The sequence below is a fragment of the Calonectris borealis genome, chromosome 1 (assembly GCF_964195595.1).
Source record: "Calonectris borealis chromosome 1, bCalBor7.hap1.2, whole genome shotgun sequence".
NCBI lineage: Eukaryota > Metazoa > Chordata > Aves > Procellariiformes > Procellariidae > Calonectris > Calonectris borealis.
The window spans coordinates 28,569,218-28,641,306 of record NC_134312.1 but is presented as its reverse complement, the minus strand read 5'-3'; the positions used below and the strand labels follow the sequence as shown (position 1 = coordinate 28,641,306).

The window sequence follows — 72,089 nt, the reverse complement described above, 5'->3', positions numbered from 1 at the left end:
AATGTTTCTGAAATGTGCTCTACTGAGCCATTTCAAGTCAGAGAAAGTACAGCATTAAGGTTGAAGTGAAAGTGAAAGTGAAATTTTTTTAAGTGAAAAATTGTTCCCTGCAATTCAACTTTTTGCAACCCAATCTGCCTCATTTTCTTTCAGTTTTGCAGAAAAGCCCAACAATATCACTGAGCTGTTTCTGAGTAAATCTGAATGAGAACTTTTCAAGGAAAGTAGCCTAGCAGAAAATGCTGACTCGCTAAAGAATCATTTTTTGTAGACATGAAAACAATATTTACATTCAGTAAGTTCCCAATTTCAACTTCCATGGAATTTCTGGGCAGAGCAAAAGTGTGAATTGCAATTCCGGAGAAGCAGTTCTGCCCTCCTTTCTGGCTTTCTTGTATCCCAGGTGAGAGACACAACCAAGAAGCTCTTAGATAACACTGAGTTGGTCTATTTTTCAGAATCTGTTTCAGTTTGCATAAACAAATGAGAAAACTTATTGAAGCAGGATTTCTTTCCTTTCCTTAGGTGATTGCACTAACTAGAGGCATATTTACTATTCTGGAACCTCTTTCTCCAAGAAATTTGTAAAGTTTCTGGTTTATTTTAAGACAACACAAGACCTTTTAAGGTCAGAAACTCCTGTATAACAGAAAAACCTTTGCCCCATTCAGATCCATGCTTCCTCATAGCTGTCCCAAACAATAACATGTTTTGGGGTTTTTTCTTACAGAAATACAAGAATTCAAATTCTGCTTGTAGTTGATCTTTCTTCCCTTGAACTTAAGAAGTCCACAATTTTAAGTCTGAGCTTGTCTGACTTACGATTTCATCTGGACCAATTATTTATATGTTAAAAGGTATAGAAAACCATTTTTATTTCATACAAGTATTTGCTTTTAAGATGAAAAAAAATTTACACAGTCTTGATCCCTGGCCAGAAGAAGGGCATTCCCCAGGTATGGCACTCCAGAGTACATGGCAAGACCAGTATATCTTCAGTAGCTATAGAAGGAAACTCCTTCAGCCATCTACCAATGTAAAGCAGTATAGCATGTAGAGAGTTAAATGTCTGTCATCCAGACTGTTAATAGGGTTTTTAAAGTAGTAATTTAAGATCTTAAAAGAATTTCCACAAAACAATTAATAAACATCATAATAGCAAAAAATATACATAAGCTACTATTAATAAAATATAAAAATGGGTATTTGGGATGGGGTGTTAATATCTACTGAGAAGATTGACCTTTAAAGCACCAAATAAGGCAGTTAAATAAGGCAAAAATATGGCAGGGTTTTTTTATTAAAATGTAATTAAAAATTAAAAATAAAAATATAGACTAGGGACAGGCTGGGCTCTCACAAGATCATCTATACATTAAGGAAAAGAATTTTAAGAACTATTCATAATAGTGTTGCATTACTCTTAGGAGAAAAATACTTCACAAGCCCACAAGATGGCAGCAAACCCCTTTTTAGTTGAGAGCGGTAGCTTTCTGTCCTCTGTTTTGCACAAAGTTGATGTTTTTGATATGCTTCAACACCGCCCCCCTCCCATCGTCCAATTAACACAAAAGAAAATTAGTACACTGGTAGCATATGTATTCCTCTAATTTAAAAAGTATCATTTCTCACCAGGAACATCAGATGCTTTCATAAAGTAAAACCAAATATCATTTAGATCCTCCCACAACGAAAGGACAGAACGTGCCCCACTGTGAACTGACTGGTAACTTCTTTTCATGACAAATCAGCTGACCTCAGTGCTCTGGCTATTGAAAGAGCATAACTAACAACGAGGCTTATGCAACGGTTCACTGGGATAAAATCCCCTTCTCTAAGTTTTCATGTTACTGAGCCCCGTGCCATTTTAATGCTCAGAAAGCATATATGTGCAAGCATGGAAAATATGTTGCTTTTCACAGTCATGTTTACAGCTAAGAAATCTCTCCATCTGTGCACTAGAGAGGTTCACTGTCAGAAATGAGCTGTATTGTATATGAAATATTCTTATTGCTTCTACAACTCTACGGCTGCAACATAGTATCTGTGGTGCTGCAAGAGTCTCATCTACAAGCCCTGTCCTGTTTTTCAAATCTGCTTGAGGCTGGAAACAAGTTACCATATGTTTCGATTTCCCCAGATACATTTAATCATTTTGCACTGAAAATGTGTCCAGGCAGAGTGAGCGGTACTGTACATCTGTCAAGGACTGCAAGGCACGGAGTTATGGCTAGACTCCTGACCATGCAGAAGTCCCGGATGAGGATACTCTGCATACGCATTCCTAACCTCGGTACTTCTGCAACACATTTGATGTACTGAATCTATATTGCACAAATAGCCCCACAATTTCATCATACTTTCTGATTCTGTACACATGCTAGCCTATAGCACCCACTATACATAGGCCACACTAACACACACACAAAAAATCGCAGTTAAGTGTACATAGCAGCCATTTTAATTTTGGTCATAATATACACAAGCCTAACCACATTACTGGAGTCTATATTTAACAGTGAGAGTTTGTTTCTTCAGTTTGCAAATAAAGATGATTTTTTTGCCTGCTACCCTGGCAATCTCAGGCTGGAGTTTTGCAAATCAATCTATGTTAAAAGCTGTTCAGCTTGTAAAATGTAGCAAGAATGAAGACTTGCATTTCTGAGTTGTCAGAGCCTTCCTTGGCTTCATCATCAAACTAATGAATGAGCAACTTGTGGAGATCCATAACAGTAAGACACAGCATCCTGTGGAACTAGACCTGCACTAGATCACATTGCCTCATAGTCTGCAGGATTTACAGCTACAACTTCAACAACTGTCACCTTTTCCTTGCCTGTGAAGGAGCGAGGACAATTGAATTTGCCATTTCCTGACTTTCTCACAGGTGTTTCCTATTCCTAGGCCTCTCCTAACTTAGTTCTTGTACCGTTCAGTAGGCACTGTTTTCCCTGTTTCTGCTTCCATAAACAATCACGAACATTGCATTTTGTCAGCTGAGACAAAAGAGGTCAGTGCGCACTGTGCTGGTATAGTGCTGAGCCAGTGTCAGGATATGCCTCTGACCTTCAAAAATTACATCCTTTTTTATCTGCGTTTCATGCATTACTGTGAGCCATCTGTTTCTATGCTTTCCTAATTCCATAAGATCATATATTACTTTGTCATAATTAATGCACCAATATTAATGACTACACATTACTTTAAATCAAAAGAAGAAAAAAGAAAAAGAATGAAACAAGTCCCATATGCTCATTAAATTAATATGATATCAGCTGTGAGCTAAACTTGTCAGAAAATTCAGCTGGTTTAGTCAAGGTTTATCAACGGAGCTTTTACATGGAAGAAGTATGACCTTTAGTTAGCACTGTATTTTCTTTTTTGGACTTTATTCAAAAGCTAAACTAACTTTGGCTCTTGGAGCAAAGCAAAATAAATAACAAAATGTCTTCTTTATGTAACAAAGGCTAATTCTTTGGGCGGCTGGAAGACGTTCCTGCTTTAACACATACATATTTCGGGAATGGTTTAATGAAACCATAAAAAATACAGTGGTCTAATTCTGAAATGTTTTATATATTGAATATACAAATATTTATACATGGAATAAAATGGCATGGGAAAGACATCTTCATTCAGCACTTTTACTTAAAGATATATGAATCAATGACAGGAATAAATTCTCTGATGTCATACAGCTATTCGATTCCTTCAGAGCTAGAAACAGCTCTTAGGATTGCCATCTTGGGCAATGGAAAACATGAGCCATTCATACTGCTATTTCTTATATCAGTGCTTCCCTCATACCTCTCGCTTTTCTCCATGTGAGCTGTAACAATCTCAGGTTTATTTACATAAATAAATATGTAAAATTGAGCATTTTAAGCAAGACACATCTTGGAGTTTTTATTTGTATGTAATTTCAACTGAAATGGTTGGTATGTTTTTAGAATAGAGAACAGCACTGCCAGAACTGGATTTCTTGCCACTGTAAGAAGTTAACAGCCTCACCCTTTCATTCTGTTTTGCTTTCTGAGATGCCTGCTGAGTTGTGCCAATTAAATTGTTTTCAGAGCCACATAATAAAATTGGCTGCTGTGATCCACTCACACCAATGTGGGCACAGAAACATGCACATGGGCACAGTTAAGAAGGAAGGGGACTGCTTTGGGGGAGTCAGTGGTGATTTAGATGTATCTCAAACTACAACCTGAGGATGCTGTTTTGACAGCTTCGGCCTATCTAAGTCAAAGGTTTCACAGTTCCTCCTGGTCACTTGTTTCCTCCCATCCCTTGATGCCAACACTGGCAGAGTGAACCAGTTCAAACAGGTAAACTGGCAGAATAAGACCCTTGTCTAGGTTTCCTGCTGGCTTAGAAAGGTGAGAAAGTTCACTGCAGGATCAGAGCAGCAGAAGAGAGGTGGTAAAACCCTGAAACTAGGAGCCAGAAGGTGTTGGGCAGCCTCCTGCCAACACCAAGTTTGACCAGCTCAAGCTAATTTCTAAAGGGAAGTGCAAAGGGGCAACGTTTCACTGGAAACAAGTCTGTGGCTTTCAAAAGGAAGAAGGCGGCTGGGGGTGAGGGAAACCATAAGTTGTTACCTTACAAGACTGAGACTGGGAAGCTCTGAAGACCAACAATTAATTGTAAATTACTAACTGATGCCTATGATATTATTTGTTTGGTTTTCTGCTTCACATAAAAGTAATTAAATCTTAATTTTACTCCATTACTTCGTAAAAGTCAAATGCAACTTCAATCCCTTAGTATTATAAAAGGGCAAAAGACAGTAGTATTGCCATCATTAACTGAGTCAAGCATTGATTAAAATTTGGCTGGCGGAAGGGGTTAAGCAGGATGACTGGAGGAAGAAGAGGCAAAGAAACCAAAGTCATCCGTGTAAGATGAAACCTGCTGGCTAAGCTACTTTGCATTATGCCCACAGCTAGATAAATCAAAATACTACTGACTCAGCAGCCAGATTATCTTTGGGTCCTATGAGTAATTTGGTTGAACTATTTGGTTGGGTTTCTACAACCCAAAGGAGCTTTCAAGGTTACTTTCTTCTGAGTTTCTACAAATAGTCTTGCTTTTGATGAAAAAGTCTAAGGGAAAGTTGTATGCCTAATAATATCTGAGATAGCCAAACTAAGCAACATTTCTTGGAACCTTGTTTAATGGTTACTCCCAGTTAAGATGTTAATTCATACAGTCCTCCTGCCACCTTTGCTTGGCTCTAATGGATGTCCAGAGGCCCTTCCAAGCTCAGCTGTTCTGTGATTCTGTGGTTCTGTGAAAATGAGTTAAACTACTCTGGCCTCAAGGCTGCAAATACTCACCACAGCTAGGGGTGATCTGACAAGAAAGAGTGTCATTAACTAATCAAAGATAAAAAGAAACTGCTGTTTCTAAAGGATGAATCACATCACCCTAAGACTGGTGCCTAAGTAAGCCAGATGAATCACCCACTAGTAGTGCTTTCTTCTTTCCATAGACTATAAAGGGAGCTCGGAGTGACTAGCTGTGACTCATACACTTAACTCTTACACATCTAAAACTGAATGATGAAAAGCTCTTGCTTAGTAATGAGAGACAACTGTATTTGTCTTCAGAGGGAATACAAGAAGTTGTAGGCTACCCTACGATCTGCGTTTATACCTGAGCAATAATGACAATCAGACAGATTTCTACTGAGCAATGATCTGTGGTAAAAGTAGCTGCTGTTATCAGCAGCACTGCTGTTACACCACATACGCCTCCCGTTGGTAGCTGTTTTCTCCCCAGTAGCTGGGGTTTGTTCTTTTATTTACTTATTCAGTTTTGAGGTTTGTTCTGTTTATTATTTTTCTTCAGCTTGCTGCTACTTGTAGCTTCTAGGAACATCCACAGATAACAGTGTCTGGGTGACTGAGGATTTTTTAGGCTGGTTCATGATTAAAAATCACCTGCCTCTTTAGTCATTAGCTTCCTACCGATTAGGGAGCGATCTGCTGTTCATCCACGGTGGGGATACCTATTTAGCTGCTAAACAGGAATGCAGCAAACAGAGTTTTGTAGTTAGTATGGCAGCTTGTTTAGGGAAGGCTTTAAAAAAACCTGCTCCAGGTGATGTGGGACTGTGCAGCAATGGTGGTGATGTGCCGTGTGGCGTAGTCTCTGTCACCAGCTGGAGAAAGCACCCTGGCACATAAGAGACCTCGACCCTGATGGCAGCCTGGAGGGGATATGTTGGGGCCAGGTGACAGGCTGCAGGGTGTCTCTGGGCTGGGGTTAACGGTGGCCTCATCTGTGGGAGGTGTGCTCTGTTGAGGCTGCCAGGTAACGGGGTTGTGGGATGAGTTGACTCACTGCACACCATCACAGAGAAGGAAGAGGAAACCGCAAGGTCTTCCCAGACACCTTACAGAGGCAAGAGCCTGAACAACACAATGAAGTGAGTAAACATGGCATGAGACTATGCTTGAAGCCATGGTGGATGGAGAGTCCCACAGTGGGGGAATCTGGAAGCTTATGACTTCTGGCACAGAAGTTCTGAACAGAACGGGTTCTCCTCTGCCTTCGGATGTGAGCTTACAGTGCCCTAAGAGCCAACGAAGGGACACAAGCTCCACTGGGGAGACTCTGGAGCCCAAAATGTGCATTAGCACCAAGACAACGTGGTGGCTGATGATGGTTGGAGATCCCCTTATGTAGGGGATGAAGCTGCTGTCAGGGGAGGTTTGCTGTTTGCTGTGGACCTGATCCAGGACATTGTGGAGAAACTGCTGGAGATCATGATGCCCTCAGACTATTATTTCTCATTGTTCATCCACACAGACACCAAGGCAGACCTGCAGCAAATCTAGGGGGTCTACAGAGCCCAAGAGGCAAAGGTGAAGGACATGGGAATCTGAGAGGAATTTTCCTCAATCCTACAGGTGAATGGGAAGGGCCTGCTAGGATTGAACATCCTCTGAGTTACCAGCTGGCTGCGTGGCTGGTGTCACAAGCAGTGCTTTGGCTATAAATTCCTTTTTCCCTGATAGGGGATCAAGTCAGAGGGAGATGCAGGTCAGCAAATATTTATTAGAGCACCTTTTATTAATTCAGCTGTTGTTATTAATAGCACATAACTATTCACACAGTACGTTTCCCTCACACAGTTCACTTAAACACACATAAATGGTTACCAGTTGGAGCAACAGTTAAAAGGCCAACCCCAGCTGCTTACTCAGAGGCAGAGGGTCATATTGATGCATCAGTGGCTTGTACGTAGGTGTTGAGAATAGTCCCTCCAACGATCCTTTGTTTCACCAGCTGTGTAAGCAATCCCGTATACAGCAATCCTGTATACAATCATCTGTATACAGCAGCCACCACTGCTTCTTGATGTGGTCTGAGCTACACAACCATTGTTGATGGTAGTGTAAGCTAGTGGCCAAGTACAGATTCAGCAAAATCTTCATGTCCTGAGTTTATCAGTTCTTGTGGATTCAAAAGGACCACTAGCCTGTGGAGATCTCAGAAGACCTTCTTCATGTGCTACTTCTCAGCATGTACTTTTCCTCTCTTCAGATTGCTATTTTCTAGTTATTTCTCCATCCACACCCACAGATATCTATAGAGCCCATCCATACAAATTCACACAGAAAGGACTCTTATGACGCCCATGGGTCCCTGTTTCAGGAATGAGGACTGCTGGCAAAAGATGGGATCCATTTGGAAAAGGTGGCCATTTTGGCAATGCACCTCAGTAAAGTCGTGTAAGAGTTTGCAGTTAAGTGAGTGAACAGAGGTTAACAATTTTTAGCACAAGAGGCAAGGTGGTGGGAACAAGAGAGCCCTCAGGAAGGATTAAAGAGGTCAAAAGTTCCTACCTGTATGCAGTTGCACACAGCTTGGGAGGCATAAGAGCTCTGCATGCAGATGCAGAACTATGACATCACTGGAACAGTTGCTAAGTGGTGGGACAACTCGAATGACAGGGTGTCACTGATGGATGGACACAAGCTCTGCAAAAAAGACAGGCAGAGGAGAACAGGAGAGGGCATCGCCTTTTATGTGAAGGAGCAGTTTGAGTGTGTGGAGCTCTTCTCTGGAACAGGCAACAGACTGGGTGAGGACTTGTGAGTCAGGGTCAGAGGAGAGACCACTAAGGGTGGCACTGTAGTGGTAGTTTGTTACAGACCACCCGATCAGGGTCAGGAAACGGATAAACCTTTTTTTAAGCAACTCGAAGATCACAGGCCCTGGATCTTATGGGAGGTTTTATATTCCTTGATATCCACTGAAGGGGCAACACAGCAGGATGACAATCTAGGAGGTATCTGGAGGGTGTCAAGGACAACTTCTTACCACAGATGTTAGGTGGGCCAACCATAATCTTGAACAAGAAAAACTGGCTGGCAATGTGATAATCAATCGCAGCCTTGGCTGTAGTGACCAGGAAACAGTGGAGTTCAAGATCTCGAGGGGAAGGAGAAAGGCAAATATACAGACCCCATCTTCAGGAGAGCAAGCTTTGCTTTCTTGAAGGAACTGGTAGAAAGGATCCTGTGGGAGGCATCTCTGAAAGCAAAAAGGAGTTCAAGAGAGCTGGCAGGTAAACTTAAGGATACTCAGGAAATGATACTGATACTCAGGAAAATGAGCAGATGTTTCAGGAGACCAGTTTGCCTAAAAAAGGAACACGACTAAGCTCCAGCGTAAAAAAGCAGTATATAGGAGGAAGAAGCAAGGGCAGGCTACCAAGAAGAATACAGAAACATTGCCTGGACGTGAAGGGATGGTGAGATACTCAATACTGCCTTTGCCTCACTTTTCACCTCTAGGTCTCCCTGGCCTTTGTGCTTAGGGAAAGGATTCAAGAAGAGAACTACCATCAGTGGAAGGGAATAGAGTCAAGTATGTTTAAGAAATATTGAACCATACAAATCCATGGGATCAGATGGTATGCGTCTGATTTCTTGCCAGCATCACTGTGAGGCTGCTTTGCACTGTATCTGAAAAACTGTAGAAATCAGGAGAGGTCCTGATGACTGGAGAAAGGCTAATGTTGCATTCACCATAAGACCTTGTTGATCTGAGGAACAGCAATCTCTTCAGCCATAATTTAGTCCCTGGGAAAATCACAGAACATGTCCTTTTGGAAGCTATTTACAGGCACAAGAAGGCAAAGAAGGTGACTGGGAATAGCCAGCATGGATATACCAAGCGTATACTATCATTAACAAATCTAGTGCCAAATGCCTTCTATGATGAAATGACTACATCTGTGGATGTGGGGAGGACAGTGAATGTCATCTACCTTGACTGTGGCAAGGCCTTGAGAAGATCTCCCACAGCGTTTTTGTATCTATGTTGGGATGTTACAGTCTAGGTAGATGAACTACTAGATGGGTATACTTGTTTTGGCTGGGATAGAGTTAAATTTCTTCATAGTAGCTTGTAGGGGGCTGTGTTTTGGATTGTGCTGAAAATAATATTGATAACACACTGATGTTTTAGTTACTGCTGAGCAGTGCTTACACAGCTTCAAGGCCTTTTCTGCTTCTCACCCCACCCCACCAGCGAGTAGGCTGGGGGTCACAAGAAGTTGAGAGGGGACACAGCTGGGACAGCTGACCCAACTGACCAAAGGGATATCCCATATGAAATGACATCATGCTCAACAATATAAAAGCTGGGGACTGGAGGTTGGTGGGGGCTGCCATTGCTTGGGGTCTGGCTGGGCATCGGTTGGTTGGTGTGAGCAATTGTTTTCTTTTGCATTGTTTGTTTTTCCTGGGTTTTGTTTTCTTTTCTCTCTGTTGTTTTTTTTTCTTCTTACATTTTTTTTAAAACTTCTTTTTAATTATTAAACTGTCTTTATCTCAACCTATGAGTTTTTCTCACTTCTACCCTTTCAATTTTCCCCTCCATCCCACCGGGAGGAGTGAGTGAGTGGCTGTGTCGTGCTTAGCTGCTGCCCAGGGTTCAGCCATGACAACGGGTAAAAAAATGTCTGGTTCTTCAGGCTAACTGTGTACTCAACAGCAAAAAAAAAAAGGATCGCAGACACTAAGTCAGGAGAAATTATTAATACCCTCAACTTGGCACTCATTAAACCACTTCCAGTGGGGTCCCCTGCTGTGTGGAGTCCCACATTCAGTTTGGGGCCCCTCAGTACTTTAAAGACATTGATCATCTGGAGAGTTCAGCAAAGAGCCACCAAGATAGTCAGTGGCTGGTGCATTTGCCTTGTGAGGAGAGGCTGAGGGAGCCGAGCCTGTTCAGTTTGTTCAGCAAAGGCAGCTTCAGGAGACTTTAGGGACCACCAAGAGGACAGAGTCAGGCTCTTTACTAAGGTGCAGTGGGAAAATGAGAGACAGTGCTCATAAATTGACCTGACCTCATACAAGGAAAACAATTTTCACTATGAGTATAATTAAGCCCTAGAGCAGATTGACCAGAGAGGTTGCATAGACTGTCCTTGGAGGTTTTCAAGACCCAAGAGGACAAAGCTCTGAGCAATATAGTCTGAGTGTTGACCCTGCTCTGATCAGGAGGTTGGAGTAGATAAGCACCCTTCCAATCTGAATGATTTTGTGAAATATTCTTTTTCCCCTCCATCATTTTTATGCAGTGACAAATCATGGGTAACTCTGTGAATGAGAGTGGACATAACTGAGAATGGCGAGGCTCCCACTCACATCCATGCAGCAGCTACTCTAGAAATCCCGTCTGGCTTTCCAAATTCAATTCTTACTTTTCTTTATAGGTGGGAACCTTAAAAATACTTACAAAAAATAATATTTTGAGAAAAGTATCACCTTGTCTTCACTGACCCCTGAAGTATGCCAAGATTACAATCTGTGGTATTCTAAGATCTCACTATAGTTTGATGATCTGCTTCTCACCAGATTCACCTTTCCTTCAAAAGAGAAAAGAAAATAATGAAATATTTTTCCCACAAAAAAAATTGATACCAAAATTGTGATGGCAGCCATGGTAGAATTTCATCCTTAGTTACATTAGAATTTCAAAGTAGATGGAATACTTGCGCTATACTATACTAAAATGGTTTTATAGTTTAAATCATAATTATCTCTGAAAGCTAATTCAAAATCACTGGCATTTTATAATGATCATCCAAAGATGTGAAAGTCTGTAAAGCAACTAGAGCATTCTCAGACTTCACAACAAGACTACTTTTAATGTAATTATAGTAATTAAGAGCCTTCTATTAATTAATTCTTTTCAGATTAACAAGCCACTTATGTAGTACAATATAAAGAGGCTTCTAATTACAGTGACAACATTGTGATTTTTGAAAACTGTTTAATAATGCGTGATAAGTGACTGCCAACTTGCATTAAGATGTTTTAGGAATCCTGCATAGACCTGATGTTTGATAATCCTGTTTCGAAGATATAATTTGAATTGCAAATTGAATTCAAAGGAAAATGCAGTATTCTTCTGCCAGAAAGAGTAGAATCTTTATTTGCAGTGCTGAGCAGACCTTTAAAAGCGCAGCAGCACTTGATAAAACAAGTCTGTAATTTGTTGTTATTTGATGTAGCTGGTCATCTGATGCAAAGCACACCAATGACAGAAAAACTTCTCTTAATAATCTACATGGATCAAAATCTTAAGTGAATTATCATGTTATATGTCATATGGGTTTAAGGAAGAGTTATTATTCATATTTTATACATGAATACTGAGATACATAAACATCAGTTTTTTAAAAAGAGAAACCAGTAAGATTTAAAGAATGTTAGCTGAGATTTTTCTGAAATTTTTATCTCCAGTACATTGTTTGGAGTTATGTAACCGTTTAATTTACTGAGCCTAGGGTGAATGATTGCTCAGCTACATGGTATTGACAGGTTTCAAACTGAGCTACCAAATTGTGACAAGTTTTTGTGAACACAATTTTTCAGAATTGTATAATATGGCAAAGTTAGAATCAAATTCACCTATTCTTTACAAAACATGAAAAGAGAAAACCCAGACTTATTTTCTGCAAAAATTCAAGTATTCATTGCACAGATTAGAAATATTAGACTTACAGTTGGATGCACTTTTGGAGGGAATAATTGACTTAACAAAAAGGCAGTTTTACTTCATCTTGATGGCATTTTTGAAGCTGGGCTGAACTTGACAAATAGTTTTTATTGAAAAAAAGACAGGGGATATTTATAGAGGACATTTACAAAACCAGGAAAGAAGGGTATATTTTCTTCCCAAACCTTATCTTCTAGTGCATAATAAAGTTGCCAGGGATTATAGAAATTGCCCAGTTCATATATTACAAGCATGACTACACTCGCAACCAGCCCGCATTAAATGGAATGGATAATTATCCAAAAGCAGGGGTTGCTCCTTCACAGCAGGGATTCTGCACAAAAAGGGATATATCCAAAAAAGAACGTTTCTTGTCAAAGCTGTTCTGCTTAGTACAAAATATTTTAAGTACGTACTTGGTGAGACAGAATGTTTCCTTACCTTATAGGTTACAGAATTTGTGTGGGAGATTCAGTATAAAAAGACAAAGTATTAGACGAGGATCTCCCATACTTCTACAGTTGAAGGCCCTAAGCACAAGACTATGCAAGAGATCAGTACATCCACTTAGCTTGTTTGCTGAATGTAGCCATTACAAATGTCTATTCAAAATGCCTCAAAAATGAGCCTCTAGCTGTCAGTAAAATTTCCGGTGAAAAAGGCACAGGAACTTTTAGCTCTGACAAAAGAAGGCAAAATATTCTCCACAATTCATGTTCTAGGAAACACCTTAATTATCTGGCATTAACAATAAAACAACTTCTTTCTCTCCTCTGCTGTTCCACCTCCACAAGCAAATAAAACAAAAAAGAAACAACAACAAACAAATTTTAAAAAAAGAAATATGCTGGGTAGGATGTGAGGCAGGGAAGCTTTAATCTAAAATGGTTGATGTTTGACAAAGTTATAACAAACTGAAAATAGACCCTGTACCAGGAAGTGTTGGATAGCCTTGGCTATCTGTACTATATTTTGTCATTCATGGAAAAATGAGCAAAGAAAGAAATGAAAGAAAAAAGCATTGAGATGCAGACATGTACATGGGCACACTGACTGCTGACTTTCTTTTCTTGTGTACCTTTTTGTATATGTTCCCTTAGAAACAGATAAATACAAGATGTTATCAAGCTATATTAAAATACTTTTTTTTGAGAAAGGAAGGCAAAACATGGATGAGAAAAGTAAACTAAGACTTCAGTCACTCCGTATAAGGGAGTGGGAAGAAGATGGAAACCAAATAACAGAGTAGCAAAGGGTAAGCGAATGCATACATAGAAAAAAACAAGGAAAATATATTAAAAGCTCTAATCTGATGAACCATATTGTTCATACTGTTTCTTTTTATAAATGTCTTGTGAATCCTTTAGTCTTTACCAATAAAGGAGTACAGCTGACGCATATATAAAACAGCTGTCAGAAATTCTGCTGTAATTTTTCATGCCTAATACATACAGAGAAAAGAAAAAATACACCATATGGGCAATGAAGAAGTGAAAACACAAAATGAGATATAATTTCAACAGCTTCTGTTTTCTTCAGCATTCATGCATCATATTCTATCCAACAGTTTTGAGACAGCAATACACTCCTTGTTCATTAGAACTAGATGCTTGACCAGGGAATGATATGTTTTTCAGTCCTTAGCTTATATACTGTCATTACTTTACTACTGCCCATTAAACAAGCCAGAGTCTAGACTGTACAGTACTAGTACTGTACTTCAAGGCGTGCAAACATACTGATAATCTTTGGGATTCACTGATTTGTTTCTTGCTCTGTGGTATGTACAACAGCCAGTTTCCTGGTGGTACAGTATAGAAGACATGAATTATAGAGTGTCTCCTGAACAACCAGCCACCCATGCTTGCCTCTGCCTGTCCCATCTTCAAGGCCCAATCCCTAATGCCCTCTGGACATCATTTTGTAGCAAAGCTGTCTCACGGCTGTATCTAACAGTCCTACCACCTCTGCCTCTCCAATGACTTCTCCCTTTATATGGTCCCTCATTGTGGAGTTCCATGAGAACTTCACTGCTCCCAGCTACACCATCCTGCCCCTCTCCTTCTGCCCTCTGTGGTGTTTGATTTCCTCCACAACAAGTTCAGCTCACTAAGCTGGTGGGAAACTAATTAATCAAAAGATGAGTACATTTATTCTGGTCTACTGAGTTGAACTGGCTACTCAGGGAATCAGAGAAGCACCAGAGGTGGCACAAGGAAGGTCACGAGACAGCGCAGAGGGCAGCAGGGAGGGAAGGAGGAAGAAACAGAACTGCTGCATTAGTCAGAAATGCCTGCTAGATCTGATCAGTTCTCTTCTCTAATTGCTCCTCAGCTACATAGGTACCTTTACTGAATTATTTTTTTAAGCACGTGAAAATCTTTTTATTTCGCCCCAAAACACACTTGTTACTGGTATGCAAGCCAATAAACCATTTGAAGTCACTGGCACTACACGGCTGTGTAAAGCTAAACACATAGGAAAACCACTTGTAGGGCAAGGCCTAACAAAGACCAAATGCAGTACGTGTATGTAAGCATCAAACTGTGGTTGAACTCATGCCTTTATAGGCTCTTTGTCACAGGAAAAGAAGTCAAGTTTCCTGAAAGCTTCTGAAAATTGTTTTGCATTTGCTGAAAATGCAGTTTGCTCTGATTCTCGATCTGTTCTTGAGACAATGTCACTTTTTTCGTAGCGAATACCACTCCTGCAGATCAGTCCTCTTGAGCCATGCTTTTCACCTGTTTCAGAGCTAGAAAATCTCCACACCAAAGGCCTTCAAGTCAAACATCAGAATACAATGGTCAAAGTGAATTGCATGTGACAGACTCCACAGCTGCCACAGATATAAATGACAGCTTTTCAATTTAAATGAAGGCACAAATGTAGGGAAATGCTCTCCATGGATGACTTATGAATGTCAACTAGCATTTCCATCTCCTGGATCAGGGCCTAAACTTGTATTTAGAGGCAGCAAGTGCTAGACTCATAGCAAAGTCTTACTATTATATGACACCACTTAAGTCTGAAGAAGGATTAGAGTGCAGTAGAAAATCTTCCAGGACTGAAAAAAAGAGAAGTAGCAACCCCAAGTAGGGAGATTACTTACTGTAGTTTAGATAACTGTCCTAATTTTAATTTTTCTTACTGTACACCACACATAACACCAGAAACTATAAATGATTCCCACTGAGTCTAGTCCCTTGACAAGCAGTAAATTACTGGGTAAAATCTCAAATGGGTACCTTTTGGTTGGGCTAAGAGTGCGTTTGGTCGGTGACAGAAAAAGTAAGAGCGTCTGATCTATCGAAGTGGCAGCTGGGAGATGTATGACCCTAATGACAGCCTCAATCCTTGAGAGAAAAATTTCTGCTTGCAGAGCCAAGCCAGAAGATTTTTCAATGGCTATAAAAGGAGCCTGGTATGCAGGAAAGATGATGATCAGTGCCTGTTTCCTAAGACTTAACAGGCTTGCTTTTCTCAGATGTGGGTGGCAGGTATCGTAAGAGTCTGTAATTATGAACAGACACATAAAGAATTCAATTACCTATTAATGTTCCTTGGCATTTGTAGTCATAAAAGCATGATCTCATATACTGTAACTACTTTTTTTCAATAGTGTTAGACATCATCTCTGCAAGTCTAGGCTGAAGTTATTAAATATACATTTTAGCAAAAGATTTGCTGTTTCTATCCAGCTGGTACTTATGTTATCCCTTTTTAGACATTATATACAATCTTTATGTAAATTATTACTAATGGAAAATCTGAGAACTGCAGAACATTTGCTGGAGCTCTCTTGCATGGGAAAGAAGCCAAACAAGTGCTCATAACATTGTATTGTTAGCAGAGCTGTATAGGAAATTATTTCCCATCCCATAGCTTTCTGAGAGATCAAAAATCGTCTTTCATTGCATTGGAATGAAACCAAGGATGTTCAAAGTGAGAAACCTGACAGAAACACCCTTTGCCCTTTACTGAACTAACTACCCCTATAGTGAAAGCACTCACCATGGTCACATTTTTCTAGTCTGAGCCAGGCAGAGCAGGATCAGATATTGGTCTTCTGTAACTCTGTAACATAATCCTAGGTGAGATTGAAATCTTTTTCCTGTGTTCTCTCACTGTGATCAGAAATTCCACTTCTAGTGTTTGAATTCCTGCAAAAAATTTTGATTTCAAAGAACTGGCCTGTTCTCATGATAAAATAAAAACAGTTTGGCATAAAATTTCCAAATAATTCTAATTTCATTGAGAGACCTCTGAAATAATTTTTAACAGCAGAAAAGAGTTAAACTCATTGACTTAGATAAAGTCAATGCAGCTAATAAATAAACATCAAATTTTTTGGATCTCCCTTCAGATGGAAAATACAAGTGTCTAGATAGTTGTTCCAAATCGAAGTAAAATATTAGAATCCAGCAGAAATTAAAATAAGGAAAAACTGCCACAACAGAATTCCTAAAAAAAAAAAAAAAATCATATTTGCCTTTTGCTATTTTTTCACATCTTTAGGTGAGATAGCACCTCTCAGTACTGTCAAAAATGAAATCACAGAATCACAGAATGGTTGAGGTTGGTGGGGACTTCTGGAGGTCATCTGGTCCAACCCCCCTACTCAAGCAGGCCCACCTACAGCACATTGCACAGGACCATGTCCAGATGGCTTTTGAGTATCTCCAAGGAGGGAGACTCCCTCCTGGACAACTTCTGCCAATGCTCAGTCACCCTCACAGTAAAAAACTCTTTCCTGACGTTCAGACAGAGCCTCCTATGTTTCAGTTTTGCCCATTGCCTCTGGTCCTGTCACTGGGCACCACCGAAAAGAGCCTGGCTGCGACCTCTTTGCGCTCTCCCTTCAGATACTTACAAATATGGATGATATCCCCCCTGAGCCTTCTCCAGGCTAAACAGTCCCTGAGCTCTCTCAGCCTTTCCTCTTATAAAAGATGTTCCAGTTCCTTAATCATACATGCTGGCCTTCACTGGATTCTCTCCAGTATACCTGTGTCTCTCTTGTAGCAGGGCGCCCAGAACTGGGCACAACACTCCAGGTATGGCCTTACCAGTGCTGAGTAGAAGGGAAGGATGACCTCCCTTGACCTGCTGGCAACACTCCTCCTAATGCAGCTCAGGATACCATCCGCCTTTTTTGCTGCAAGGGCACATTGCTGGCTCCTGGTCAACTTGGTGTCCGCTAAGACCCCCAGGTCCTTTTCTGCAAAATTGTTTTCTAGCTGGTCAGCACCCGATATGCACTGGTGCATAGGGTTGTTTCTCCCCAGGTGCAGAACTTTGCAATTCCCCTTGTTGAACTTCATGTTCTTGTCAGCCCATTTCTCCAGCCTGTTAAGATCCCTCCAGATGGCAGCATGACCCTCTAGTGTATCAGTCACACCCACCAGTCTTGTGTCATCAGCAAGCTTTCTGTGGATACACTCCACCCCATCATCTATAAAGATGCTGCTCTCATCTACCAAGGCAGTCATCTCATCGTAAAAGGATATCACAGTGGTCAAGCATGACTTCCCCTTGGTCAATCCATGCTGACTATCTTTTTGTCCTTTATGTGCCTGGAAATGGTTTCCAGGATTAGCTGCTCCATCACCTTCACAGGGATCAAGGTGAGGCTGACTGGCCTGTAGTTCCCTCAGTCCTCCTCCTTGTTTTTTCTGAAGGTAGGACTGACATTTGCTTTCCTCCAATGCACTTCTCCCAGTCATCATGATCGATCAAAAATTATCAATTGGCCTCACAATGGCATCATCCAGCTTCCTTAGAAGTCATGGGTACCTCCCATCAGGGCCCATAGACTTAGTATGTCCAGTTTGCTTGTCCATGCCCTGACCTGATCCTCTTCCACCAAAGGTACATCTTCCTTGCTCCAGTCTTTCCCCACTGGTCTCTGGGATTTCTGAAGGCCAGTCTTATTAGTAAAGACTGAGATGAAGATGGTTTTCAGTACCTCAGCCTTTTGCATGTCCTGTGTCACGAGGGTCCCTGGCCCACTCAGCAGTAGGCCCACATTTCCCCTAGTCTTCCTTTTGCTACTTGTGTACTTAAGAACCCCTTCTTGTTGCTTTTGACATCACTTGTCAGGTTCAACTCCAGGTGGGCTTTGGCTTTCATAAACATGTCTTTGCATGCTCGGAAAGTGCCTCCATATTCCTCCCAGGTTACCTGACCCTGCTTCCACCTTCTATACACACCCTTTTTATGTTTGAGTTTTGCCAGGAGCTCCTTGTTCATCCATGAATTAAATGTTTATGGAAACTTACTATACAATAAGCTTCTATCTGGCTTTACTTAGTATTTTTCTGATACCATATTTATAATTTTTTATAATATAATTTATGATATATTTTGAGTAACTGTTGGGGTTTTTTTTGTCTAAGTAAATTTACCTCAATTAGAGATTTAATAATGCAGGAACCTTCTTCAGGTTGGCATGTTTGTAACTACTGATTTTGTGACTAGGACTAAAAAGCAGAGATGAATTAAAGAATTAGCTCCATTCTCCACTACATAATTCCTGAATTATATCCAGTAAAGGACTTAAAAGCCTAAAAGTTACACACTGTAATGCTTGGTTTCTATGCAAGGGCACTTAATGCACATAGAGTTCATGGAGCAGTTCCGTAATCCAGAACAGACTCTAAGCCATGAAGCACACTGAGCAAGAAAGGAACCACAGTCAGCAAGCAGCTGCCTCCTAACTTATCTGAATCACCCATACTTGATAGAAACTTCTCTGCCTGTTGGGAAACAGACCCTCCTCCTATCCCAATTCTTTCAAAGAACAAAGCACAGCTCATTCTTTCCTTTTAGAGGAGGTTTCTCTTTTATTGTTTGCTCCCCTCCCCTTCTCTTTCTGCCTCTAATACTGTCCACAAGGTGGAAGATACAGGTTCAAGTTCCTCTTCTGATTGAAGGAAGCTTTGGTTTTCCCAGCAAGTGCCATATTCATGAAGCTACAGCATATTTTTCCACCATTTTGCTTTGCCACTGTTTCAAGAACTGAAGACTCACAGGGACAGAAAGGGAGAACAAGAAAGAGCATGACTATAGCCTGTGTTAGGGGTTCTTTGGAAAACATGTCCTCCTCACTTGTAAAACCGTAGGTTTACCCAGTATCTGGTTAATGTAGATCTTGGGACTGCACACCCACTAACTTAGACATACTACTCTCTCACTATTTCAATAGACTACTTCCTCTTTTCTGTACAGTGGCACTACTTCAAAGGCATAGTTAAAACATCTCGTTTAACTATGTAGCCACAGTCTGGTAGCTAGGCCACAGTCCTAACAGATGGAAGCTTAGGAAAGCTTACAACTTCATATTCCAACTTGGGGGCAAGTTCACTATCTACTAGGGCATTATAGAAAAAGTGGGGCAGAGCCCCTTCTCAGTATATTCTTTTAAAAAAGCAATAGCCATTACTGAATTTTGTGAGGATCTTAAATCTGTCTCTATTTCATGCATGGTCTGAAACTTCCTAACACATTAAGCCTCCCTGAAGAGTTAAATACAATGAAGTTTAGTCTCTAGATCTTGAATGGACCAAGCATGAGACAAGTATCAAATCATTTTATCAATACTAACATTCAGACAATCTCAAATTTAAGTAAGCAAAAAGTAAAACAACTAACGTACAATGGAGAACTAAGTATATGCTTAGCTGGGAAGCAGATAATCAGTAATGCAATAAGATTTGCAACTTTTGATTTAGGCACCCAAGTTCCCTTCTGTGTTTTTTTTTTTATTGGACCTACACCAAGACATTCCATGTAACATTCCCTTGTTTTATTCAAATGGATACAAAAAGGCAAATGTTATACCTTTCTCAAACTGAAATGCTTTTTGAAAACTAAACTAGTCTATTAAGCCACTTTGAGGAAAGACAGACTCCTATATTTATATTACACTTGAGATTATACTTACAAAAAAAAAAATCTTAAAAGCACACAGTGTCATTACTGGTAACATATGAAGCACTGAGTAAACAGTGCAACTAGAAGAATTCAGCTGGAAACTAGTCTGAAGTATTTGGTTCAAAGTTTAAACAAAAGCACTGTTTATTAAATAACAGCTTTACTAGAAACAAATTTTCAGCATTGCTAAGTCATTATGATACTATCCTTTCTCTCATTTGAGGATGGACTTATAAATCATCTATATAATCTACACATCTAATGTTTGGAGATATATTGTTACTCCAAATGCATTCATCATTATGGTATCTGAGCACAAAGAGAATTGTAAAGCCAGAAAGACAATCTGACAGATTGTCCACTCTCCATTGTCTATGTTCCCAGAAGTGTGTATGGTAGAAGTATTAGCTTTTTCCCATCTTTTGCCTATTGTCTCCATGAAGGGAAAGTTAATGCTGGAATGCACCTTGCTCTTTCTTCAAAAATAGTAATATTTAAAACAGGCATTTGGTATTTCCTAGACAAGAAAGAGAAAGCCCAGCTCTGTGCCCCGGCACATTTCAATGCTGTGTGCCTGCAACTTCAGAATCCTTAAGGGGAAGAGCTATACAGGATCACATTCACAGCATAGGAAGTTATTTCTGCCAGACTAATTAAAGCCATAGAAAACACAGAAAAGAGTTAGAATCTTAAAATGCATTCTTTATTGATACAGGTCTCAGAGGAAGTGTGTTCCAACAGCAATCTGCTGGTTTGCAAAACAGAAGTCTTATATTACTGTCTGCATTTTCCATTACATATATGAATTTGTAGGCTTCATATACAAATTCGTAGGTACGAAGGCTGTTAAAGTTTACTGTATTTCGGTACTAAATTACACAATTTGTGCAAAAGATGCACAAATCACAACCAGAGCACTTCCAACTCAAGAGGTTCAAGAAAAATATAAGCAAATGAAATTATTATTAACCCAGCAGCATCATAGCTTAGTAGGGGAAAAAAAAGGAAGAAAAATGTCATGATCAAAACTATGATTACGCTATTATTCTCAGGGAGATAAGAATAAGCAAAATACACTTAAGTCATACAAGATTTTGTTTTACTTTTTTTAGCTTCCTAAAATGAATATATGCTTCTACATCCATTCCCATATGAAAAGTATATAATCAGGACTATGATACTTTCATTTTTCTGCTTGGCACAGTCAAAGGTACCTAGCAAGTCTTTGTAACTGCTGGCATTTTTCACTATTACATTATATCACTCAACGATGCATTCACTGAACATGAAAAATCTCCTGCTTAGTCCTTTGATCTTAGTCTGAGGAAGTTATGAGCATGGATGGTATTCAAATTATATTGGTCCCAGGCATACCAACATTTCAGGCCCTCTAACTTCCCCTTGTCTTTCACCCCCAAAACCAGCAGGAAGGAATCACTAAACCAAACAAAACAGAACGAGAAAAAGAAATGAAAAACAGAATTTCAAAACCAACCAAACAAAATTCATGCAACAGCCGTTATTTTCACCTCTCTTCGGAACAGACATACACTGAGCACAGCAGCCTTACCTGATGGTCTACGTTCTCTCATTTTTTCTAATGTTACAGCTTGAGACCATCCTCAGTTTTGTATTGAACTTCTTGGTCAAGGTCTGCTGCATAGATTCATCGGTAGGAGCAGCTGGCCCATGCCATACACCATGATGCCTGCTCTAGCAGAAAAGTCAAACAGAATTTTGCTTTACCTGTTAACAGACAACAAACAGACCTAGTCTCATTTTTGCTTTGATGCAAACATCTCTCAACAAGTGATGGCAGACAAAAAAATTAAACACTGAAAGAGAAGTACATTCGGCCTCTGGGGAAGAAACAAAATGACCTAAGACTTACTTGAGAAAATTTGGTCTGTGTGGAGAGAAAAGATTAGATCCTGCAGATGAATCTACCAAATTATTCACCACCACTGCCTAGGGTAGCTATAGAGCTGAATGAATGTTACTTTTTCCAAAGATCAAAAGAAATACAAAAGAAGAAAGTATTTATGGAAGTATTCAATCTTGCAAATGCTTAATTATTCTGTCATTTGATATTACATATACATTATATATAAAATATATTTTATATTATCAGTGACATCCCAGGACTGATCATGTGCACGAGTTTGAAGTCTGGGAACAAAGTCTAAACTTTTTTCACAATATTCATCCAGTGCCAACAGGAGAAAAAAGTTTTGTTCGGTTCAATGAACAGACAAAAATCACTGTGAAACTTGGGGTAACGCATGATGAGACGAGGTTCTAGAGTGTCAAAACCTCTTGAGTGGATTCAGGCGGAAGCAAATCCACCTGAGCAAAACTAGTAATTTCCTCCCGATGTAGTGGGGGTAGGAGGGAGGAGAATTAGGCCACAGACCTTGCATCGAAAAGCAGGTCTCCACAACCTCGGGGGGCTGGGCAGGGCAGAAGGCCAGCAGCGGGGTCCTGCCCCCGCCCCGTGTCTGCCTGGGCCACCGCAAAGCCCGACACCGCCCGCAGAGCAGCCCCTCTCCCCACCACCCCCTTTGCAAACGGGCACAACCGACGCTCCTCCGCTGCCCCGGCGAGAGCCCAGCCCCAGGGGGTGGCATTTTCCCTGTTTGTCCACAGAGGTGCCCGGCCCCTCCCCAGCACGGCCCCCGGGCCAGGCAGCCCCCCGGGCCGCCAGCAGGACGGGGACGGTTGGGACCGGGCCCTCGCGGGCACGGCGCTGTCTGGGAGCCGCCGAGGGATCAGTCTCGGCACGGCACGGGCTCGCCCGCTCGCGCCTCCCGCTCCTGCTCGTGTCAACGGATCGCTGCAGTCCCAGATTTTATTTTTCCTTCCTCTTTCGGGAGGCACCGCGTTTCCAGGCGTCTGTACGCGAAGGTAAACCGCCGCGCCAGCAAATGCCTTCCCCGTGGCCGTATCGCCCGGCCGGCGATGACTCAGAGGCCCTGCCCGCAGGCAGGACCCCGCCCGGCCCGGCCCGGCCCGGCCCGGCTCCTCCGCCGCCGCACCGGGACGGGCAGGGCAGACGGGAGCGGGCAGGGCGGTGCGGCGGCGGCAGGTGATTGGCTGGCGGGCCGGCGGGCGGCCGGGCGCGGATTGGCTGCCGCCCTGCCTTTGTTCGGCTGCAGCCACTGCCGCAGGGCAGCGGAAGTTTGAGCGCGGCGGCGGGCGCGAGGGGCGGCGGTCGCCACCTCGCCTCCGCGCACCGCAGCCCGGCGTCGCCGGCCAGGAGCCGCCTGGCGCACCGCCTCACGCCCCGCTCCGGGGCGCGGCCCAGCCCGGCGGCAGCATGGACCTGGAGAGTAAAGTAAAGAAGGTAAGGTGGGGGCTGCCCGCCGCGTTACCTGCCCCGCCGGCCGGCGTCCCCCCTCCCCTGGACTCCGCTGGAGTCGCCCCCCGAGCGCTGGGGTGGGCCGCGGAGGGGTGCGGCCCCCCCCCCCCCGGCGCCCTGCTTCTCCCGCTCGGGCTCCGTCGGCCCCTCTCAAGGGATGGGGGGGGGAAGGTGAGAGGCAGGAGAGCTGCCCGCGGAATGACCTCCCGCCGCCTCGCCCTCGGGGGGACAAAACGCTTCTCCTCTGCTCCCGCCGCCAGGTGAGACGCTGCGGCTTGTTCCCCAGGTAGCCAAGTGGGTACCCCGGTCCCACGTGCAAGCGTTGCTGTCTTTTAGGTAAAAACCTGTGTCCCCCAAAAAAGATGTGATCTAATAGTTGTGCTCAGGTATGTCCTCTGTGTATGTAGGTACGTGCGAAACTTAAATTACATGCGACCAGAATGCTGTTCACAGATGTGCTGAAGGTTAATTTGTGACCTTTGATGTGACTAGCCCATTACAAATGTGTTGTCAGCGTTTGTATGGATTACTCTCCTGAGACAGAAACTTAGGGTTCTTTTTTTTTTTTTAAAGGCATATTGACTAGTTAGTTTGGAGTCAAACTGGCAAGCAGTGAAGGATAAGTAACAGAAAGTGATAAGTAATCCAATTGTATTAGATTTCTTTCCAAAACTCGCTATTTAAAACTTCGTATGTAAAACTGATTTCACGTGGGACACACCTCTGAATCTTTGCTTCCAGTGCTTTTGCAAATTAAATGCAGCATTTAAGCAGTGACTTCTTTTAATAAGAACTTCTTTATAGTATCTGTTAGGAGACTATTTGATAAAGACAGAAGGAGCTTTGTATATGAACATAAGTTAAATCTGTACATAACCCGCACTGATATATCAAAACTAGTCTTTTCAAATGTATGTTGTACAGATGTGCTGGTTTGTATTCCTGAATTGTTATATTTAAGGGTAGTAACTGGTTTTAAAGTATGTATATGTGCTTTTGTATACCTGTATGCTTTTCCAACTTGCAGGCTAGAAACTGACCCAGATATGGACATAGTTGTGCAGTGTGGAAGGCTACCTGTTTGGTCAAGGCTGAATCCTATTGAAGCAGGTTAGCCTTGAGTTACAGCTTTCTGAGAGTGATGTCACCATGTGATGATGTCACCTGGATGAGGGTCCTGGTTTGGAGAAACTACATATCTCATATGTCAATATCAGGCTATCAGTGTATAGATGGGTGTAGCTAAGTACTGTCACTGTCTTCAGAAGCTAGTTGTGTGTCCAGGGTTGTCCCCTTTGCCTGACTGCTTGTATGTAATGAAAACAAGCTTCTTGAGTAGATTTGCTTATATTTTCTAAGCATATTTTAAAACTTAAATTTGACGGTGTCACAGAGCTTGTTCACTGAAAGTTTTTTGAACTCCAGGAGGGGAGAGATGCATATTTGTGGAAGATAGAGCATTCCTATTCAGATTTTCTCCATTTATAGAGAAAATAAATATTTGCTGTGGAATACTGATAAAATTCTGCTGATAGTGGAGTCTTGGTTTGAGTGGACTTGTAGTTGCTGAACATTTGCTTTAAACTGCACTGTAATTATTGGGTAGTTGTGTGTGTTGTATGTTTATTTGACTATTTTTTGTCATATTTTCTTTTGTCATCTTTTACTGTTCTCCTTCATCAACTTGAAAGATTCCTGAAGACTTTTCTGAACCTGCTCAGACATGCGGAAGCTGGTGCCACAAAAGAAACCAGCAAAGTTCTGTTTGTAAAAAGTAATTTGTATTTTCTATTCTGTTCAGCCTTAGTATTGTACTAATAAGAGATGTTTAAGATGTGAAGAACTTCACGTTTTCTCTGTTTCTACTACGTGTATCTTCAGAAAACTACTTCTGTTCTTCCTCTGTCTCCTCTCCCTTGTTCACATCTCCTCATGGCCTTCTTCCTCTTTATAACTTATAATTCTTTATAAAATGGGTGAAGCTCATTTTCCAAGAGAACAGACAAGGATCTGTGACAAGTCAATGCAGGGAGAATTGGGAAGCTTTGCTATGTACCATTGTGTTCAGTACTAAATCCTTTTCTTCTTTTTTGACTACTGATATTTACTTAATCAAAACTTATTCAGATTTTGTACACTGGAATGAATGAATAACAGTTCACGTCAGCTCTGCAAAAGCTGCATGTCCTTAATCTCTCCATCCTTTAATTCCTATTCTCAACCTGTTTGTCGTCTTATCTTTTACTTCTCTCTTTTTTGCCAACTTCCCTCTTTCTTGAAAGGTGGAAGAACATTCTGGGAAGTTTCCAGTCAAGTTTATCAAAACCAGTAAACCTCTTAGCCTTTAAGAGAAACTTGTCTTGAGGTGGAGATGGCTCTGTCAGATTTTTAGTCCATCGGCATTGATGGATTACTTAACCACACATTGTGATTCTTGCCCCTCTCTTTATGTCCTGCACCCTGGGCCAAAATAACTTGAGTCCTTTCACAAAATCTGCTTGATATCTTATGTTAACTTTTTATTTTGGAGTGACTTGTACTTATTTACTGTCAGGCAAATGAAGGTAGATGTTAGGGACTAGTGAGTAGCTGACCTGCCTGTTGGGTAGGAAGTTCCAAGAAGACTGAGCAGAAGAAAGCAAGAATTGCCACGTTGTCCCCAAATAAGTTGCCATTCCCTTGCTCTTCTGACTCAAAGTCTGAGTTGAGAAGTTGGCTGTTCTGTAACCCTGGCGTTCAGCAGAGCAGAGGGAAATGACTGCCCAGTGGAGCACGTTGTGTGGTGGCTCAGATACCCAGCTGATATTGTAAAAGAACAATTTCTTCCCCCACCCACAACTGCTGTGTATAATTGCACAGGGTAATACAATGGGGCTGTTTGCTGCTTCTAGAAAACTCAAGAGATGAAGTTTCCAAGGTGACATTCTTAACATTTCTCCAAGTGTCAATAGTCTATGAATCTGTTCGTCAGTTGTGAGCTTCTGCATTTTCTCTTTGGAAAGCTGCTGTTGGCTTTCAAGGGGCTGGTACTGTACTGGAGAAAAAAACGCATATGTATGTGAATAGTGCATTTATATCTATGTGTCTGGGTTTGTATGAAGAGAAAAGACACTTCTGAACTGGCTCAGGAAAGTCTGTTTTCAGTGTTGATACCTTATTTTTTTCGCCGCCCTCCCCCCCCCCCCCCCCCTCAATCTAACAGTTCTAGCACAGTTCATGTGACAGGAATTGCTTCCCCTCCAGTACAAGCCCACTGGGGCTGAAACAGCCTAGCTGTCCTTCAGAAGGAAGAACTACTGCCCCACCTGCCACAATTTCAAACCCATCCTTTTAGCAGTAAATTGCTTATATATTTGCCATCTTTTAAGAGAAAACCACTGTCTGCAAGAAACACAGATTTCACATTGAATTTTCAGCACTGAGAATATATGCAGAACATGTACATATATGTGGAATAATGTGTAACTTTTTTGTAGTCAGGTCACCATGCTTCTTAAAGACGTAAAATAACTCTGGCATGTATCTGGCAGTGAATAATGTGGGAAAATATTGTTGCAAGGCAGTCTTTTTAGCTACAATGTAAATCCTAAGTCCAGTTCCTTACTGTCTGTGATACTCTCCCTTTAAAGGGGATGGGGAGTTTAAGGCTGGCTGTACACTTTTCTCCCTTTTCTTAGGAGGAATTGGATTTGCTGTTGCATTTGAGGGTCATGAAGATAGCTTTGTATATAAAAAGAGATTGCACAACAGAGCTGAAGCCTAAAACAGTTGCTCCAGCTTGGAAAGTACTTGTGCAACAAACAGACCGCTATTTCTCCCAAATACAATATATGCTGTGTTCTCAAACCTTGCTTTGAGGGTATAGGAAAAATGAAGATTTAGTGCTTTTTGTTGAAGAGCCTGTTAGAACAAAGAACTGCTAGTCTGGATTCCTGCCCTGTCTGTCACCTCCTTGAACTTGGTAAAATGAATCAGTAGGTCATGGTCCTGCTTTGCAGTCCTGCTGGCAGCATGGTCTCGTGCTTCACTAGAGAAAAGAAGAATCTGGCAGGGAGTCTGCTCTGTATAAGCTTTCACAGTATAATACTTGCTTTATAAAAGCTTGCTTTATTTGTGATTGCAATGGGGAAGAGGAGTTTTTTGGGGGAAGAGGTGCAACTTCTCGAATGTCGAACGTCTGCGTAGTTTTTCTATGGGTGTGAGACTCAGTTTGTTCTGTTACGGTGGAAAACCAAACATAGAGTGCTTTAGACATTGTTAAGTCAACAACTAATGCTTTGTGATAAATGAACAGTGAATAAAGTATGTATGGGAGCAAAGTCAACTTTTTCATGTTTTGCAAAGCATGATTTAGTAATATCTACTGGGCTACACTTCCTGTTGATGTCACTGCTTGTTTTGGTGTTACTGCCATGGAAACCCATGACAGTAGAGCTTTTTTGCTGTTCCTTATGTATAGTAAGATCAAGGAAATGCAAATTTATTCATGGGTGAGTTTTGCCTGCAAGGAGAAGTATGAAAACAAGTGTGGAGATGTGAGAAAAACTACTTCAGTTTTGTGAACAAGGAAACTGAGTAACTGTTTCCTGCATATGTTGTGGTAGGATTTTTCCCTTCAAAATATTGATGTGAATTGTTTTCTGGAACACCTGTCTGAAGGCACACCCCTAGATACTTTTTATCTGTCATTCCTGGATATCAGCTTGGCAAAATTAAACTTTCTTTCCTGGTGAAAGTACTCCCCAGGTGTTTAACCATAAAATTCATGAAATGCCTGAATAGTAAGCCAAGAAACTCCTTCGATTCAGGACTGCATGACTTCTAAGATCAAGTGAAACCTTCTTTGATATGGATAATTATAAGCCAAATATTAAACAGTGAGATGGAAAACTAACTAACTTTAACTTAAAAGTAGTCTGTCATTAAAGGCACAAAGATCTGTTTCTGCCAGTGTTCCTGGAGAAAAGAAATGTTTTTCCTTACCTCTAAATAAAATAGTAGTGATGGTGAGTAGCAGTTGTGAATGAAATTTTATTGGTAAAAGTTGCTTAAAACCACGTTTCTTCTACCTTAAGGAAGTATTCGGAACACTTCTTGCAAATGAATGGCTTCTTCCTAGCAAATACAGAGTTTACAGATGTAATGGGGTGGATATAAATATATATATTATGCTGTAGTTAATTATATTTTTACAATCTATTTTAAATAGATATGCATGTTTGGGGTATGTGTATATATATTATATATATATACACACACACATATATATACTTGTTTTATATAGGGTATGTGTAATAAAACCTAATATATACTTTCTACTAACATGAAGAGTTGGTGAGGTTGTTCTAGGAGACCTGCAGGAAGAGTAGGGCGGTGAAGATGAGAGCTTGTCACGCCTGTTATCTAGGGTGTTAGACTTGGTCAAATGAATAGGGTCAAATGTCAAGGGAGTAAGGAGGCTTCTGTCATGACAATACCAGATTGCATCAGACATAACTGTACTCTGGTACTGCTGTACGTGTGTTGCTGGTCTTTTTGTTTTTTAAAGTCTGCCTAACCCTCCCTTTGTACCTCGTTTTCAGTCTGAATTTGTCTAGCTGCAGCTTCTAAAAGGACTGGCTGAAAAAAAGCATGCACTTTCCTGCATGACTAAAGATCCTAATAAGTGAATATGTAGGTTTCCATGTCTGCTTCTGAAAACCTAATATTAGAAGATGCAACTGGGCAAGAGTGCTGATGTTAAAACAAAATATGTAAGTATTGTGAAAATGCCTCTGCGGCACTGGGTGATGGATAGTGCTGTATTGGAGGTTTATAGACAGTGTTATAGTGTGTTCAACTGCATTCAAACTTAGCTAGCATAATGCTGGACTTTGTGAATAAACACCACTTGTTTCCTAGCCAGCTGAGATTTTTAATAGCTGTTAGTCTTTTGACAGTAGACCGTGTAGCAGTGTTTCAAATATTTATATTCTGAGCTGTTTGATATTTAGTTGAAGACATCACAATAAAATAAATTCTTAGTACTTCTGTACTATCATAGGCTGCTGCAGCTCCTTGATTTATTCTTCTGCCCGTCCTGCCCAGATCATCTTTCAAATATTTTTCTTGGATACAACCACTTTTTGGCATCCTTCTTTTTGTGCAAATGGACTTTCTTACCCAAGCTTCTACATCTTAATCCCAGTCACTTTTCCCTGAATCTAAATGCACATTTAAAAAAAGCTAGGACAGACTTGCCATCAATTTTAATAGACATGTTAAATGATAACAAATATAGAGTAGTCCGTGGGATACTGCTCTTCACTGCAGATGAAACTTTTTTCTCTCTTCTCATACAGTGTCTGTAGAAGTCTTACAAGAGCATTGTCCAGATATAATCATGTCTTTTGTGTTTGGTTTTTTAATTCTGGAATCATAAGAAATAACATAGTTCTGTTTTTAAAGTTTAAATGCTGTAACCTATTTTAATTTCCAGTTTTTTGTGTTTCCCTACTAAAGAAGACTTCTGCTGGTACAGAAAGTAGTGATACAAGATCAGGTCTCGGCAATAAAGCATGCACAGCACATGAGATTTCTGATGTGTCTTGCTCTCATGTTTTTTGAGGGGTTTTTGCATACTTGGCTCTACCTTGGCTTCTTTGGAAGTTCCTAAGGTACATTAGGATATGCTAGAAATCTGTTCTGTTGTGCTATACAAGTGTGTTTTTCAAGCCTACATTGGAAATGGGAAACAATAGCACTTGATGTGGCCCCTGAAACAACCAAATGGATCAATAGTTAGGTAATCGTCAAACCAGAAGATCCCTGGGATTTTATGCTAAATCCAAGAATAGCTTTAGCATGGATCTCTTCACTTCTGCCCTTGGAGCACTCAGGGTCACAGGAGAAAGATCTGCAAGAAGGACAGTGAAGAGGATTTAAGTCCATTCTGGGGCTCACTGTTAATTATTGCAGCCCACTAATGACAACTTTCTGGCTGTGTAGCCACAATCCTTCAAGTTCTGGAGAGGTCTCAAACAGTGGAAGGAATTCTGATCTTCTGCAGAGACTAAGTACTACTATTGTGTCTTGCTGTCTGAGGCAAGGTGAAAGATTAATACAGCTCACCTGTCTGGTGGTACAGGAGTCCCCTTGGGGGGAGGAAGGAAAAGGAGCCAAGACCCGAGTTGGCTCTGGTCTTTTGGTGGGACAGAAGGTGTCCCTAGAAATGCTGAGTGGAGCTTCTGCATTTTGTTACGGGTTCCTCTTTTACCACCTTCTTACCACTGCACCCCAGGGACTCCTTTGTAAAGGGACAGGAAGATCGGAGCAGCTAGCTTTATTCGAGGGCTATATTTGTGCTGGGTGTGGTGACTATTAAATGGTAGCTATTAAAATAACTAAAGACTTCCAGTGGAATTCTGTTGGGATCGTTTGTGCCCAGCTGCTTAGTGAGAGGGAATAGAAAAGACAGAATCGGACTCTAGTCATTGTACAGTGATAATATGAGAGACAGTGGGCAGAAGTTGCAACATGAGAAATTCTGATTAAACATATAGATTTTCTTCCCTCTGTGTGGTCCAGCATTGTAATAGACTGTTGAATCTGCATCTGGGCAAAGGCCCTGGGCAAATCTGATTTTGTTGCACCTGCTCTTTGTGGACAATTGGGTGACCTCCAGAGAGCCCTTTCAATTTAAAATAATCTATGCTCATTAAAAGCAAGTATAGGCAAGCTTTAAAACTACTGCTCTGTCTTATATGTTAATTTATCTAAGATTTCTTAGGGCTTATCTTTGTTTTTCCTGTAACCACCAACAATAATCTTGAGTTCTGTGACATTACACTTTTTTAACTATTAAAAAGCTAATTCTCCATTCATCACAACATTATTTTTTTTATCAGCACTCTGAGCTGTGGCACAGTTCGTTCCATGTAGGAACAAACTTGTTAACAAACTTATCAATATTTTACTGTGTAAGAGAATCTGTAGCTGACAAAATATAATTGCATTTGTATTGGTCTACAGACTAGACTAGCCATCTACCTCTACATGCATAACTTATTTGCGTCCATGATTTTTTTTTTCATAGCATCCCATGTGGGAAGATGAGTTGTTGTCGGATGGTCTGTGAAATCTGCTGTATTTACAGGAATACAAATTCTGAAATTAGTATTCTAAAATTGCAGTGAAGCAGGACTTCAACATTTGCTGGCGGGTTTAAATTAATAGGAGGGAGAAACAGGATTTGTTGGACTTTCATTCTTGGTCATGTTCAATAAACTTAACAATAAACCCTTCTGATAAGCCAGCTTTAAACTATTTCATAGCAACTGCTGTGTTTCTCTTGCCTTTCTGAACAAACTATTAGACACTTTAAGTTTTTAAGATGACAGTAAGCTTCTACACATGGCTCCTTAACATAAAGATAGCCAACTTTTGACACTAGATTCCAGTCTGAACTGAAATGAGGCAGTCTTTCACTAATTCTCACTTAGCTATAACGATTTAAAATTTTTTGCCCTTAAGGGCTATTTAATCTTGAAAGCAGCATGCAATGGGTGATCTCAATCATATTTATATTGTCTTCCATACTCAGACTATTTAAACCTATATTGGGTATGTTAGTAATACCAGATGGTTTTGGATAGCTTTTGCTGTAAAATGAAAATTAATGGCAGTAAACAGGCAGGAACCTTCTTCTGGCAGTATTTCAACTGACTTTAACTCCATTTATGGGGAAAATGGATTCCCTCCTGTTCTCAGGCATGCATTCCTGCTCCAGTGCATGCTCACTGCTCTGTATCTCTGAGTGCTCCAGCACAGAGCCAGCCGTGTCCTTCAGGATGCGTGGGGATTAAACATAGGTGACAGCAGTGAAGAAGCACACTGCAATTTTAGGCTCTCTGAATTTCCCAAATTACAGCAGAACTGGCTGCTGAAGGGGAAATGGTCACTTCTGAGGCTGAGGCTTCCTTACCAGTGAAACAGGTCCTGCTACAGCACTGTGGAGGAATATTTGACATGCACTGGCTGTTAGATAGTCAAACTCAAAAGCACTGTGTGCTTTTTATATCTTTATTTTTGGCAAGCGGCCACATAGTTTCTCTATCAGAACAAAGGCAGAGGCTGTGCGTGCATCTGGAATTGTGTCTAATTTGGTTCTTGATGTGCCCCTTAGTTTTGAGCTAAACCTTTTCCATAAGGTGACCAGACATTGCATAGAAGGGTCATCCCCTTCTTTCTCTTTTGCAGCAAATGGAGAAATACATTTCAAAACAGGCCTATCTCCTTAGCTAATTCAGTTTATTTGTCTCAAGCTGCATAAGCATTTACTTAATGATGTGCTCTTTATTACTGCGGAGGGAATGTGGAATCCTGTATTTCTGAAGAAATGTGTGCTGAGACTGCTGGTTGAGAAGATGCAAGTAGGCTGGCTGGTTGTTGTTTGCTTAGTCTGGAGAAGGGAGTATGTTTTGGGAGGAGCATTTAGTCAGCACATATTTCCTCTTCTTAATTTGCTTCTGAAAAGGTATTTTTAGCTTAAAAAACCCTTAAATGTTAGGAGGCTTGGAAATGATATATTAAAAAATTGCAAAAAACATTTTAACTTTCTTACTTGCATTTCAGATTCTGTTTGGGGAATTCTTGAAATGTTAGGGCTATTTCTCTGTGTACTGTATGATAGTGCTCTGTACACAAGTGATCCTAAGTTTCAAAGCCTTCTAATTACAACACTAATAAAATTAATGTTATTCCCATTTCTTTCCCCTTCCCCCCTTTTTAAAGGAGGGGAGAGCCCAAGCGTAAAGAAGTAATGCCAGTTTGTAGCTGAAGTAGCAGCTAGGGAGAATGAGTTAATGTTGGCTTTGGGTTTGGTTTTGGGGCTTTTTTTTTTTGGGGGGGGGGGGGGAGAGGAGGTAGGGCAGTGCAAGCACATTTTAAGTTTAACAGCTTTTTAGGGAGGATGATTTTAAAAACCAACCAAAAAAAACCAAGCAAACAACCCCAAACAAACACGAACCTGTCCTGAAAAAAAAGCAATTGTTTTGTGTTGCTTTAGTTTCCTCTTTGTCTTTTAGAGAACATCCTGGCCAACATTTTGTTCTCTTTGTGTGTGACTTGACAAGTGTGCTCAGTTGTCTTCTGATGTATGGTGTGTGTGCGTGAGGTACAGTGTGCATATGGCAGGGCTCTGGATTCCAGATGAGAAGACCCCTGTAAACACCGATCTTCAGTGGAAATGAACTTTTATTAACCCATTAGCTTTATATATCCAACATAGACAAAAATGTAGTTGATGAAAGAGAACTTAATCTTTAAAGTTTTATGTTTATTTTAGATGTCTACTGGTCTGGCTTCAGGTTAGGGCCTATAGCATGTGAACTTCTTGAGCCCTTAAGCTAACAAAGATGTCACCATGATCACAGCAGGCTTGTATTTCTTCTTCCAGATAAGAAAGGAAGAAATAATTTCATGTCCCTCTGTCCATCCCTGCAGTTGCAAGCAGTAGCTTAATAGCTGCCAAAGTATCTCTTCTCCCTAAATAGACCATAATCTGCAGGAAAGTTTTGTAACTTCGTCGGGAATTTGTAATTTCGTCCATCACTGTGGAGGCAGTGATCCTTCAAATTATAAAATAACTGAAAACATGGTCTTCCCTGCATCTTATGTTTTCTGTGTTGAGCAAATGGTTTGTGAATAATCTGTTCCTTCATGTTGGACAAAAACAAGTTGAAAGTTGAACTGCTTATATCCTTGTACACACAACAACAGTAGTATGACTTCTCGGAGTAAATCACAAACTTCTTAATAATAAAACTGTATCACCACATCTAATTAACCCTGGCATTGTATTATTGTTGCCAGAACTAAGATTAGTACCAGAACTTGTTGGCTCTAGCTTGCTTTCCATTCATGGTAAAAGCCAAACTGGAGGTGAGCCATCTCCTTCACGATGACCATCCCTCCCATGGCATCTACCCACAGCTAACTGGGAGTGCTCCTCACGCTGCTGGAGCAGTGGATGGGAGTGTGGGGATGGGTTCCCCTCTGCATGTTGGGCATGAGCCTGCACACCCAACCGTGGCCACAGTTCCACGGTCCCTCATCCGTCTGATTTAAGAGCGACATTCCCCAAAGGTTTGAAGAGCTGGAGTGAGGCATTTTATATTTACTGTGTAGTACGAATGCATAAGTTATGGTGCTTGGTGTCTTATTTTTCACCTCGAACTTCCAGTGGCTGTTACTCAGTTAAATTTGCTGATGCGTTGATATATTGTGTGAATACCTGGCCTTTACTCTGCGCTTTTTATATTCTCTCATATTTCCTCTGCATTATGAGTTGGTCATCTGTCTTTTTAATCTTTTCACAGTGAAACCCTTTGCATATCATTTATGGTCATTGCTTTCGCTAACTGTGCTGTTTCTCTTTCTCCTCAGAAAGTTAGTTGGTATTAGTCCAGCTGAAACATAATTGTAAAGTGTATGTTCTGCTCTCAATCGCTATCAGAGTAGTCTCAATTATATTCGGGAATATTAGACTAATCACTTAGATGTTTTCTTTATTCCTATCAGATTGCCCAGGTTAGTGCATATAAATGTGGGATCTCTTTATTTCTTATCTCCTATATTTTGCCAAGTCCCATACTGCAGATCACTTTGTCCTGACAGCTGGATTAAATGTCCTTTGACTTGAGGTCTTATGGCCTCACTTGCTGTGGTTTCACAGCCACAGACCAAAGGAAGGGCTGCAAAGAATCTGCTGCTTCCCTTGTGCGAAGCTTGCAGAGCAAGCTGGGCTAGGGAGACAAGTCATTAGAAAAATAGTTGGTTTTGGCTAAGGCTAATTTTCTGCCTGCTAGCTCAACCCTATGAACAGGCTTGTACGAACACTGTCACTTATGTAGGTACAATAGAAAGGTGAGTGTACCCCAAAATACTGTCAGCTTAGTCAAATGCTTAATCTTTTGCTTTAGTTGTGGATTGTAGATTATAAAGGCAGCAGTAAGATCATTCATGCAGCATATTTCTTGAAGCTGACTGTAGTCATCTTGCTCTGTACACAGATGGGCTTGGGCCATGAACAAGGATTTGGTGCCCCCTGCTTAAAATGCAAGGATAAGTGTGAAGGATTTGAGCTTCATTTCTGGAGGTAAGTGACACCAGATGTCTCCTAAGCTGTGACTCAGTGCTGCAGACCTTGGCACATGTATGCAAATGTGTAAGTAACTGCTTTTGTTCTCTCTTTCAATTAAACTATTCAGATGCTTTAAAGAAGCTGTGTCTAGGTTCAGGGCCAGGGCTTCCCAGCTGCATTATAACAGAGTGTTTAAGTGTGTAATCACTTACGAACATGCATTTCATCTGCACTGAAGTCAATGGTAGCACTTCTACTGAAGCATTTGCTTTAGCTTAATAAACAGTTGAAGTAGGTTTGTAAAAACATCTCTATCCCTACAGTAAGAGAGATGACAGGGAAGAAGCATGCTTTATCTCAGTAATAAAATGTTTTCTCAGCTCCTGAACAAATACATAACCTTCGATCTAAGATTTTAGGTAAAATTGTCTTATCTATGTTGTATACAAAGTTTCAACATCTTTTCATCTACAAATGACTTAGAGGGGGAAGAAGTGTCGTAATTCAAGTAAGTTAGATGGCCTTGGATGATACGCTGTTTCTAAACCAGTAAGAGCTGATGATAGTTGCAGTAAATAGGCTATGCTGTAATCTGTGCCATTACTTCTGCAGAAATTTTGTATTCCATCAAGACATTTCACGTCTTACTGAAACCTTAAAGTATATGTCTAGCTAGTTCAGTTCACTGATTATACTGGATGTGCTTTAAGATACAGCTTAGTAATTCTGATTTATTTTTTTTTAAAAAAAAAATCCCTCTTAAAGGGAATAGGCTGCAAAGGACATAAAAAATAATTGTTAGTAGCACTAGCACATGCTAACAGTGACAACAATTACATTTCACCAATGCTATTTAGCTACAGTCATAACTGTATCTGCAGTAGGGTTTTATTTTGTGGGTTTTTTTAAAGTAGTCCTTACATCCCAGCCAGAGTGGCATCAGGTACAGATAAGGCCTAAGAGATTTTACATCTTTACCGAAGGATTTGACTACGGCTGAGACTCCATTTAGAAAATAACAAGAGAAACAGACCACAGCAAAAACTTGCTATAAGTTGATGAGGATATAGCTTCTCAGTTACGTATCTGTAATATATAACTATAGAAACAACTTACAATTAATGATATGGAGCAAGAAGTGGTAATACACTAATAAACAAATATAATCATCTAAAGATAGAAGAAATTAGTAATTTATGGGAAGACTTTTTCAGTCAGTCATGGATGGCACTTGTGTAGAGGTACTAGAAAAATAGAACACAGTTAACATGTGTAGGTAATTCAATAAAACAGAATAAAAATTTTGCAGGAGTAAATAGTGTTGTTTATTCATGGTTAGATGAGAAATTATGTCACTTCCTACTTGAGAGAAAGATGTTTGTTTAGAGCCAGTGTGGGGAAATCACAAATTGGGGAGGGAAAAAAAGACTAGGCTAGTTTAACTTTTTCTCAACTCTTCCTTTTTGTCTTCTTTTTCTTAGTTCCTATTATTAAGAGACCTTGTAATTCCTAGCTTATTCTTCAACACGGAAGAATTTCAGCACATGAAAGACATGGACCTGTTGGAGCAGGTCCAGAGGAAGGCCACGAAAATGATCAGGGCATGGAACACCTCTCCTGTGAAGAAAGGCTGAGAGAGTTGGGGTTATTCAGCCTGGGGAAGAGAAGGCTTCAGGGAGACCTTATTGCAGCCTTTCAGTACTTAAAGGGGGCTTAAAAGAAATATGGGGACAAACTTTTTAGCAGGGTTTGTTAGCGACAGGACATGGGGTAATGGTTTTAAACTAAAAGAGGGTAGATTTAGACCTAGATTTAGAGGTAGATCTAAGGAAGAAATTTTTTACAATGAGGGTGGTGAAACACTGGAACAGGTTGCCCAGAGAGGTGGTAGACGCCCCATCCCTAGAAACATTCAAGGTCAGGTTGGACAGGGCTCTGAGCACCCTGATCTACTTGAAGATGTCCCTGCCCATGGCAGGGGGGTTGCACCAGGTGATCTTTAAAGGTCCGATCCAAACTAATCTATGATTCTATGAATTTGGGATAAAAAGATATAAAATGTTTAAAGTTATTTAGTCATGTAATAGCATGCTTACCAAGCTAGAACTCTGTTTCTGTGTGTGTATTTGGAGGTTTTTGTGTGTTTTTCTTCATACACATTTCATTGTGCCAGGTCCTGAATACATAGCTTGTTAGAGCACTCACTGTCCTAGAAAGCTATAGACAGCAGTGGATTAAAAAGCAAGAAAGAAAAAGGCAGAAAAACAGTGGCTGTTTAGTTAAGATGAAGGTTTAATTTGTAATCTAATCAATATAGGATAGACCAGGTAAATAAGGTGGCTGGAAGTAGTCTAAGAAGCATCTTCTAGGTGTCAGACAAATGTGGCACATACCTCTGAAATAGTTGAAGAGTAAGCCATTGATGCAATTCAAGAATGGGTTAGAAAAGAGCTGTTTCTCCAGTGAAGCTGCTACTGGGGACAGGAAGGGTGTGAATCTGAAGTCTGAAATCAGTCTTGTGTAAACAGTTTTCAAAAGAAAAAATATATTAATATGCTTTGCATGATACAGAGATTTTGGGATTCCACTGCTTGAACATCAAGGGATGGATCCCTAATACCTGTTCACTTAGTCATGTTAGCCTTAAAAACTGAAACTCTATTTTAAGTATTAGCAAACTATAGCAGAAGTGGATGTAATATAGTCTTTATAACATGAATGATCAGGAGCAATTCAAGTTTAATCACTAATTTCACTATTGTGTGTCTGTAAAAGAGAGGTGTTGAAGTAGGGATTGTAGTTAGAGAAACTGTTACAAGTTGGGAAGAATGACTGTGGTTGGTTGACTCCAGCCAGCAGCCAAGCACCCACACAGCTGCTCACTCCCTGTCCCCTCACAGCAGGGTGGGGGTAAGAAAAGGGAGAATGAAGGTGAGAAAACTCATGGGTCAAAATAAAGTCACTTTAACAGGTGAAGGAAAGAGGAAGGAAAAAAAAAACAGTGATGCAAAGGCAGTCACTCACCACCTCCCACCAGCAGACTGATGCCCAGCCAGTCTCCAAGCAATGGCCACTTCGGAAGTCAGAAACCTTGCCTTTTTTGTCCTCTACCCCCATCTTATTGCTGAGCATGACATTGCATGGTATGGAGTATCCCTGTGGCCAATTTGAGTCAACTGTGCCCCCTCCTAGCTTCTTGGCCAACCCCAGCTTACTTGCTGAGGTGAGGATAGAGTCCAAAAAAGAGAAAGCCCTGACACTGTGCAAGCACTGCTCAGCAATAGCAAGTGCTATCAACAGTGTTTTAGTCACAAATCCAAGACACAGCACCATATGGGCATATGAAGAAAGGTACCTGCATGCCAGCCGGACCCAGTATGGTAAGTGAGGCAGTAGTTGTGTTTGCAGCGTGGGCAGGCTGCAGTCCTTGCTGTGATCTGTGTAAGGGTGACACTGCCCTCTCCTGGGTGGAGCTGAGGAGCTTCAGCAGATCATGTAATGTTCCCTGGTCTGATAAATGGAAACTCTGGTGTACCTCAAAGAGCTAGGTGTAATTTCTGTGTCTTTCTGCACAAAAGAGCCTCAGTTCTGCCTTTGGGGAGTCAGACTGGAAAGTACATGAAAAAATCCAAGTATACCTATCTGGTAGCAGGGTTTTACACGGAGTTGCTACACAATTCATCTCTATACTGGGAGTGTTTGAAGATACCTCTCCTAGGATGGCAAGTGCTCTTTAAGTACTTTGTGCTGTAATTCTTGGCACAGTGTGTGGGGTGGTTATATAGGTGCAGAACTATTAATTTGGGCTAGTACAGAAATGGTGATAAACAAAGTAAAATTTGTTCCTAAATTTTGAAGTTTTGAAAGCCTCAGTGTTGTGAGCTGAACACAAAATCAAAACAATGAGAGCCACAGTCTACAGCAGTAGCTGAATAGTGAACAATTACCTGCTTTATCTTAGCGTGTTAATAGCTTCTGCTTTTAAAATTGTCCTCAGAATCATGCTTCTGTTCAAGTGTAGCAGCAGCAGCGGACAGGGTCTTCTCAGTTCAGGTGTTAGACTTCTTTCAGGCTGCAAAACTGCCTCTGCAAAATTAGCAGGGCAGGCTGGCTGTAAGAGACTGCTACTGGGATAAATGTTTGCTGTTAGGGAATGTGTTTCCCACTAGAGGGAGGTGTGGGACAGGAGTCAGAAGTTGCTAAAAGCAGGAGAGAAGGTTCTGATTTATCTTGGTTGTGTATATACTTCTGGTATTGGTAATTGACTCCGGTGTGGCTTGCCAAGATATTAAAAAGCTTTTGGAGACAGAATCTTAAGCTTGGGAACGACCGTTTTCAGCATCTGGCTTCTTTGCACAGATACAATCCCTGGAAGGCAGAGAGAGCTTTAAGTTGGCTTTAACATTTTCTGGTACTAAGGCTGTCGGGCAAGTACTGAGGTACAGTTCAAAGCATTTGCAATTACTATAGTTGCATTAATAGCAAGAAAACATAATAGAAGGAATCATGGGAAGAGGTTAGTCTTTCTGTGTGCAGGACACAAGGCTCAGGACTTGTCAGATATTTGTTGAGGGCTCCACTGTGCTTGCAGCTGCCTCCTCCCATCACTAGGAGCCACTGCAAAGGCAGTGTAGGAAGAGTCATGATAGGAATTATTTTTCCTCTCCATATACTAAAACATAGAAAAGTAGGAGGATTGATAACATTTCATTTTGGAGAAGGAACTGTCTTTGATCCTTGCTGTCAGTAGGAATCCAGGACACAGGAATTCACCAGCCTGGGAAAGAGGATAGAATCTGCTTACCTTCCTTCTTCCTCTTTCTACCAACCCAAGACCTGGAAGCGAGGTACAATCTACTAAATCAGTGATATGCAACTTTTACTTCCACAAATTTTGAAACTTCTTCCCTATCTTCCATATTTTGAATGGGAAAAGCTTCCCAAACTGCTGAGATTTGACTGGAAGAACATTTCTCTCCTTTGTTGAAGTCCTGAGAGCTGTGAACACATAAGCAGGAGTCTCCAGTACCTCCTTCAGTAGGCATCTTGCTGAATGTCCTCAAAGGAAGGGAAAATCTTTTTGACAATGCAGATGAAAAGAACAAGAAATTTTCACTGCCTGTCTTCTAGATAGAGCCAAAAGAGATAAATCAAAGTCTATACATGTACACACACATATATAATAGCAACTGGTTTTCCTAGCACACATGAAGTCTTCGCTTAATAAAAAAAAATTAAGCATCAGTTATCAGACAGACTTGTGAAGTATAAGTTTTTGAGGTAATGGGACAGGGTCCCTTCAGTAGGATAGCCATATCAGAGCCAAAGAAATGACCAGCTGATCTGTTCTAAGTAGAAGTAATTGGCCATATCCCTTCTGCAGAAGGGACGGTGACTAATGAACAGGACTCTGATGGAAGAAGGTATGACTAAACTGTAAACAGTACTCTGCAGGAAGAGTTATGTGTGTAAATGTCAATTTGGTATCTTTTAGGACTGGAAATTATTCAAGAAAAGGAATTATAAATCAGAAGAGGAAACTTTTTTTTTTTGGCTGTTAGCAGTGTACAGACATCTTCATGTGGCTGAGATCCAGGGGAGCCCTGAGGAGCAGGGGAAATGGCAGCAGCCTCGGGGATTTTCCTGTGACTTACTGAGATATGTTGACATCAGTTGTGACTCAGCATTCTCCACATTCTTTCTGGATTGTTTTCTCCTGCATTTGGAGACTTAATTATCACAAGCTCTAATGCCAGGGCCACCACAATTGTAATTTTGTAACATAGCCCCTGTAACAGCTTCTTGCAAACTGCATTTTGCAGGAATCTTGAAAGAGCAAGGAGATAATATTAGACTGAAATGTACACAGTCAAGTTCTTAATTTAAGTAAGTCTGGAGTGGGGTGAGATTAGTGAGTATCTCATTCTTCTCAGTGCAAGTATAAAGCACAGTAGTTTTATGCCAGTTTTCACAGTGGGACCCAGGAAGGACCTGAGGACAAGTTATATGCTTTCACTTCCTTGCAAGTATCTGTTCATCTATTTATCAGGACAACAGAAAATCTCGCACCAATACTGAAATTGGTGAAACACGTTAAGCCTTCAAGGTGGGACTGAGGATAAAAGTAATTGAATCAGGGTGCTTTCCTAGTTGGAAACAGAAACAAGATTTCAAAGCTGTTTTGCATTCCGAGAGAAGTCTCTACTAGAAAATAGATATGCAATTTCGTGACATGGTGTGAACAAAAATAAGGTGCCCTTGTGGCTTTTCCAGCACATGTGAAGGTCGCAGGGCGGGGGGGGGGGGGGGGGGTGGCGGAAATTCCACCGCCGCTTGTTGGGGATGGTCTGGTCTCTGCAGGCTGTCAATGCTGCTTCACTGTAGTTGGATGCTGTACAGAGTGGGGAGAGCTGCACAAACTGCCATGCTACTGTTGTGACCCCACAGGCAATACGACAATATGAATTGTTTTTACAGAGTTCTTTTTGCAAGCAGAGCAGTTCTGGACAGCAAGACTATACTTTATTTGCATGAGTCTATGCAGGTTACCTGAGAATGTCTCTGTTTGTTCACCAATGTTATTAGATCACTGTCAAGAGGCAAGACTAAAACTGGGGCTTACTATTGCTAAGTTGAAAAAGTGAAGAAAATATCTGATAAACTGTTGTTCAAATGGACTAACTGCTTGCATTCCAAATACATGTGAACTGTGAGGCATATAGCTGCACTTTAGTCATTTTTTATTATCTTTGGGGTGGCTGTGCATCACTTCGTATGACCAATTATATGCAGGTCCTCCTTCCTTCCTTCCTTTCCCATCACCTAATGGGCCTGCTGTAGTCATGGCATGTTCTTGTCATGTACCTGTTACACACCTTACCTTAAGGCATCTATCTTGCCTTCAGGACTTTAGAAAGCAAGATGCAGAACAATGTTAGAGTTCAACGGGTTTTGGCAAACAGGGTTGAGAAGCATTTTATAGGTAGTAGTTTTATGCTATTCGCTGTGTGAAGAATAAGTAATGGGGTAAAATATTACTCATTCCTCTTCAAACTCTAGCGATCCAGAAGGTTGATCTGTTTTCTTAGGCTATAATAAGAACCTTTAGTTAACATCCAACTTCACTAATTTCCATATACTGTGGCTGACTGCTTTGAACTGAAGCTCTGGGGAAGCCATTAAGAAATAGTAAACTAACTAGCTTGTCTAATCCCAGGTTCTGTTTATTATATGTGAATTGTTTAATTATGCTTAAGGTAATAAATTGCTGTCTAATATCCCTTAATCAAAGGAGTTCAAATGTGTTGTATATGAAAGAATACCGTTTATAAGTAAAGCCTTCTACCTTTTTAAGGATGTTATCTGTGAAAATTCTCTATACAGCATGTGCCAGAGTACCTCTGACTTGGTTCAGAGCTGTTTGAAAGGCTTTGTCCATATAAGCCTTTCACTTTTCTTTCATCTTCTCTTTTAAATGCTGAACTTTGGACAGAACTTGGTGCAATTACACTGTATATGCTGTATGCATTTTTTTCCTTTCTAGAAATATTTGTTTCCACTTGATAGCAACCCTGTGATAACCAAATATCATGCATACAGTGAAGTGCATATGAAGAAAATAGTATAGTGTGTGTAACTTTGAGTGTATAAAGAGAACCTGAAAAACTAAAAGCCAAAATAAATAACTTCTGGGGGGATCATGTTGATGCATTTAAGTTAATTCATGGGGTGACTACACATAAGAAATCTGGTAGTGGATGATAATGGACATGTATGTGCGTGATAAGTACTGAGATGTAACTGAAGGAATGATATAGCGTCATATTCAAAACGCATTAGTGTAATTGACTGATATCTATCTGATCATAATCTCTGTGAGCAAAGAATGTAAATAAAACAACAGGAGAATAAAGAATATCCGCAAGAGGTGTTTGACATATTGCAGAATAACATGTATATTCCCTAATAAAAGCACTGAAAACAAGGTTTTGGGTTCCCAGTGATGTTGCTACGCATGCAGCTGATGTGAGGTGTAGTTTTCAGCTGAGACTGTAACTTTGTTGCTGTTTCCATAAATTTCAGAAAAATATGCCGCAACTGCAAGTGTGGCCAGGAAGAGCATGATGTCCTCACAAGCAATGAGGAAGATCGGAAAGTGGGGAAACTCTTTGAAGATACAAAATACACAACCCTTATTGCAAAGCTGAAGAATGATGGCATTCCCATGTACAAACGCAACGTTATGATACTGACTAATCCGGTGCCAGCCAAGAAGAACATATCCATCAATACTGTGACATATGAGTGGGCTCCTCCTGTTCAGAATCAGACACTTGTAAGTCCGACATACTTTTTCTTCATATTCAAGGCAGGAGTTGGTGGGAGATAGTGAAGAAGAGCTTACCGGAAGGATAAACTTGCCTCTTGTAGTCATTCTGTGTGTACCTCTTCTTTTCTTTCTTAAAAATGAAAATATGGTGCCTGTTTCATGAGTCTTGCCCGTGTGATCTTGCAGATATGGATGCTTGTCTATGGAACTTCTTGAACTGGGGAGATGACGTGGTCTTTAATAGATAGGATTAAGCGCTGTCTGCTAAGTCCCTGGAGTCCAATTTCTCTAACCTGCCTTTTTAGTACACTTGAAAAATTTGCATGGAGTGTGGGCTTAAAAACAAGGGGGAAAAAAAAAAAATACCAACAACCCCACAATTTATGTCATTGTTTAAAGTTAAGGGGAACACTCAGTCTTGCATATAGCTTTTACTGTATATGGTAAGAACAAGGTCAGTGTTGACATCTAAAAGAGCAACACTCTTCCAGCATGTTTTCAGCTGAAGTAGATGAGATGGTAGATAGCCTTCTGAGGATTTTGCTTCACTTTTCAAACTTTGATTGCTAACTTACTGTACTGCAGTGTTTGTGTGATCCGTGCCGGAATCATGTTATCTCTGACCTACCTCTCAAAATATCCTTTTTCAGTGACTTAATCAAACCTTGTGCATCTAAATTGACTGTTACTTAACATTCAGTTACCACTTTGATTTTTAGGCTTGTTCTTGCTTTATTAAAACTAGAGCTCTTTTCTTTATTTAGCTAGAATTATTTCTGCAATGGGCTGTGTGCCCCAGGCAAACTATTTCAGCTTCTACTTTTTAAAGCTATACTGATGATCAGTAGTTTTAGATAGCTTTGAAGAGGCAAGGTGCTGTGTGAATGTTAATTATTGTTTACTCGAAGTATTCTGTAAAAGGCTTAAAAGGAAGCCTATCTTTTACTCTGGGAAAAAGCCAATTAATGCATCTGCTGTATTTTATCTCCATCTACTGTGTTTTGGGAGCTTAATGTTTATGGAAAGAACCTTGGTTTTGACAAATTTGACTGTCGCTAACAACAGTAGAGATTATTTTAGTCGCGTGTTTGCTTAAAAGGATGGGTCTATAGTTGAAGTGGCATCTGATATCTAATTCCTCCTGGTTCAGGCTAGACAGTATATGCAGATGCTGCCCAAGGAGAAGCAGCCTGTTGCTGGCTCGGAAGGCGCGCAGTACAGGAAGAAGCAGTTGGCTAAGCAGCTGCCTGCTCACGATCAGGATCCTTCAAAATGCCACGAGCTCTCCCCCAATGAAGTTAAGCAGATGGAACAATTTGTGAAGAAGTACAAAAATGAGGCTCTTGGCGTAGGAGATGTCAAGCTCCCTGGTGAGGTGGAAACAAGAGCTACTGAGAAGAATAACGTGAACAATGGTGACAGAGGCACCTCAGCTGCTGTAGGAGCGATGGAGGACAAGTCCCCAGATCGGAAGGCATCTCAGTATGTAAGTATAAGAAAGGAAAGATAAAACAAGAAGGTATATTACTAGCCAAGTGCTCTCTTTGGTCATTTTAACCCAATTACCTTGTTTGTTAACTGGGAATAGTGAAAATCTGGGGAGGGAAAGAAAGAAGGGGAGCTGGAAAACATTGTGAATGTCTGCACAGAACCCTGTTTTTTGACCGTATTTAGTGCATCGCAGCAAATAACTTCCTAAGTGACCTTATCTTCGTTGCAAAAACTTATTAGCTTGGAGATATAGTGTAGCAGGGTGGCTTTTACAGAATAATAATCAAGAAACTTGTGTAGTCTTACAGACTAATTGCTACACTTTTCTTCTCTTGAAGAGTTTTAGTTTAATTTTAGAAGCCTGGTTTCTCCTCTTTCTTGGAAGAGCACCAAAATTACCCACTTGACAAATTGTGTTTAAAAATTAAATGAAACTAAGAAATAATAAAGTAACACGTCTCTCTCCCATGTCCAACAAGCCAAGCTGTATAACGGCTGTTTTGACTAGCCGCCTTCTCATATTCAGATCATCTTTTTTTTTCTTTCATCTATTATTTTCTTTGGCATCTGATTTCTGCCTTGTAACAGCTCAACAAAAAATAAGGTATGTAAAATTACCCAGTTTTCACTGATATTTCTAAAACTATAGCCTTAATAAAGTATTTCCGACATAACTTGCTAACTTCTGCTGTGCATGTCTCGGCAACCAATTATGAATACAAAATAGGGGTAGGATTACTGAAGTAGCATTAAATTAATTTAGTGAAGGTAGATGTTCACTTCAGAGTGATAAAAGCTCCTGTAACTTGATTTCCAGAAATGTTGCTATTATATATATATGAATCCCCAAAATTATTTGTCTCGAGGTTACTTACAGAAAATGAATATGCAAGTTCTAGATGGAGATAAAAGGTCGTTAACATGGTTGTAGAATATGGCTTTCAGTGTTAATTAGGAGGTGTTGTGTGCTGCTTTTGGTGTGTGTTTGTTGTTTTTTAAGCTGACACAGTATACTACTTCTGGTGTAATTCATATGGGGTATAAAATTAACACTTAAGTTTTAGCTTGAACATGCCCACTTACCTTAATCAGTCATATGCTGTGCCATTTGGTTACCTGTAGCTACTTTCTAAAATTATTCTAGTGTGGCTTGATTAGATTGCTGTCACTTTATGTAACCCAGCCTCTCCTGCTGGGTTACTTTAGTTTCACCACAGCAATTCTTCACTTACCTCCTCGAGAAAGACCTACAGAAATACATACCTTACATTGTACCCCATTGGCCAACTGGCTTGGACTATGTTAAGTCAAGGGCAGGAGGCACTCTGTCCTCTTGAGTAATTGTATCAAAAGATGCTTTGTTTTTACATTACACCTATTTATCATTTCCAAATTTTTATTTACTCGAGCACCTGAGTACACCTCCTACTGTTTAGGCCAGGCATACCTCATCACTGTGCGCAGTAATTTAGAAAGAAGTTTAAAAGTGTTGAATAGTGTAAGGGAACTGAGTTTACCCTGCACTAAATAATCAGGATTTAGATATGTTATTTTTAAGTATTTTTTGGTCTGATTTCTACAATGTGACTTAGTCTCAGCTGTATGCTGTAGCATTATCTCAACTTCTTTTTTTTAACAGTTCAAAATAAACCAATACAGGGAAGAGCTCTTAAATACCTTGCAGAAGAATTGCTATCCTTGTCTATGGTTTTTTTTGTATCCATTAGTGCTGCATCTTTGTTCTCCAAATTTTCTTGTACATTGTCTTTCAGACTGACTCTGAAAGCCTGTATTCTTGTAGCTGTGGTAAATAGAATCTCTTGAAAAATTAGTTTTCATTATAGGAATGGATTGCAATTCTTTTAAACATTGTTTTTGTTTTGTTGGTTTTTTTAAAAAAAAAATCAGGTCTCCACTATTAATGTAAACATATAAATAATAATTGCTTCTGTTTAAAAAAAATAAATCTATTTCATCATGATTAAAAGCTGAATAACAGAAAAATGGATATTCAGCATATTTTCATCTTGTAAAGAAGCAAATCTCTTTGTGCACCTTTCAACCACCTAGGCTGGGGATGTTGCAAATGGTAGGTAAACTGTCTTGCCCTGATCTGGGTCCACACAAGTACTAAACCTTCCGAGTTACTCCTCTTGGAATATGAGGTCTAAAGTAGAAAAAAGAGTCAAAAAGCTTTATATACATATATATATTTACACTTCCCCTTTCATTAGTTCCCCTTTCATTCTGTTCCAAGCTGTTCTTCCTTCCCTTTTGATGTCTTTCTATGTATATTTTGAAATTGCTGGTCTGAAACAAGTGTGGGGATCTGATCAATATGCCTTACAGTTGAGAGACTTGGGAAGAAAAAAAAATAAAATACAGATATATATATATATACACACACAACTGAAAACTGAGGCCATTTGTAGCTGGGATTGTAGTGATGTGAATCATAGAGAAAACCTTCCCAGGATGTTCAGCCCAGTCCACAGACCAACTGGAGTGCAGGAAATGCCAAGCTGGTGATTAAACTGTAGATTAAAATTTTGTTTCGGTAACATAAACCACCTGCATTTTTTGACTTGATGACAAAACCCTCTCTGTAAGCAGGTATAGGGCAGAAGACTGACTATGAACATTTTGGAACTATTTGTAGGGTATCTGTGTTCATAAACTTTGTAGTCCCTTTTCCATAATCACTCTCCCCATCCTAAGATCATGAATCACAGACTACTGGACAACAGCCATGAGTGACTAGCAACCCTAGAACACAGCTTTAAACAGAATGACTTTGAAATATTCACAAGTTTTTTTATCACTATTGATGCAGATATGGCTTGATCTTCTCAAGACCTACAAGTACAGCCATTTTCTTGTGATGTGTTCTAGTCATAGTCTAGTCAGTTAGCTTTGGAGGCTTCTTATTATTCTGTCCTTATTCTTGAGTATGCAAGGCTCATAGAACATAACATGAATTTTAATTGCATGTTGTTTTTTTTAAGAATTGGTCTGTAATTGCAAGAATGTGAATATAGCAAAATACAATAATCCATTTAAGTAGCACTAGTGCCATATCAGTAGAATGTACATCTTGAATTGCTTAGTTAAACCTGTATTGTGGCATCATGTCACATTACTATCTGATCATGGGAGTAAACTAATGCTTTAATTTCAGTCTGGGAAGGTGGGATTTATTAAATATGTCAGTAATAGTAATTGCTATAAATGTACCTCTTCAAAGACTTATTTAACTTGCTAATAACTTCTTTCCAGTCCTGCTATCGCTGCAAACTGAACATGAAAGAAGGTGACCCAGCTGTCTACGCAGAACGTGCTGGATATGACAAATTGTGGCACCCAGCCTGTTTTGTCTGTTGCACTTGCAGTGAACTTCTAGTAGACATGATCTATTTCTGGAAGAATGGTAACCTGTACTGTGGAAGACATTATTGTGATAGTGAAAAACCCCGCTGTGCTGGATGTGATGAGGTAGGAAATATCCTAGTCCTTTGTTTTAGCACACAAGTTTGCTCCCCTGAGAAGTGAATGTGATTTTTAGTAAAATATTTCAGTGCAGGGAGATGATGTGCCTTCACCAGTTTTAGCTGATCGTAGTTGCAAGGAACTGAAACTGATAGGGACACTTAACATTCAGGAAGAGCCATAGTTGGCTTTGGGTTTGGTGGGGATTTTGTGTGGTCTACGAGGGCATAGGATGTAATACATGCATGCAAATTCTTCTACAAAGTCCCAATTATGCAGTTGTTTCCGCATGAGGGGCACTAGGGGGAGCACCTTATTAAGAGCATCTATTGGCTCTTAATAAATGAAATGGAGGCTTTTGGAAAACAGTCAAACAAGTGAACCCATTCGTTTTTGTTGTTGAAATCATTTGAAATGGTGGAATCACCAGGAGTTCCTTGAAATTACAAACATCCTGAGGCTAGCTTTATTAAAAGAAATACTGTTCAAAGGCATATATTAATATTTGTTTGTATCTTCTTCATAGCTAATATTCAGCAATGAATATACTCAAGCGGAAGGTCAAAACTGGCATCTGAAACACTTCTGCTGTTTTGACTGTGACTGTGTTTTGGCTGGGGAAATCTATGTAATGGTGAATGACAAGCCAGTCTGCAAACCCTGCTACGTGAAGAACCACGCTGCGGTAAGATCCTTCCACACATGTTGGTGCTGTGAAGGAAGGGAATGTACATCTACAGAGCTTGAAACTCTTACTTTCTCCCAGTGTGAGAGTATCTGAAGAGTATAAACTGAATGCAAGTTTAGGCTCAAGTCAATCATCTTTTTCACCTTTGAAAAAAAAACTTAAAAGCAGACAAGTATTTTGTCAATTCATAAACTTGAACAATAGCCACTGGCGGGGGGGAGGCTGTTCTGAAAATACCTTTAACTTTGCCAGTGGTGAAGCAGGATTTTTTAACAGTAAAGTAGGTGAAGATGAGTAATGCTGCTAAACATTTAGTTTGTGTCAATCATAGTTCATTGTGACCAGTGGGATTCAACTTCAGCTGGCCTGCTAAAAGCCTGTAGTGGCAACTGCAATCTAGGTACTTTGTTTCTTTGTATTTCTAACCACATGTGTTATAAAGGAGAGTGACTGACGGGATAAAGCTAGAAGTTTGGGAAAGGATGGTAGTTCTCGATTCCCAGTTATGCTAGGAACTCTAATCTGAGGTGATGGTCCATTCATATCTACCAATTAACTAGCTATTAGATGGGAGCTCAGTCTAATGTGCATCTAGACTGTTTATATAGTTAATGGAGGGAAAAACTCTTATCTCTAGCTGGCAGTTAATAATCTTCTAATGTAGGTGTGAGGAATTATCTTTTGTTATCTTTTGGAGAGGCTTTTTTCCTCTTAAAACATCAACTTCCTTGATCTAAATGATCATTTTTGAGAACCAGATTTTAAGATGAATTACGTCCAAGACTTTCTATAACCTTTAATTCTTTAGCATTGCTTGACAGCTGCCAATGCACAGGAAGGTTTGTAACTAATCTCTTCAAATGTATGGGTTAATATATGAAGAACTATGCTGTTTGGCATGACAAATAATAATAATAATAATTTTATTATTAAAATAATAATTTTTATTAAAAATAAAATTAAAAATAATTTTATTATTATTTGGGCATTGGGAAATCCTAACCATCATAACTGTCTAAGTTTAGTGCCAGCAGCAACTAACTTCTTGTGTGCATTTTATTTTGTTTTGTGCCTCTGCTGCATTTTGATCAGAAACTCCGCTTTAAAAATAAAGGAAAATCAAAAGCTGGAGATTTATTTCAAAGGCTTCTTTTAACACCTGTCTCTGTTCTCTAAAAACATTTAAGAATGCCAGCTTTTATTGGACTTGTAGAGAGCATGTGTATGCTTCATTTAAGTGTCATTTTGTTTCTAAACAGATCTGCCAAGGCTGTCATAATGCTATTGATCCAGAAGTTCAGCGTGTGACATACAACAACTTCAACTGGCATGCTACACAAGAATGCTTCCTGTGTTCCTGTTGCAGCAAGTGTCTAATTGGACAGAAGTTCATACCGGTGGAAGGGATGGTTTTTTGCTCAGTGGAATGTAAGAAAAAGATGATGTCTTAAGAGAAGACATGCACAGAACCAAGCATTGCTGCGTTCCAAAGGCTCTTGCATTTCTACTGTAAAATATATAGTATCGGGGCATTTAAAGTTATTGAAAGTATTAAATAGCATTTTCCCAAAGATTTTCTTGAATGACTAAGACTTGCTATATAATCTTCATTTCTTAGCTGTAATAATACTTTCTTTTTTGGGATATTGTTACGTCAAATGACTCTGTATCCCAGAAATGTAAGAAAAAATGTTGTGAACTATATACACTTTAAGGGAGCTCTTCACTGTGAAGGATCTTTTTGCGGTATCTTGTCTAATGGAAGAAGAAAATGTGAAAATGCTCCAATTTTTCTTGTTTTGTATGATAAATGTAACTCTTCCACTTTTGGTTTCACTAATTTATCATTTTTATAGTTCCCCTGCTTTCATCAAGCACTTTAGACGAAATGATCAGCTTTACTGCCACATACAGTTTTGTTCAGTAGACCTCAAGTATGCAGGGAGAATGAAGCTTAAAAAAAAAAGTTGCTTGTAATCATTTGCTTGTTGTTGACACATTCTTTCTTGAGGGGACAGTAGCTATGCTCACATCTAGTTTGTAAAGTAACTCTGCATGAGTAGAAAACTGTGTTGGCTCATGTTTGTTTCTTACAGCTGTTCATGCCTGGAAAAGTTTTCATTTTATGAATGTTGAAGTTATACTACAGATTTATTTGGGGGGAGGAGGTGGGGAGAAAATATAAGAGGAGATCTTGCCCAGATTTAAAAAAAAAAAAAAATTAAAAATCCACCGACATTAGTGGGTGTCACTCTTATCCTTTCAGAACTGGCTTCTGTTTTTTCATGAATGTTCTTTTCATAAATTGTGCCTTCTATCAGAGGGACATGGCACACAATACCGTATGCATTTCCAGGAATGTAACTCTGCAAAAGGATCATACTTGAGCTTTTGATTTGCAAGTTCTTAACCAAAGCACAAAGAAGTCTTTCCCAGAAGGCTTCCAGTATTTGAGTGGAAAAAAATCACAGAAATAATAGCTATGTGTTAACTTTGCTTACTAGATAAACCAAATGTGTGGTTCTCTTTCTTTTTCTTAAAGATCTACAGTGAAACTTGTTGTTATCTTTGTGCCAAACAGTGAATGGAGAGTCTTTGGCCTAAAAAAAAAATAAAATAAAAAAAAAAATTATGCAAATCTTACGTTCAGCTCTTTAAGTTTTACGGTGGCTATATTGTAACACAAATAAAAATTAGTGTTGTTCGCTTGAGTTGTCTACTAATTCTGTTCTTGTTGAATCCCCTTTAGAGGAGGCAAAGAGGAGGGGAAATGTTTCCATGCTTCTCTTTAGCTTTGATGTTATTTCCAAAAAAACTGAAGGCCTGTGTTACTGTAAAGTGCTTACTATCTTGGGTAATATTGTTGATGTGCTTATAGGTGCGAAACAGTGGATCTTGTTCCAACAAATACACAACTTCAAAACTTGGTGTGAATTTAACTTTTTATTCACATAAACTATGGCCTTAATTATATTTTAAGACATAGCATGGGAAGTTTTGAATTCACACAGGTGAGCTAATGTGCTGAGAAAATGAAGTGCATTGTGATCCTCTGAGTACTGCAAAAATAAGACACTGGCATGAGATGTAAACCTTGTATGTTGTCTAAATTGAGATGTAAAGTTTAGGTCTGTGTTCTGGAAGCCTATACAGCTTTTCTCGGGGATCCTCAGGATGTACAAAAAAGCGTATGTCTTTCAACTCATACCAATGGGGTTGTATTCTTGCCAGATTTGCAGTTTTTAAAAAAAAGGAAAACCAGGATGTCTCAGTCTCAGGTGTTTCCATTTTTCCATTTAAGAACTCCTTAATCTGTAGCAGGACATGCTGTGAGAATGCCATTTGGAGGATGGGATAAGGTCTTATTTAATGATTATCTATTAGGATGGCTTAATAGTGTCTGGGTTTTACTTGTCTTGAGTGCATCTGTCCTCACCTGCTCACTATTATATATTCTAGAAGATGCAGCTGATCTTTATAAAGAAGCCTTTGTGAAAAGCTGCTGTGCAACTTTCCCTGCCACCCCATGTAACAGCTCTATTTCTCCTTAATGTGATTGCTTGCACTGATGGCAGTCTTATTTTTCACTTTTTAAATCTTGTTCTGTGCAGTTTTGTTTATTAAGCTTTATTATTGTGTAACCTTCATCTAAAAGGATGAACAGGCACTATCTTGGGAGTTACTCATTCCATCAAGACAGAATTGCTAAGGAAATTCCTGTCAAACCAAATATCTCAGTATTCCATCATCTTCTGGGACTGGCTTTTTCCATGCCTCTTCTGAAGCATGCTGGCTTGCTGTCTTTAGCTAGCTCTCTTCTTGAGAAGCTTAATCTTCCCTTGCCTGCTTGCTCCCTTCTGGCGCTCTTCCCTGGAACCTGATGCATCTAGGTGTTTCTGCTATGGGGTAGCCAAAGTTTCATCTCTATCCATGCAGTAATTGGAAAGGATCATGTCATAGGAAGGTCAAGTGTAATGTGCAGATGATACAAAGAGGGGAGACAAAGATATTGCTGTGTGACTACACAATAGATCAGGAGATGATGAGGAGTGCTAAACAGCTCTTGTAATGAGCTAGGAAAGAATTTATGTTCCTGAAGATAATGCTTTTAGTATTAGCTGAAAGATATGTCAACGTACTGGAGTTTGAATACAGGCATTAAGAAGATTTCATTCTGCCACTGCCATAATAAAAATATTGGCAGTTAAGTGGTTTTTTGTTCTTTTGTATTTTTTGGCTATTTTATTGTGGAGGTCCCTTTGGATCTATTTATCTTAGTAAGCTAAGAATAGAAGCTGGAAGCACATACTTTGCAGATGAAATTTTGAACTCAAAGTATGAAAGTTTAAGTTCTACCCTTAAGCCTTATAAGCACTTGTTATACCAACATACTCTTCAGAAATAGTTAATTTGCTGTAAGAAACAGCCTGAAGAGGCACTTGGCCAGCTCTATTTATCATGCCGCTGCCAGAGTGACATACTTGATTTTAACTCTTCACGTGTTGAGCACTAAATGAAGACAAAGATTCACAGCAGAAGACACGTTTGGCCTTGTCACTATTGGCATGTGTGAGAAGGAAAAGCCCAAATTTACCTTCAGGATGTAACTTTCTTCCTGTCTTAGCTTTATGTTCTGTGTTTTATGTTATGTGGCTACTGTGACAATGTAGGCTGTTAGACTCCAAGTTTTTAGAGTAGAGTTGTGTTTTTTTAGCAACTAGCTGTGGAGAACAAGTATGGCTGTATGGTAGAACAACAACTTTTAATATAGAGTTTAAACAAAAGTGGGGTGTAGCTTAAGCCATTGCAGCAGAGGGCCCTAGAGAGACCATCCTGTCACTGATCTAATTGGGACACCTGGGAACTTGATTTTTCTTTTTGATATAGCAGTAGCAGTCAGCCTTTTCAAAGAACCCATAAAATCACCAGGTTTCTGTTCATTTACACTTCTAACACACCCTGAAATTTTTAAATTTGCCTAGTGCCCAAAAATGGCAGACAAGGTGAAATGCCATTGAGATTGTGAAGTCCTGCTTCACTTAATCTGTTTGTAACCTTTGTTGGAGCATCTAGGCTTTACCTGTTGGTTGACCACAGAGCCCAGGAGCCTTCACCAGCACCACAAGCATCGCAGCACAGCGTCTTCAGTGCCCCGAGAGCGAAGGAGGTCTGTGGCACTCTGAGCATGCATAAATCCCTCTGCCTTTCAGGAGATATGGATTTGTATGCACGTGAAGGGCTTTTAGCACACTTATGTTTTAATCTTTTTTTAACCAGTTTATATAGTAAAATTTACTTGTGTAAGTCATTCCAAATATCAGTGCATTAATTGGAGTCTTTACAGTGTGAATGAAGAAAAAGTGGTAATGCCATTGTAGCTCTTTTGGTACAAAGAACAAGATTTTCCTTGTTGTTTATGGCTCACTGCTACAAAAATAGATTTTATGTGAACTCTAGGCAAACTATTTCCTTTTTCTGGGATGAGGTTAAAGTCAAGGCTGAGTCAGTGCTGTGCAGGATGGTATTTTGGAGGGCGCCTTAGCATATATATGCAGTTAGCTTTGGATTTCATGAGACTGCTACCACCGTTATATAGTCAGAATCCAATATTGCCTTTTATTTAAGGAAGTGTTATCCTAAGGATCTGTAAAGCCCAGGGTGGCAAAGGCTTCGTCAAAACCACGACATTTATAACTTTAAAAGAACAAAGCTAAATAAATGCATCTTTGAATTAGGAACAGATACAGGAATAACCTGTAATATTTATTAAGATCAGGATTGCATGTCAAACTTGTTATGGTTATACATATGCTAGAAAGAAAAGGAAAACATGCTTTAAGCAGCTTTTTGTACATATGTTTAACCTCTGGAAATTCTGTCTCTTAAAATTACATGCTCATGAGCAAAACCAATACAGCAACTCCCCCTTTTCCTGCAGAATCCTAGGTATTGAGTGTTACGGAACAGGGTTGATGGTGTGAAGCAAAATTATCTGGCTTTGCTGGAGTAATGACCATGAGCACAAAACTGTTTACATTCAGGACTAACTTGAGGTGCTTGGAAGCTCTAGACCATCCGTTCCCAGAAGAACTGGTGAGGTACGGTTGGGAGGGTGTTAACGCTTGGTTCAACAGCCTCTGCCAAGTTTAGCATGGTTTTGGGATGCTAGAGCTGGCAGTCCCCAAAAGGGTCAGCAATTCAACTAGCAGCAGGCTCTCCAAGAGAATAGGGGCACAACGGCTGTCCTGTAAGAACAGGATGAAAGGAGCTAGTATGAGGATGCAGCAGTTCAAGCGCAGGGACTTGCTCCAAAAATTTGAGAATTTATGATGTCCTCAGGTCCTGGGTGTGCTCTCGGCAGAGCCACGTACCCTGTGGCATCTCAGTGGAAAGCCGTCATAAAAATCACCTCCACAAGAGCAGTCTGCTGGGTCACTGGGGCCAATGTGGTCTCCTCCTTTGCCAGCCCAAGCAAAGCACTATCGGAGAAGATTCCAGTCTGATTCACATCAATATATACGAATGCTTTTGTGTGTGAAAAAAGATGTGACAGGCCAATAGAAAATCTTCTGCTAGGCCTCCACACCTCTTCATGTGTCGGGACTGCGGAGTGCCCTGTTTTATCCTAGAACTGACAGGAACCCAGTCCAGCTGCTGGTGTAAGGCTTGCTGCCCACATACCCGCCATACCCCACTGAGCACAAACATCATTTTTATTATAGTTTTCTATAATGAAACACGGGGAGGGTGTGTTCACCTTCTGTTGTATCTCTGGATGAGTGAAGCATTTGCTTCCAGTCTGGATGCGAGGTTGTCCTCAAGCATGTCAGCTCCAAAATCTGCCTCGCACCTTTTGGGAGAACGTCCCAACCATCAAGCTGTGGAGTGTCACCTCTGGGCAGGCGCTCTTCACACCGGCTGTTGGAGGTAGGCCACAGCAATTAAGAATATCATAGTCAACCTAAACTACACATGAGGCAGCCAATACCTGGTTTGGAATATTAGTTGAAATTCTCTTACACTATTAAAATTGTATCGCTGTGTCATTAGCAGTCAGCAGTGAGTAGGATCACACAGAGCTAGGGTCGGTGATTTTCAGTCTTGCAAATAACTGCTTGCTAATGGTATAAAGCTGGAAACTCTGCACGCTTACAAAGGCTGTCACTGGTCATCTACTTTCACCTATCGCATCTATTACCCTACTCCTTCTAAGTGCTGAGGCCAGAAAACCTACAGCCCAGGACCTTCTGAGTCTGTCTTTACTCTCTCCTTCAGTAAATAGGTAAATTCAGTTTATTAATTAATTATAAGGCTTAAGAATAGTACTTAATAAAATTAATTGTACTGCCAAAGAGGTCCCAGAAGTAGGTGTTAAATGGAAAACAAATCATCTAAAGATCATCAACAATCCAGGAGAAGAGGAGAGAAAAAAGTTCAGTCAAAGTACTAAAAATAACATGTTCATTTTTTCAATGTCTTTATTAACAACACGATGGATAAAGGAACTTCAGGGAACAAAAGTCCAAAACCACTTGAGATAGGACTAGGCTCAGATTGTGTCACTGCTTAAATCACCAAAAATGAGCCAGGTGATACTTTTTACCTCGCACTCTGGCGAGCACTTAGGCTGTACCTGCTTCGCTGCGCCACCAGCACAGCAGCAATGCTGGGTTTTGTGGTTGCTATGAGCAATCACAACAAAATGCAACAGATCAGAGTTTCCCCCATTGCCTCCCCCCTAAAGAAGTGAAAAATGACCCAAATAAGAGGATGTTTCTGCTACAGATTAAGCCCAGCATTGTTCAGATTTGGCTTCAAGCCTAGCATTGTTGCAGAAAACTTTTGCACCCAGTTTATGAGAAACTAGTCAAGCTTCATATATTTGTTAACTTTTCATTTGTTAAAAAAATGTAGCGTCACAATAAAATATCAACAGTGTTTATTGCTTGCCCTGGATGAGTCGTTTACATGAATCAAGACTTGATTTTTTTATTCGCAGTAATTGAAATATTCACAGCAGCCGCATGATGTTCTTCAGCCACCCAGCAGATGCCGTCTGTGCCACGCTGAGCACGGTGCTGCGCCCACGGGGCGAGACCCTGGGAAACACTCAGCAGAAAAAAAGACGTTGTGAACTGAAAGAAAAGAGGTGCTCTGAAGGTTTCAAGACAGGAATAAGCCGAGGAGGGGGCTGTGGGTCCAGGAGGCTGTGCGGGAGCGGAAAACAGCATGATTGTGATTTTGGATAGGAGGAGGCGGCACAGGGGAAGTATTTTAGGATGAACATGAGTGGGAAAAGGGGGAAAAAAGTTAAATAAGCCAGAGGAGATAATGCTGAATCATGGAGGCACTCTGGAATAATTTTGACTTACTATGAAAAGGTAGAAAACTTAAGGTGGCGAAGGGCCATTGCTCTAAACAAGAGAAGTGGGTGATGCTGTTTAATTGCTAGGGGTAGAAAACAGACCGTGAGCTTAGGGAACAGCCTGCATTAATCAAGGTTGTGAGATAAGGAGAAGAGCACATCAAGAGGACAGGTGGTGAGGAAAGGTAATTCTTCAGCAGTAATCCGTGCTCCTAACGCTGCATGCTTATGATATCTAAAATCTAATCAGTTATGCTTGTACGTTGATTAATAGACATGCCCTGTTTAAATAAAAAAAGCAAAACATTTTTTGTGTGATAATGGGCTGATGTTCTACGCTGAAATCTGCTGTCTAAGGTTAACGTTATGACACTTCCTAGGAGGCGGATCTGATTCTGAGGAATCAGATCAGGAATGAGACACAGGGATCGCGATAGAAGGCATTTGGAAGAGTCTGAGTCGATCCCTGTGTTCCCAAACGAGCAGGACACTAATGTCTATTTAAATTTTCCAAAAGCTAAAGGCATCCAAGCCAAATGTGCATGCACTGGTAACACTTTACTCCAGGAAAATAATGGCAAAACAATTACATTTCTTTTAACTGCGAATTCAGGGTTTGAGGTCTCATCATGTCACAGGAAGATTAAAATTGAAGAAACCTCTGGGGATCATCTAGTCCAATCCCCTGCTCAAAGCAGGGCAAACTTCATGGGCATATCAGGCTGCTCAGGGCCTTGCCCAGCCAAGTCATTGTCTCCAACCTGCCTATTCCAACAACGGGTGCAATTTAGTTGTTTGCATCTCATGGCCTGCCCTGGTTTTCACTATCGCACGTCACAAAAAGGTACCCACCAGGTGCTATTTCTCCCTCTAGCTGAGATCATTGTCCGTTGTGTCTTCCCTAATTAAGCCCAAAGCCCCCACTAAAGATGTGCAGCTGGATCCTGGGACTCAGAACAAGCATTCCCGAGTATTCAAACCAAAGCAGCTTAGCTCCTACTGGTTTTGTGATTAATAGATAATCTAACTGTATCATATTAAGCTGCAGCAGTTTATCCCTTATGAACTTCAGAGGATCTAATTGGGAAACCGTACTTACAAATGTATTTATGACTTCTATCCTCGTCTGCATTTTACTAGGCAGCAGAGACTCCATACAGGCGAGAACTCCAGTCTGAGGTTTTTCTGCTGTTTAATACATAAACCCTGACTAAAGCATTTCCCATGGTTAGGGAATTCATTAGATCTCATTTGCCCATGTGAATTTTCTCTCATCTTTTAGAGGCTGAGCCTCAGCAAAGGCTCAGCATTAACAGACAAAACTTGTTTCACAAGTTTCCCAAAACTTGTAGGAACTTAATACATGTTAGATCTCCATCCCCCTGCCAAGCCTGGCTGAGGTTACAGGAGAAGAGACTCCTCTGCCTCCCTGTCTCGCTGTCTCTGTCTCTCTGTCTCTCTCACAACCCCCTCCCCCCGAAACCGCATCCACACACGACTCGGGCTGAAGAGCACTTCAGTGTGGTCTGCACCCATTTCTATCTGACGCTAGAAAGCTTCAGAACAGGCTGAAAAATCCGTGTTCAGCATTTTCAGCATTTCCTACTGGTGTGTTTTTGTGGGCTGACTCTCTGTTCAGCATGCTGGTTATTTTGGCACTAACCTTTTCTGCCTTTCAAATTCCAGACCTAAAAATGACACGTTCTGACAGCGAAGGCTAAGTTTTAGGTACCTGCACCATTATGTGGTCTCCAGGTGCAAAGAAAAGAGTTAGATTGTAGGAATTTGACTCAATGGAAGCTATTGGGGCTTAACTTGTCTCAGTTAGACATAGATCTTCATCAAAGAAAACACGGAAAACAACATAGCTTTAAAGTTCCGGCTGAAACAAGCTGGGAGGCATTTTTAATGAATAACTTTGAAAGGGTATTCAGGAATAATCAGTAAGACTAAAATCAGTAAACAGTTCATCAGTTCTTAGAAAACATTTTAATGACCTTCCAGAATAGGAAGCCAGAACATTGTGGGCAGAATACAAACAGCATCTCTCTCATTCCAGGAATTCAATGCACATTTTTCAATTTGAAAACTCTCTATATGATATGCATTCAGAAGCTCTTCAGACTGCTTTTGTGGGCTTACATCTATTCCATTGCTTCTTTTTTTTTTTTTTTTTTTTTAATATGTTGGGGGAATTATCTCTAAAACTGAATATTCCTCTACAAATTTCTTGTTTACAGCAAACAAATGGACTCTTGGCCCCTTCTAATTTAGTCATAATACACTGAGGGTATTAATATAAGCTGTTTGGAATCCTTTTTATGTAATACTTTCTTCCTGTCTAAAGGCATAAGGAGTCGGCATGGTTTAGTAGACTGCAGACTATGACTGCAAAGCAGAAACATCTGACATCTAATTCCAGTCCTCTGCTGAATGCAGCGGGACATCGTCTAAATTCCTTGGGCATTCTCTTCCTCAGCTAACATCCTAGGTAAGATGGGTGTAACAGCAACGTCGCAGTGATATTTTGAGGCTTGGTTCACTCTAACTGGTGAAGTTTATTGAAACTGTAAACTGTGTAACTGCAGCCATTACCACGCAAAAAGGTCTTAATAGTCTTTTTTGAAATACTTTTTATTTTCTTCATTTTGGCATTCCCATACGAAACTGCCAAACAGGATCTGCGGTTTATATTTATGAAGCCTGTAATCATTCCATGAAGTTCAAGAAATCTGGCAGTGATCTGGACAACTTAGGAGGTAATAAAAGGTTACCAGCAGGAATGCAGAGCTGCCTTGTATGGTAGCGGAGAGTAGAACCAGTGCATATTTTGATAATACAGCGCGGCTCTTGTCTTTGGGGTGGGCCTTGATTGTATAGCTCTGCTTGCATCTGAAACGCATGGCAGTGTAAACATTCTTCTAATAACACAGAGGTTCTCTTTAACATTTGTAAATAGTTCAGCAATTTTGAGAAACGGGGTGGAGCCTGGAGATGGCTAAAGAAAGCAGCATTATTCTCATGCTTGTTGAACTCACTGTCCCAAGCCCAGTTCTGCTCTTAGTGTGAACCGCTGCCACTTGCCTTCAGGCGCAGTTGTACAACGTGCTTCTGACCAGGCTTGGAAGGCACACGCTGTTCCAGAGCAGGATGGGGCTGTGCTGCATCCAAACCTGACCCAAATTTGATACCCTAAACTGAGGATTTGTTTCTACTTAGCAAGAAAAGGTCCAGTATCGGCTGTATAGTGAGTGGTTTGGAGGAAATAATATTTTTTTACTGGAAACTACTTATGGTGGAAGATGTAGAGAAAAACAAATTGTAGGATCGAATTCAATAACATTTTTGCCAGCTTTGATTATGTCAGAAAAGCAATTTTGTAGTATGAAGTGTGAAGTCCACAGAGGATAGGAAATTCTGGATTTCAAGCATACTTATGTTAGTTAATCAGTTCATTAATTAGTTAGTTTCATTAGAATGCACTTCTGGGGAAAGATAATAATACCACACTTACTTTCAGTGGTAGTTACACCGAAAGTTAATGATGTTCCTGCAGGACCAGAACTCCTGAGGCAGCATTTTGGGGCTGGCTTTTCTTCCTTTCACTGCTAACCACTTGCAGAAAGCCATTACCTTTTCTAATTCTGTGGTCTCATTTTTTAAATGAGGATGGCAGCACTAATGTTTCTGGAACCTTCTGGAGTCAATTAATAACTTTAAAATAATAAATATTCTACTCCAGGTGATTGCCTGTGTTCTCAACATTCCAGTTTCACCGAACTCAGTATGGAGGTTTTCTTGGCCAGCATTACCTGGCCATTACACGTGGGCCTTGAGGCTCTCGTTGTATCCTGCCTCTCGGCTCCCATGCTCTGCATCTGGGCCCAAGGTGCAGTTTCCTGTATTTCAGAAATACCCTGATGCTGTTACTGCAGGTAACTTTCACTGCTTAGTTCAGCCAATCGAACTTGTACACTGAGTTAAGTCCAGCTATTTATTTACTAACCATAAGACAGTATTTTAAATAAATAAAAAATAAAATAAAATAAAATAAAATTTAATTTTTAAAAAAACAACATCCTTTAATCCAAAATAATCCAAAATGGTCTTATTAAGATTGCCTGATTCTAAGTATTGTTTGCTATGGCAGCACTATTACTGCTGATCATTCAGAGAATACCCATGGGGTGGGAGATCTCGTTAGTGCAGGAAAAGGTTGTATCTGCAAGTTCTTCATCTTTCAAATTGATAAGAACAGGTTCCCACTAACAGAAGTCTGTGGGAATGGAATAGGATGTGGAATTTAAGACTCCCATCTTGAAGGAGCCTGTCAGCACTCATCATACGTGGTGGTACACCGGCCTCAGTCCCTTTCCCGGCGATAGTAGGAAGAGGGAGCTCTGCGGGAAGGGTCCCCTGGAGTCTCCTGTAAGAGGACAGGAATTAGAAGCCTCTGAGGAATGTCAAAGCCCCACCCCATTAGCTACCCCATATCCTTCACTTTACATTCATAGGTATAGGGCTGTCATCCTTAAATGAAGCAACAGTAGATCTGAGTAATCTAATCTAGCAACTTCTTTTCACAGGATTCTCCATTTCACATAAAGTGGACAAGAAATACGAAGGTATATTTTTGTTTAAGCACAGCTCTTTTACAGCAAGCCAAGGTCATCACCTCTGCTATTGCTAATGCTGACCCCTACAAGAACAACTGTCAGAAGGGGAGACACAGAGGTGAGACCTGGCCAGCAGCACACACGTACCAGTCTGCAGCCAATTTAATGCCTGACAATTGGCAGGTTTAGGAGGGACTTCTCTCTTTTGGGCTTAAATCAGAACATGTCGAGGGGGAAGAACTTGCTTTACTAAGGACAAAAGCCAAAAAGCCCATTGTCCAGAACGTCTGCGTGCAGCTGACGGTTTCTCTTGTGTTAAAAGAAAGCTTGTTAGATGCTCCTACTATCAGGACTGCGCAGCAGCTTACTTAGAGCATGACATTGAGGCTGTATGCACTGTGTGCCTGGAAAAGTAGCATGAGACCGTTTGGAGACAAGTGATGATGCAAAGTCTGGTGAATAATAGCAGAAAACCGTGTTGGGAAGACGCCAAAAGTGGTTTCCTTTAGAAAACTTTGCTTTTGGGTCCCCAAAATGAACTCTTAGTCTGCCAGACTGCACTAGGTGTTGACTTAGAAGGAGCTATTAGAAGATGGCCAAAACAGGGCAAGGAAAAAACTGTTGAACAGTGTGGATGATGAGGAGACAAGTGCTTTACTTCTGCCTCTGGTCTTTTTTATTTAACAGCCTAGACATGACCTGACATTCTATTGACTTTATAGCCTCTCAGCAATGTCAGCACAATCACATAGAGATGATGGGCTAGTGAAGAGGAAATCTCTGAACTTTTCTGCAAGTTTCTGAGGTCATACTTTATATCATGTGTTCTGATATGTAGGCATGGAAGCAAACATCTAAAGATCTGTGTTTCACTCTGATTCAAAGGCTCAGATTTATGGGATGCTGGAGTCTGATGGCTTTAGCATCAGAAGGGATGTGAAAATCCAAACCACTGAATTCCAGTTTTGAAACTGGACTGTAACTCTCCTTCTTTCTCTCTTGTGCACCTCTGCAAGACCAGAGCTGTATGTAGGACTCATTAAGAACAGTATGTCACAAACAAGTCCTCTCTGACATGTTCTTTATTACATTTTTGCTACTAATGCCATACCTGAGATGGTGGAAGAGTCCTGCAGATAACTGCAGCAAGTCTCCTTTGCTCCCACTCTTTCATTCAGAACGGTGGAGGTGGCTGTTTGTTCGACATCTGCTTGATTTCAGAGCTCAGCTCTCAGTACTGGAGCGGTCTGTAAAACTGGCAAGTCTGAGAGTTACCAGAAATACTGACATCCACGTTTTACCTTAATAAGCATGTCAGGCTAAGGTCTCTTCTTTAAACTAATAAGCAATGCTTCACATCAACAAACAGATTAAGGTGGTAATTTCCCTTCCCTTTTGTGTAAGGAAGTGATTCAAGTGTAGAAATTGGTCTATCTCACATGAAATGTCTTTTTTGCTGGGGCACTTCACTCGCACACTGACCAGTCAACATCTGCCAACTTAAGCAGATATTTCACTTCCCGCCATGGGTGGGAGAGTAAAGATTTAGGCCACTATCTTAGACAAGACTTTTCTCAGAATGAAGCTATTTGCAGTGGAGCCTCACAAAAATGTGAGTCATCTTGGATGAGCAGCACTGCCAAGCACCTATTGTGGCAACTGGAATCAGAGAAGCAAATGCAAAGTCCTGTTTTATATAAGCTGTAAGTAAGTCAGAATGTAATGGTCTTCAAAATCTGAAATGTTTTCTTTCCTTTGTTTTGACTAGATTTGTAATAAGTCAAACAGAGCAGAGCTGCTTAAGCCAATCCTCTCCTTGGCCTAAAACAACAGCAATGTAGGCGAGAGAAGTATTTTACTCTTTCAGGTCATTTTGGAAACTAAACTGGGTGGCTAAGTGAGTCAAAATCTATTTTTCTGGAACTTTGTCACAAATTCAATGTTTGTTTTGGCAGGATGATAATGTGCTATACTCACCATGTTCAAAGCCAAGGCATAACATTGTTAAGTCGCTTCTATTTTATCTTTGGGGTATGTACACAAATAGAGTTTAGCCTCTAATACTCAAACTGCCACACAGTTTATGCAGGCCACTTATCTAGATTGCTGTGAAATAGTACTGTAAAATATGGTAAATACTGTGTGAAAAACACTTTTGTGCTGTTTAGACACAAGACTTCAGTGAAAGCAGGGTTTGCTTGCCAATTTACAGGGGAGTTAAATGGGCTCAAAAAGGTGCTCTGTGTTCTTGCAATATCTTATTTTTCCATGTGTACTTTATACCTTGCCAGGAAACAACCAGGCATTAATGTTGTAATTAAATAGCAAAATGGGTAACACTGAAGACTACGGGCAGCTAACTCTGATGTTCCCACTGGCCCCCTGAGTGTCTCTTCCCATGGACTGTACAGGAAATCTGGATTCCTAAACTTGTATGTCCTGAATTGCACCTACGGTAGGTGCCTAAAGTGAGCTTAGTAGATCATTAAGTAAATTTAATAATTGTATGTGAAATCTATTCCCACTCCAGTGTCTGTGCTCTAAATATTCCTGCCTTTTTAAGAAGATCCCCAATGAAAATAACTTTCAGATGCTCAGTATTCAGCCAGATGTGAGATGTGCAAGCTCTTTTTCTACGCCTTCCCTTCCCTCTGGTAAAGACAGCGTCATAGATGAGTGATAAACAAATCCTTTCAAGTCTGGCCTTCACATTTTGAAGCTGTAACTGCACATTAGAGCAATGATATTGATAGGAATTTCAAGTGCTAAACACCATTAAATATACAGTGTTCAATCTTGCAAACTGATGAGCATTCTGGACCTGCTCCAGCAAAACACTTAGAAAGATTTATGGCACTTGTCTCACATTTAAGTATAAGCTTGCTATTAAATGCTTTGCTGTATTGGGTGGAAATAGATAATGGCAAGATAAGGTTCATGTCACCTAATTTTAGCCATTTAAAAGTAAGGTGTCAAACTGAAGCTAATTGTCAAAGCTCAGCCTGTTACTAATGAGAGGGGGTAAGCATCTCCAGAGGATGATTCTATTTTCGACATTTATTTCTGAATGGACTGAGTTGTACCTACATGTTCCTCTCCTCCTCTCTCGCTCTTGATGGTAGCTCTTTAGCTTAGACTAGGCACCTAACTTTCAGAGAGTCAAAGTAATTCAGCTTATTTGTCTATTCATTTCTGCAGAATTTGTACCAATTTCACATTTAATCAACATATTTTACAAATTACATTTAAAACAGCTAAAAATGTTGATATAATTTAAATACAAAGTTAAGGCCTGCGTCTCTGTTATCACACGTAAGCAGAAAGAGAAAATAAATGCTATCAGCCTCTTAAAATCTTTTTTTTTTTTTTAAATATTACACAAGGAATGAAATTACTTGGCCACCAAATTGCCAGAGAGGAATAATTTCTTTTCTTCCTATCTGTTACTGAATCTGCAGATTGCTGTCACACCCACAGTGATAAAAAAGAAGGTAAATTTATACTTAGTTCTCTGATGGAAAGAATTCATGCAGGGAGAGGTAGCTGCATGTTAGGAGTGGAGCTCTTATCTAGATGTGGAGTCTTAGCTAAAAATTAATTAATAACTTGTTGAGACAGAAAAGCACAGCACTTCAGCTCTTACATGTTAAAGTGTTTTCGCAACCAGTTGATCATAACTGAAGCTAAAGATTCTCAAAAAGGCAGCCAGCCACCCAGCATTGTGGAAAACTCTGTATTTGACGTTTGCCAAACACCTCCTTGTGTGGGCCTGAGATCCTCTGAATGCTAATAAAAATCTCCAAAAAAGTGATAATATCTAATGTTTTTCTCTGGAAGTACACTTGGTACTGGAAGGAAGACACAGAAAGCTTAATCATAAGAAACTAAGATGAGTAAAATGTGGATAGAAGAAAATTTCGCTTAGTACATGGCTACATTTTTAATTTACATGTAGAATCAATAAAATAAAACTTTTATCACAACCTTGACGCAATATATTTTTTAATGTGGTGAAGTATGGATAAGGCACTTTAATGATATGTTCCCACAAGCACAAGTTAGCACATCTTAATTGCCTGTCAGTCAAATCGCAGTGACTGGTTGTGCGCATGGTCCTAGCCCATTGCAAACATGCAGTCAAACAGGCAGCTGAACCAATCTTCATGGGTGACTTTTTATAAACCCATTTTACTTTGCATTTGCAACAGGCTAGGCGTGCGCTTGGAGTAGTCGGTCATTACCGGACTGTTAATCGAAAGCCAGTAACATCTTGCAGTCAAGAAGGCAAAGGGTGTCAGAAATAGGAACCTGAAGAACTACTAACTCTTTCACCAGTGGATTTTGGGGGAAGAAAAGGTAAGATTTTCCCATTTACTACATTTCGCTTTTTTAGCTGGCAAATAATTACATTACAGTGTAAGTTGGAGCCACAGTTTGATTAAATTGTGTGAACCCACAAGTCAGTCTGCTGAAGGAATAATTCATACATGGTTAGTTACTAGGAAGAGTAACTCCTACCTGAGTAAAAAGGCTTCAGGAAAGCAATTGATTTGCATCCTCCAGCTTTTTTTAATCATAGACTTCCCTCTTTTGAATCGAGACTGAAAATTGAAGTGCCACCTCCCTTTTTCCCTAAACATGGCGATATTTAAAATAAAGTTTTCATTTGTAGTAAAGTTGTGATGATTTTTTTCACAAGTTTGGACTATATTTCTACAAATCATTGAGATTCACACATATTTCTTAATATATGATCACAGTCTGGTTTATTTTGCTTCCAAACTATTTACATCAGCTCCAGGTCTTTCTTTTAATCACACAGAAATGTATTTGTTTGAAATAAATCTACTGGTACCCCTTTATTTTCAAGAGCTGCATTTCTCAACTGATAATTTAGATATCTGATTTGAACTTACATGGATACTTAACACTTTTTCATTTAAGACCCTTTGTACATTTTAATTCATTCCTGGATGTCAATTTAAATTGAATTTTCTCATTAGGAAGAAGTGACAAAATTGAAGTATACCCATCAAAAACCCATACTGTACTAATTATAAAAGGTAATGCACTGTCCTGCAGTATGGTTAGCCTGTATGGACCCAGAGAGGTCACTGGGGTTCCTTGTGAATGCGGGAGTCAGTGTGGGATGTAGGGCTGGGGCATAAGTATGTTTGCTTTACCTAGGAAATGGATTTGAAATATTCCTGGGAGGGCTTTCAGGCTCTACCCAGATGAATGTGTTCCATCCTGAAGATGGATAGTACTGATAACACACAGATGTTGTTTATTCGTAGAAACCCATTTCTTAGATTTTAGAACTATCAAGGGTATACTGAGGAAAAAAGATTTTCCAGTGTGGTGCACCCTACCCTTGTTAACGAAGCATTTGACCCCTTCCATAAGCTGCAATCCCAACAAGTGACTCACAGACTGTCTAAAGTGGCTAGAACCACACAGAATTGCTTTATTTGTAAGTCCAAGAGATTCTGGGAAAGGGCATCTTTTTTGTAGCCGCAAAAACTGCGTAGCATCTAAGAGAACTTCCAACAGCTTATGGGTTAGATCTTCAGCTGCTGTCAATAAGTGTCCCTCATAACATTATAGCCTCGGGACAGTTGTAGTAGGTCACACCAAAAACCCATTTAGACCAACATCCTGTCTCCAGCAGCGACCACAAGTCAATGTCTAAGGAAGAGTGTGAGAACAAGGAAAACAGAAGATATTTCACTGAAATGAATTCTCACCCTTGAGCCATTTTCAGACAAAATTAAACTAATTTTCCTGAGATCAATACGGGTGGGTTGTTGGGTTCGGTTTGGGTTTGTTTTGTTTTTATTTGGTAATATTACTGATTTCTTACCCATGGGCTTGTCCAGTTCCCCCGTAATGCTGTGTAAAGTTTTAGCATTCACAGTATCCTGTGGCAAGCAGTTCCCAAGATTAACTGTTTTGTGAAGAACAATAATTGTGCTCTTCTTTGTTTCACACCTACCTCCCTTAACCTAGAGACAAGAATATGGACGGTCATGACAGTCCATTGAGATTTTTCACAGTGGCGCTCATTAAGAAAGTACGAAGCTTTGCAGCTGATTCAGTGCACTGGTGCTGATTCAGTGCACTGGTGAGTGCTGCTTCATTTACACCTGATACCCTCCCTCCCCAAGGAGCAGCCGGGCTCCATTCCCACATCTCCCACAGGCTGCCCCTGCGCTCTCTTGGGCACTGACCTTATCTGCATAACCAAGTGTTGAAAGTGCTGGCAGTTTAATCTCCTTATGCTTAATTTCCACATTCTTAACAATAGTTTACTTGCTTATCTTCTATATGTAGACAGCATGTTAGTTTTGGTAGTCCCCCAAATCCAGAGCAAGCACAAATAAACTTTGAGCTTGACTTTAAAATTGTGACACTTAAGAAATGAAAAATTAAAAAAGAATCTGTCTTCTTTCTATTCTGTGTCTGGTTTTGAACTCTTAAGGTTTTCCCACACAGTTATGTGAATCAGGATATTTTTTTTTTATTAAGCAGTAGTTGAGACTCTCACATAGCACAAGAAAATGGGAAAAAAGGCTTGAACAACACTAAAAATCTTGAAAGCCATAATAAAATCATGAATATTAGTAACTTCAATTACTGCATCTTTGCACAGTGCCTAGCACAACAGGCAACTAATATCGTGTATTATTTTTACTCTCATATTATTGATAGCTGCTGCTCTCAGGAGTATTGTGCTTCTGAGGAAAAGAAAGTGGAAGAGAAAAGCACACTTGTGTGTCTTGCAAGTAATTTTCTCCTTGGTCTACTTGTATTCATGATCATTTTACTTGCAAGAGGTTATCTCATAGCTCACACTATGAAATTCAAGAACATTTGCTTTGGGAGTATTTCAGGTGCAGCCACACTAGAATTGTGATCACAGTGGCGTGTCACAGTATTATCAGGGTCAGAGTAAAGAATCTGGGAATGTGCTTTAAGAATATTCTTCAAGATAAGCCCTTCTTTAAGTTTTCTTTTAAGTCAAAAACACTATAGCTTTGAGCATGAATTGGTCTCTGAATAGACCCACTGGCTTCAACAGAAATGGAATTTATCTTCTTTCAGGTCAAATTATGCATCTCTGAATTCAGATCAACAGACACAGTTTCCATCATTTTATCTTTCCCTTAATAGATAAAAATAGAGGGGTGAAAGAGATCTCAGGATATCACTAACTCACCTTCCACTGAAACTGTTCCCCAGAGATGATTGTTTATCCTGTCCTTATAGATCCCAATGAAGAACAACCTGCAGTATCCCTTGATCATTTGATGTAACTCACTGACCATACACTGCTAAGAGAAGCATACTATTTGCTGGAAAACAGTCTCAATTTGGTAATTTCATCTTAGTAAGATCTGCTTAATAAAGAAATTGTTCACGGGAGCTTTCATTGTAATGCCTCCATCCCTGCTAAAATGATTAGGCAGTCATGCTTTATTTATACCTAACACAGATTTTTCCCCATCTCAAAGTTGAAGCCTTTTAATATCCTAGAAAGTGTTGATTTAAAAGAAGCGTGGATTACTCTGCAATGTACCTTTTCAAGTATGTAGCTTGATGAACCAGAGTTTTTCTAATTTTTCTTCCAAACATACTCTTCCTCAACTGAAGCTTTTAGTAAAACAGCACATTTATGACCTTCACAGTGTGGCAGCACAGAAATGCAGTGAGGAGGACAAGAAGCCCTCCCGCCATGGGTGCAATGTTCAGAGCCACCATACCCCCACCAAGGAGGCCAGTGGCCCCCCCATGGCAGGTGCAACCCGCATGCAGCCAGCCCACACCCCCCGGGACACAGAGTCCCACTGCAGCTTACCATAGGGGACACTAACGAAAATTTCTTGAAATAAACTTGTAAAAAAAAACCACCTCTTTTTTACTTCACTGTTGGTGGTGTTTCATTCCACATAGTTCAATCTCGCTTAGCTTCACTGAGCACAAAAGTTTTTACTGTATTTGAAATCTTTCGCTAGCTAAACGCAGAGGGGAAAGACATTTAGAAATAACCAGCTTCGAAAACTATGCAACAAATGCAGCTGTAGCAATGAATGATATTTGTTGGCATTCCCTGAACGTATTGCAGATCATTTACAGGTCTCAGCAAAATGCCTACAGAGTGCCAGGACCAGGGAGTGAATTAGTGTGCTTCACGCTGGTGAAGCCATTTTCTTTAAACAAAATACAAAGTTTAGGAACTGCATGAACTTTCCAAATGACATTTTCTCCTTATCTGGATAAGAAGCAGTAACCAATTAATTATTTCTGGTTAGTTATTCTTAGCTTTTTATAATTTCTTTCAGCTCTGCTGTCATTGGGCAATCTCTATATTGTTTTAGGTCTGTTACCCAGATTGCTGTCCTTGAGCTGCTTACCACAGTCCCTGCCTGCCATCTGATTTTTTTTTTCTGTAATTTCCATGAGATATGTCTGTAATCTGGCAGGGTGTACTCTGTCCAATAGCCAGGCATGTTGCAAAACTCTCTCATTATTTTTGTCCAGCTTAGCAAAATTATTTGAGGAACTTTCAGTGCCTTACATGTTAAATGGTTATCTAGGTATTTGCTGAAAGGGAGTAATTTTTCCCGACTGATCCTAAAGAGGATGGATTCTACTTTATTTGTAATAAAATGTTTATTTCTGCTCATGTAAAAGAATTCTTCAGACCAACTGCAATAATAATGTGACATGCAGCTACAGTCCAAGCAGCCAGCCAACCAGAGTATGATCTTTTATCATAGTTTTGCATTGTTCTGCTAACTGCATGATGCCAAAAAATAATAATAATAAAGAGAAATCTTTTGTTCCCTTTCACTAACCTAGAAGGTCACAAAACAGACAGTTCCTTCTTGATTACACTAAATAAATAAAAGTCTGATTCACAGAGGGGAAACAATCATCTGCCAACTGCCAAACCCTGTGAAGGGTAAATCTGCTTTTACTTTGTGAGCCAGATTGATGAGTCACCCAGGCGATGACTAATACCAGCAAGAATTAAAAAGTCCCCAGTAATATAACCTCCCTTTGTAGTACAGAAGGGTTACTCAACAGCAGACCCGGGTCCAACAGGTGCTGCTGGGGAGCAGGGACCACCCCACCATCTGCTCTCCAGAACCACCGGCCCTCTCTATCGCAGCTACTGACATACATTTACTGTATTCACAGGCATAAACTCAGCGTGGGAGTTGAATAATTAGGTTCCTCGTTTGGGAAAGTCGCCACTATGGAAATAAACAACCTCCCCCCTGCTCTGGGTGAGCTGCCTTCAGAACATGCCGTAACCAGAGGTTCCTCCCGGAGCCCCGGTGACGTGCACTTGGACGACGACGGGAGGCTTTTCAACAGGAAAACCTGAGGAGGCAGGTCCAGAGAAAGCCCGGGGTTTTGAGATAAAGGTTAGGGTTTGAATCTGGGGCTTCTTGGGAAACATACGCTCCAAGAGGCTCATGAAAGCTGGATGAAATGAAATGGTCACTTAGTATTTTGAAAATTATGTAAGAAAAATGTGTTACAACAACAACAAAAAAAGGGTTTGTTCATTCATTTCCTTTCTTTAAATGGGTGAATTTGCTAGTCCCTTGCAGTCACTGACAAAATTCCTGGTGATTCTAACTGGGCCAGGATTTCACCAAAC

The 72,089-nt window shown here is 40.2% G+C and overlaps 1 protein-coding gene across 1 annotated transcript; it reads left to right on the top strand.

Moving 5' to 3' along the window:
* The first annotated feature begins 23,125 nt into the window (after positions 1 to 23,125).
* Positions 23,126 to 52,146, top strand: TES (testin LIM domain protein). The gene is made up of 7 exons (XM_075147340.1): positions 23,126 to 23,305; positions 35,371 to 35,456; positions 43,524 to 43,776; positions 44,921 to 45,256; positions 48,538 to 48,753; positions 49,274 to 49,432; positions 50,695 to 52,146. Exons 1-7 carry the CDS (start codon positions 23,279 to 23,281, stop codon positions 50,884 to 50,886), a joined length of 1,269 nt encoding a protein of 422 aa, XP_075003441.1. The 5' UTR covers positions 23,126 to 23,278; the 3' UTR covers positions 50,887 to 52,146.
* Positions 52,147 to 72,089: the final 19,943 nt, after the last annotated feature.

Excerpts from the sequence above, each read along its gene's own strand:
- TES (XM_075147340.1), top strand. The coding sequence starts at position 23,279 with ATGGACCTGGAGAGTAAAGTAAAGAAG. Across the intron at positions 23,306-35,370 it reads TGGAGAGTAAAGTAAAGAAG|ATGGGCTTGGGCCATGAACA; the intron begins GTAAGGTGGGGG and ends CTCTGTACACAG. Across the intron at positions 48,754-49,273 it reads GCTGTGCTGGATGTGATGAG|CTAATATTCAGCAATGAATA; the intron begins GTAGGAAATATC and ends TCTTCTTCATAG.